Source organism: Cupressus sempervirens, chromosome 1, assembly GCF_028749045.1.
Source record: "Cupressus sempervirens isolate cs-2001-9-10 chromosome 1, ASM2874904v1, whole genome shotgun sequence".
NCBI classification, from domain to species: domain Eukaryota; kingdom Viridiplantae; phylum Streptophyta; class Pinopsida; order Cupressales; family Cupressaceae; genus Cupressus; species Cupressus sempervirens.
This window is the reverse complement of record NC_143118.1, coordinates 870,332,481-870,404,569: the sequence shown is the minus strand read 5'-3', so window position 1 is coordinate 870,404,569 and position 72,089 is coordinate 870,332,481.

Below are 72,089 nucleotides of genomic sequence, written 5' to 3'. Positions count from 1 at the left end.
TAGACCAAAAAGAGTGTATGATCAGAATGATGATACTTTCATTCAATATGCCATATGCAAGTACACTAGGAGTGCTTATATATAAAGGCCTCTGGAGAGCTTCTAGAATGCATAGAAGTCAACATCATGATAAGTCATACAACTAGGAACATGTAAACCAAATATGGGTTATCCTCCATTAAGCATGGGAGTAAGTGTGATGATGAGAGGATAAGTCTACAATGGTGTGGCACACAAATTAGTGGTGTAGACAACATGTGCTAAATTAGAAGTGTGAATAATTGTGTTGTCTACATGAAAAATTAGCGAATGATGCAAACTCTAGTGTTGTAGACACCATGTGTTGAATTAGAGTTGCATACTTCTATGTTGTCAACATGACAACTCATGAGAGTACACAAAATCCTAAGTGTCTCACTTAAATAAATAATAAAATAATGCATTAACCTAAGTAAACTTAAGTGTAAATAGTAAATGCTTATTTACACCAACAATCATATTGTCAAGGTCTACCCAACAGAATATGACAACAATCCATATGCATAACTTCACACAGAGCTTTATCAAAATAATTTCTAGTCTTAAACTTCACAACACATTGTTCACTAACCAATATCTTACACTCATCCCTAATCCAAGAAATATTATAGGGTTTAGGATTCTTCAGCCTCTACAACTACAAATTTTTAACCAGCTCCTTTGATGCCAAATTTGTTGAACTTCCATGATGAATGATCTCTTTGTAGCATTTTCTAGTCATCTTACATCTGGTCTTGAAAAGACTTCTCCTAAGGATATGTTCCTCATCAGTTCCCTTATTACACAAAGCTCTTCTCACCATCATATTTTCTCTAACTTTAGGTCCACTTGGTGAAACCTCAAGGTCTCCTTGATGTAAAACATTTATGTTACCTTGTTCCATCTGAATAGAGTATCTACACTCAAAAGATATATGCCCTTCTTTACCACATCTAAAAAAATTACCACAAAAACCACCTCTAAAATAAGAATTACCTCTTTCTCGATAAGAACTAGTACCTCCTCAATAAGATTACCACATTTTTATTTGATCTTTCCTTTGTCATCACTTTTCCATTCATATTTTCCCTTATCTTTGGTAGGATTGTCAAATCTGACACATTCTCCATAAGATCTACCTCTGTCTCTTTGGATTCTACCACCTCTACCTCTTTTTCTTTTTTCATGCTTCTTTGTTAAGATCTCCTTGACTTTCAAGGTGTATCGGTATGCTTCTTCCACTCTTTCCAATTTCACAAAATTTATCTCATCTTGAATTCCATATCTCAATCCATTTATATACCTTTCAACTTTCTCAACCTCATCATCTACACGTCCAAATCTAATATCCAACCTATACAATTCTTTAGTATACCCTTTCACAATAATATCCTTTTCTCTCAGATTTTGCATTTTCCTCAACAAGCTAACTTGGTAATAAAAAATAAGGAACTCCTTCTTCACTTTGTTCACCATTTTTAACCTAGTCCTAATCTTCTCCTTTCCTCTCCTTTGTCTATCAATTTGTAAATTCTCCCACCACTATGAGTCATGACCTTTCAACCTAGTGACTGCAATTTTCACCTTTCTATTATCAAGAGTGTTTTCAAACTAAAAGAACTTCTCCATATCAGAGATCCAATCCAACATAGAATTTTTGTCCAATTTTTCATTAGAAGGAATAACTTATATAGTAGAATTTGATTGTGTCTTAGACAATATTCTCAACAATATTTCCTCATCTTGATCTTCTTCAAGTTTTGGATTAGGGTTTGGTGTCATTACATCATCATCACTCACATCATCAAGATGTTCTCCTCTCCTCTAGGTTGTCTCCACAACATCTAATATGGTTATAATTTATCTCAACATGTCCATAATAGCAATCTCAACATTTCTTCTACCACGAACCATCTTTACAAACAAGTTTGTGCAAGATCATAAGCCGCTACAAGTTATAGGTCAAATCCACAAATTTGCCACCCTAAAATCAAATCTAACTTAGGGTTCTACATGATCCAATATCCACAATGATGAACCTCAAGCTCTAATACCACTTGACACAAGGAGAGATCTAAATAGCTAGGACCAAAGGCATGCCTAACTATCCAAACACCTTATTGAGTAAACACAACAGAAGCAAAGACACCAAGAAAAACACTAAGGACAAATGGAACTTTGAAATTCGTTATTAATTCATCAAATTATTTGCATACATGCTCAGTTGTAAGGCCTTATGGGTTATGACCAAAAAAATGCAACTTCAAAACCCATGATCCAGCTTCAATTCACTGTTTAGCAACTCTGCTCTAAACTTCCTAAATCATTTTCTAACCTAAAACAATTAGCTCTACTTATACTTGCCAAAATAGATTACAAAATATTCCAGATCATTACATAATAGAAAGGTTGACCTTAAAATAGTTTGCACACATCCCAAGACAAGATTTGAACATTAAATTCATGATCCAAACTAATTACATAAGTCAGCTCAAACTAAGAACCAATCATGGACAAACATGGTCAAAGAAGAAACTAGGTATCAAAAATATTAGACTCACTTAGCTCATGAAGGAACACTTGGCAACATTGGATAGCTCGGCCAATAATAGATAGCTATAGTAACTTGACCAACACTAGCTCTACAATAACTAGCTCAACACTAGCTACTATAACTTAGCCAACACTAAACAACTCGGCATGGCACTTGGCTTCAATAGGTAGAATGAACAAAAATAAGCAAGATAGAAAGACAACCTAGGATGATCCTTCATCAAGTTGCCACATGTGTAGCTAAGATTATTCATTATTCTAACACTCCCCTTCATTATTCAACATAGGATCAAGTGTTGTTTCTTAGATCAACAAGAAGCAACCAACTATTTCTCTTTTATTTACTAAAGTTGAGTATTATAAAGCATTATGTAGTGCTGGCCATGAAGCAATTTGGCTAAGGATAATTCTTGAAAATTGGGACAAAACCAAAAGGGTCTACATGAATAAAGTGGGACAATCAGAGTAACAAAGAAGGAAAAAGGTATCATGATGGGGAAGCATCAAAATATAATGTAAAGAAAAATATAAATTGTAATTAGTGTGGAAAATTTGGTCAAATTATGCATATGAATGTTACAAAAAGAAAAATAGTGAGTCCAAAAATAAAAAATATGAGGGTAATTTTGTGAATGATGGTGATACAATAAGTGATTTTCCTTCATGATTGAAGTTGTTGGTTTCTGATAGTACTTTTTTAGCATACTCCTAGCACATTCAATGATTATTCTATTTTTTCTTTTAGCTACACCATTTTATTCAAGGCTATGGATGATTGCATATTTCTTAATAATGTCATATTCTGTGCAATATTTCACAAAAAAATTAGATGTATATTCCCTTTTAATCTGATCTATGAATCTTCACATTATGAGTTGTTTATTTTTCTACCATTTTTTTGAATTCTTTGAAACAATAAAAAACTTCACTCTTATTCCTTAATAAATACACCCAAGTGTTTCTAGTCCAGTCATCAGCAAATATAAGAAAGTAAGATAGTCCTATGAGTGATTGAGTTTTCATAGGACCACACACATCTGAATGCACTAATTTAAGAATAGTTCTTTCTTATATATTAGTTCTTATTGGAAATTCATTTTTATGTTGTTTTCCTAATGCACATCCATCACAACTAATTTTTTCATCCTTGAAAATTGGAAAACCTTGAACCATCTCTTTTCTTTGTAGTGGAATTAGATCTTTTAAATTTAAATAACCATACATCTTATGTTATAGATCTTTAATAGATACACATGTAGTAGTCATTGCATGGTGACTTTCTATTTTGACATCAAGTTTATACAAACCTCCCATCCTAATTCCTTCAACAATCACATTGTTGTGATTTCCCATATCTTTAACTTGACAACCCATCTTCAAGAATTCAACTTTTAGACCTTCATCATCAAATGATGAAATTGAAATCAAATTCTTCTTAATTCCTAGGACATACATAACATTAGAAAATTTATTTAAATGGTCATTATGTAGTTGTACACCTATATCACCATATCTTTCTACATCATGTTACCTATTATCTCCTAAATAGATCTTTCTACCATCATTTTTCTATTGAAAATTTTGAACCAATTTCTATGACATGACATGTGGATTGATGCCCCTGAATCTATAAACCAATAATTACAATCACTTGATTTAGCTCACAAAGTATAGTCACAAAAAAAAAAACTTTGAATCATGAAGGTTATCACTTATTGTATCCTCATCATTCATTAAATTACCCTCATATTTGTTGTTTTTAGACTCATTATTTTTCTTTTTGTAATATTCATATGCATAATGACCAAATTTGTCATAATAATTATAATTTATATTTTTCTTTACATTTGATTTTGATGCTTCCACATCATGATACCTTTTTCTTCATTGTTCCTTTGGTTGTCAAACTTACCCCATCATTTTCTCTTTGACCATTGTTCTATTTTATATGGCTTCTTGTCTTTCACCATCAAAGCTAACTCTACACTTTGAGACCTTGTTATTCACATGCTTCTTTCTCTCCTCTTTTTGTAGAAGGATACCTGCCAAATTCTCAAAAGAATGTGTACAATTTCTCTTGTAGTTAAACTAGTAATGAAAACTTGATCATCAAGTTAACCATTCCATTCAAAGTAATTGTTACTAGATCATTACTAGATACTTATTCATCAACATCTGCTAACTTATCCATTTACTTTCATTTTGATAGAAAATAATTTTCTTTTTAAAAATAAAATTCGATTTGAGCTTTTAATCTCATACAAACCTTTCAAAGCTGACCATGTACCACTAGAAGTAGTAATGTCTCTTATGCGAGGGATAACCGAGTCTTTTACTAACATGTGCAAGAGAATCTTATCTTTTAATTCTATTTTCTCTCAATCTTAGACAAAATTTGGTGTTGTTGTAGGTTATGTAGGCTTGGCCTCTTTGCCATTTATAATGGCTCAAATATTATGGCCCTCCACTAGAGTCTGCATCTTGAACTTCCAATTAACATAATTGATATCATCTAATTTATTTGTATCAATTAGATAAGAATTTACAAGATTGGTCATCACAAAAAAAATAAGAGAAAACTAGCATAAGTTTTTACCAAAAAAAATTCTTACACTTGAGAGTATTGTCACAATGACTACTCTTCCCAATAACACCAATTAGATCAGCACACTAGATGATATTACTTGCAATGGCTCCTTTTGCACACATATTGCATCTTCAAAACTCCAAAAAAAAAATTAAAACACCACAAAATGAATCAAGACTTTTCTTTGATGCCAAATTAAAATAGAGAAATTCTACTGCTAAAAACATATTAAAAAGAAATCAATTAGAAGGAAGAAAATTGAAACTTGATTTTATTGAATAGTAGAAGCCTATTTATACAATAGATTGGCCCATCAACATTTCTAAATGGCTGGAAAATAGATTGTCAAAAAACTACTTCATGATTGACAACACACACATGAAAATGGACAAGTGGACTACTATTGACAACTAACTAGATCTAAGAGTATGATCTACAGTAAGTCATTTGTTCTAACTAGAACTCTATGACAAGACTACAATTAAACTAGACACTTGTTGCCAACAACTCAAACTTGAGTTATCAAATGTGCAACCAAGATTATTAAGATTATTCATTATTCTAACAGTAATACCTTGTGAACAACTTCCTTCAAATTTTCCATAGTTAGTACTCAAAGATGAGCTTCCCCTTTTCTGAAAAATTGCAATCGTCTTTCTTTCCTCTTAACAAATAAACACTTGTCACAAGACACAAGTAGTCTAGCTCACTTCTTTCTTTCTCCCTTCCAAGACATTTACAAATAAATTAAATTTGAAAAAAAAAAAGTCAACTTTGACTATTTAACACTTTTAGCCCAAGATATATATATTTTTTAAAATCCCTATATTTTTAGAGATTAGATATTATTGTATTTGTCATAGGTTATACTATTGCAATCAGTTGCACTTAACTAGTTATTAAACTTTTCTTATCTTAACCAATTAGATGTAAGCATTTTTCATTTTAATTTTAACTTTTGATTTTTATAATGTTTATTTGTGAGATTTTTAATTTTTTAATTTTTAAAATTTATTTTACTTGAATTTCATTGGCTTGTAAATTTGGGGTCTTATAGGAGTGGATTTTGAGGAAGCACTACCCGATATTTTAGAATGAAAAATATAGATCATATTAACTTTTATAAAAATTTTATAATATGAAAGAGGGCTATAAATGAAATTGTATAAAAAAATTGTTACGTAAAACTATCAAATGAATAATATGTTACGTACAATTATCTTATTAATATATTTTTCTCTTATAATATCTTCTGATCATATTTTATTAAAAATATTTTATATAATTTTTTTAGTTTAAATAAAATATTAATACTTTAAGATAAAACTTAATTACTTACATAGTACAATGACATTTTTATTTAATTAGAAATTATTTTTAATTATAAATTTTTTTATGAAAAATAATTTTTTCCAAATATTTAAATATTCAAAATTAATTATGTTTTTTAATCTTTCTAAATCAAGCATTAGATTTTAATGTAAACGTATCATTTAATTTTTTTTAATTAATCAAATTTTAAAATATTAATAAAATTATATTATTTATTTTATCAAATTTTTAACTTTACTCCTCTATCTAATTAGACTATTATAAATTACAACAAATATAGGCCACTATGTGGCACTTGTTTCTCTTAAAAACAAAAGTGAAGTTTATTAAGAGTGAATAACTCGTGCAATGAGGGACCCCATTGTTGTTACCCTACCTATCTATAGGCACGAAACTCCAGTAGGGGTCACAATTACTTTTTAAAATCAAAACTAGTTTGTTCCTAAAGTTCAAAAACTATATTATTTTTAAATTAATTTTCAATCAACAATTTCTAATTTTTTATTGGTCATAAGTAATTTTGTCAGGGGTAAAATTAATATTCATAGAAAAAAAATTAGAAGAAAAATAAATTATGGAAAGTTCTTTTAAAATTATAAAAGAAATATTGAAAATTATAAACATTTCAACTACCAGAAGCATGATGATTGTTTCCACATTTCAACTACCACTAGAAGCATGATGATTGTTTGGAAACATCTAGCAGTTGTTATAAACATCTAGTAGTTGTTTCTGCAAAGGTGTGCCACTATGGAGGTCTTGTTATGGACGTTGTGTTGATATAGAGCTGATGTTATGGACATTGATAATAACACCAAACAGTGTGCTTTCCCAAAAGAAATCCTAAACCTACAATCACCCCATGATATCCATGCTTGGAACAAAGTTTATGCAAAAATAATATGCGTACTCCTTGAAACACAAAAAATTGTCCAAAAACACCACCAATAATGTCCTAAGAACACAGTTACCCTTGTTGCATTTCACCAGCACAATTTGTGGCACCAATCTCTTCTAGATGACTTCCTGACAGTGGTATCTTGCAACACAAATTTAACCCCCTAGCCTTTCTGTACAACACACCAGTTCCATGGCATTCAAAAAATTTAAATCTTAGTGGCACTAAAATATGGCTTTTAAGAAGAGGATTATGTAGCTAATTGCATTACCACATATACATAAGCTTTTACTGAATCTAACAGCCCAAAAGCATAAGCTTTGAAAGCATTAAGAGGAAAAAACAAAAAATGTATTTCTTGACTTTTCCAAATGCATAATTGAAGGAATCAATCAATAACCATATTGCTTTACACACTCCAGTAGTTGCAGTCACCAAATTATAGGAACTAGATAATAGACTTGTTCATGAAGTAGCCAGACATATGTACATAGATGATCTGTTGTTCCTAAGCCTTTCAGTTGCTTATGAATTTGGCTAATAGTATTGTTCTATTGAAAAGCCACATATGACACAAAGTTGCTTCTAGAAAAAGTGATTTCCTAAGCTCTGATGCAATCCATGCAAGCATGACATTTACACAAGCAGATGACTCATGCAACACTCTAGATCACTTATGCACATAATTGATAGCTTGTGCATAGATTCAAAGAAATGAAACACAATGCTGAACATATGAACTCTATATCCCACTTCCACCCAAATCTATCAGCTTTCTAAGTACTACTAATCGCTTTTCCAAGAAGATGTGAACTAGATGCATTGAAAGTTGCAAGAACAAGATTAAACATAGTAGGTGTAAGATCATCCACAACAATCTTTGGTCAAAGAGATCCTATAGCAAGTAAATTTGAAATAACCAACCTAACACACCCAAGACAGATACATATGGCTCATACAATTGTACAACATGCAAAATAAGGCAGCTTGCAATATGCCTGATGGATACATTTCTTTATCAAGACATTAATACCAGTGCCACCTATCATCTAGACCAACACCTATCATGTCGACTGGCTTGATCAATGACCCTCCGCAACTCTCAATGGCCATACCATTCCCTAAATAGTATTATTTTTATTCTAGAAAGAGATCATATAAACCTTTATGGTTTCTATGCACTATTAAGAAAAGAGATATGTGGAGCTCTCACACTTGTTTGCTAAATAAAAGTAGTTAATATTATACACAGGTCTCACAATCCAAAAAACTTTTACCTATACAAAAAAAGAAAAAGAAAAAGAAAAAGAAAATCCCCTTTATCATGTCTTTTCAACCCCATTTTCTTTTAAGTCTATATCAAAAGATGTTATCCTATAACTGATTATGTTTATTGGCAATATGAAACATGGCCATTTTTAGATTTTGTAAGAAAGAAAACCATCTTGTTTCCTAAGGGATTATGAAAGTAAACTCTTTTTTGTATGGTGTAGAGATATGCTATGATTTTTTTTTGAACATAGAAACCATTTGTTTCAATTTATCTTAATTTTTTTATCTCATATATTTTATATTAAAATTTGGGATATTATATCTATATCTTCAACAAAATTAATAAAATAAATGTAATATATTTGTCAATTACATTGCTTATTATATTTATATAAAAATTATTATATTGTACATCATATATTTTTAAAAAATTCTACATGAATTATTAGAAATTTATGAATTCAAATTATTTTTTAGCCTTTAAAATATTGAGATCTTCAATTAAGAAATTAGTATTGATTAGCAATAGGCTGATACCTATAGAATACTAGATTCTTCAAGATAATAAAGATTGTTCAATTCACAAGCCTTAGCTGCAAACATTAACATAATGATAAAAGCATAAATATTCAAAAAATATGTTGAAACATTAGTATGGATATCTTAAATTTTATTTTATAAATATTAAAATTCTATTTTAAATTTATTATTCAAAAATTTGATTTCGGGTCTCATTAAAAGTTTCATTGTTTAATTAGTGACCAAATGTATCACAATCAATTACACTCCACTTCAAAGAATTTGCTCCAAAACGTTGGTAAAATTGTGAACAATTATAGAAACTGCCAGACTCCATTTTGACAAACATGGAAAAAATGATGCAAACAATTATTGCTCTTTCCAACCCTTCGCCACACTCAAGGCAAGGACTCAAGCTTGGCTAGAGCTCTTGTTGAATCATTTCTCAATTCTTCTAGTTTACTTACATAATCATGTTATGTACAGCTATGTAATGTATACTATTTACAATCTAATCTAACATTTTATTTCAGATTTTTCCAATATATTCATTATCGCTATCATTTTCCCTTATTTTCGTGATATCTTTTCCCTTTTCATTATCATGCCAAATAATTGAAGTCTGATATACTATTGTAGACTTAGATGATTGTCTATATTTTGCTAATCTAAGTTAATATTATTGTAGTTTGTTAAATAGATATATTTTCATATAGAATGAATTGACAGATTTAATAGTAAGGGTATCTTCTATAAAGATTGCATTGTCTAAATATGGAAGATAAATTTAAATGTTCATTTTTTAACATTTTGACATGTAAAATCATGGTGAGTAATATATTTGGCAGCCCTTAAATATCATAAATCAATTGACAATTTTAATAGTAAGGGGATCTTCTATAAAGATTGCATTATCTAAATATAGAAGATTAATTTAAATGTTCCTTTTTTAACATTTTGACATGTAAAATCATGGTGAGTGACATATCTAACAACCCTTAAATATCATAAGTTAAGTACACATTAAGCTTGATATTTTAATAGCTTCTCTTTTTATTTCATTTATTATATGGTCATATAAAGTGGGAGTAACAATTTAATTTTTTCTAACTATCATAAAAAGAATTATCGTGTAAAAGGTCCTCCACTACTATGTTTTTGAGGTCTTCCAAAGGAATTCAACATTAGCTATAAAACATTCAGAAGTAATCTCTTGCGTAGTCATAGAGGAACTCAATTAAATATAAAAATAAAAATAAAGGGTATAGATTCATTCCAAAGTGCTTATAGTACATCTGCACTATCCATGGTTTTAATATATTATTGGCTATTAATTATACTATTTCAAATTGTTCTTACTTAAACAAGATCATGTGAACTAAGAAAACCAACTTTCCTTTCTATAAATGCCACCGAGACACATTATCTCATATATTAATTGCCCTATGAACAAATCGAGATAGGTGTATGAATTTTCCAATAATTACTGCTAGCTTGCAACAATGAAAAAGGAAATGAATTTCCAGTCACAAAAAAAGATTTGATGAGATTTTGCTTCATTCATGTCAGAAGAAAAAGAATGACAAGAAATGCCGAAGTCAAAAAACAACAACTCGATCACCTAATCCGCGCACTCTGAAATTAAATGAGTACATTCCGTGCAGTCTGAAATTAAATGAGTTGTATTAGAAAGATTTCATTAGATTTTTTCTGCATTCATAAGCAGAAGAGATATTACAGTGCACACAACAAAAATGAAACCCCTACTGTTTAGGTAATTGGCCAATAGCCAATTCACACGTAATCATTCCAATAAAGATGCAGCTCAACCCAAACCAAAAATATTATCCAAAAGGTTTGCAGATTTTAAATAAAATATTGGTATTGGCTAGAACAAAATTGAAAATAGCACCCAGTCGGATGCTATAGTATCCTGCCAGGCAAGAACTAATAAGGTATCCATACTAAACCTTATTTCTAATATGAGAAGAGGTATAAATAAGAATCGAAAACTAAATGTAAATGTGTTGCTACAAAGATAAATTCATTCATTTCAATTTGTCTTCTTTAAAATTTATTTACAATCTATCTTAGTATAGTGACAATGAGAAAATTTTGGATATCTATTAGAGCCTACATAGATAAGTATTATGAAAACTTCTACAACTTACCTAACAATGCAAAATCTGATTGATAGAAACTACCAAAATAATGAGAAATATTCTAACAACTTATTATAACTTTCAAAAGTTGAATTGTACATACAAATTATAAATAATTAAAAAAAAAAAATGTATTGAGATTTAAAGATCAAATTAATTGAATAAGATATTATATTAATTATGAACCCCAACCCAATATTGAATCTAAAGACATGACTATGAAATAGACATCTATGAAAAGGAGGAAAAATGAACCTACATGAATAGGTGAAAGCCAAACTTTATCATTGAGGACAGAACAAGAAAAGCTGCATTCTGTACGATAGTTCAAAATGTCATCTCAAGAACTGATTTTTTTTATGAATAGTCCTTTTTTATTAATAAATAATATACTAAGAATACAATTCACAAAATTTCACACGATTGAGGCCAGAAACATCATCTATTCACTAAAGCAACCCTCAAGTGGCTAAAATAGTGCCTACTAATGGTGGTTCATCACAATCATGAAATGTCAATCATCTTTAGGATTGGGAGGCCATCAATAGTGTCAGTGGCCTAGTCAGCATCCTTCATATCTGGTCATGAAGGAAAAATAGGTATTTCCTAGAAACCACTCATCGAGCACTAGAAGGAGGAGTCGGGGACCAGCCAGAGCCACCATGGAGTAGGGAAACAGAGTGGTGCTTCCATCCATAATCGCCACCACTGGGAGAGCAGTGGCAGAAAGCCTAGGAATAGAATGTGTGAGCGGCAATCTAAGGATTTGTGCCTCTGGCGATGGCCTCTAAGTGTCAAGGTATCAACTGAGGCATCTGGAGGTACCCAAGAAATAGTACAAGGGGCATTTCCCTAGTGATTAAGAAGCTCTTGAAGGTGGGCCACCTCCACCTTGTTTGCTTGCACTTGAATTTGCATCATTACACTATTAAAAATGCATGCCTTAGTGTACATAGCATTATTAATATCAAGAAAATTGTGAGTAAAAAGAACAAAATCTCCATCCTGAAGGTATGCCAAATCTGGGTAAAGTTTTGAGGGATACTAGGGGAATCACCCAAACTAGGAGCTATTATCAACAAAGGAAACAATAAATTCATACCCAAAGTTGGAGTTGTAATTGGTGGCCCATTACCCTTCTAAATGTGTCATATAAGATTATTGCTAAGGAAACTTCTCTCAAAATCACCTTTAATTGTGCGAGAAGGGATGGAGTGGGCTCGCAAGTCCAAGCAACCAGTTATTTTTGAAAATAGATTTTGCAAAAGCCTTTCATGCCCTAGCTCTTGGTTTTAGTCCCAACTTTCTACTCTTTGGAGATGCTAATGCCTGCATTACCATCAATATCTACCAATCTAATGCCTTGGCTTTTTTGTTCTAGTTCTTTTTGCTCAAGGGTTTGGCTATTTGCTAGCCTACATATTTTCCTTGCCAAAATCCTCTTCCTAGTTGGTAAATGGTCATTTTGCTAATGATTCCTTTCTCTTTTGTCAAGCCTCCAACTCTAGTCTTTTGCCAACACCTTGGCTTAACCAGTTTGAATGGAATTGGTTGCTTATGGGGAGATCTCCCACTTTTAGGGCATTCCTTTTGCTTTTTAGTGGATCTATGGAATGCAATGCTTGCCAAGATTACTAAGAAGCTGGATTATTAGTTTAGGAAACCACTTTCTCTTGTTCTTATTCTTCTTTTTGGGCTCCTTCCAAAGCCTCCTACCATAAATTAGAGCGATTGCTCCGTGATTTTATTTGGGCCTCTAGTTTTGATCATTTTTGTTGTCTTCCAAAAGAGTTTGGAGGCCTTGGCCTTCTCTCCACATAGAAGCTAGGCCTTTCTCTGGTGTGCCAATGGAAGCTTGGGAAGCTATTAAGCCTTGGCTTCATTGGTCTACTGATGAGTTTTGTGATGGCTCTCTTTGAACCAGTAGAACATCTGGTGGTATTCCCCTTGCCAAGACTCAAGGTGCTAGCACTCTATGTTTTTTCAAGTGAGATCTTTTCTCTAGGGTTTCCATGAGTTTCAGATCTTGGGAAGAACTGATTTTTAAGATAACTCAAATATCTAAAGATGTGAGGGTGTCATTTCATATCAACGTGTAATATTATTATTGTTTATGACTAATAATGTAGTCATGATTCCTTCTAGAGCATCTATAAGAGAATACGAGCTAGCTTTTGCACTTCTTCCATAGTTTTTAATACGTATGCTTAATGGGAGAAACCTTTTCAGAAACTAACTTTGGGTCCAGTGGTAAGTTTTAAAATATGATTAAACATTAAAATTTAGACATCTTGGTGTACAAATAAACTTTTTGGATTGGGTTGGCTTACCTTTTTTTTCCTTAAAAAAAGTAGGGCTGGTTTACAATTATTATAAGAAAGTGTAATCAACTTGATAATCTCCCATGGATAATTTGATACTAGGACAGTTTCCTGAACAACTAATTGTGCCCCCATCTGCAATCAAAATCCGAAACTCTAGAGCTATATATATAACAATTTAGAAGAATTGCCAACTTTTTGTTGATGAAATTATGAGTACTACCTGAGTCGATCAACACTGTTGCTTTCTGCCTCTTTAAGAAACCCACTACCTTGAGAGTTTGTGGTGCACTGAAACATGAAAGTGCATGACAAGAAATGATTGGTTTAGAATCATGTGATTCCTCACCTAACTCCATATCCTCCTCTAATATGCATTCATCCTCTTCTTACTAACTTGGACCTTCAATATAGAACAATTTCTTTTCAATACATTTATGTTCTCGACTATATGTTCTATCACAGTTGAAACATAATCCTTTTTCTCCTTTCTCCCCAATTTGTTTTGGATTCAACCTAGTAGGTTGAGGAAGAGAAGGTGTTGAATATCCTTTTTCTCTTATGACATTATCCCTTTCTTTCTAGGAATCAAGAACTTCTCCTCTACCTTGTGTGCCAATATGAAAGACTCATTTACTAAGCTGGGACAAAACATGTGTCCCTCATGCTAAATGTGATCCTTCACACCACCCAAGAATAAATCATTCAAGTTCTCCTTTGTAATTGTATCCACTCTTAAAGATAGATTTTGGAATTTTTTAATATAATCCTTAACTGATCTTGTTTTTTGAAGCTTAGCAAGTTGTCTAAAGAAGTTTTCTGCCACACAATTGCTATATTGTGCTTGGAGTTCTATATAAATTGGCCATGATATGGTGAGACCCTTTTTCCTCTTATGAGTACAAAACCAATGATACCAAATGAATTGATTTGGTTGTAGATTTAAGGAAGCCATCATGACCTTTTTCCCATATGTGATTTGATGTACTTCAAAAAAATCTCCATTTGATTTATCCATGTTAGAGGATCATTGCCATCAAATTTACACATATCCACCTTTGAAAAAAAATTCCTAGTTCCTATAGGAGAATTAAAATTTGTGTCATTGTTAGTCGACTTGAACCTTTCACCTTGATTGCTTGAGAGTTCATATAGGTGTTTAACATGCTTTGTATATTTGATATATCTCCTTGTAGGTCACAAATATCCCTCTTAACCTCTTCCTTGAACTTACTTAGTTCCTCATTGGGATTACTATCCTCTGTTGTTTCCCAATCTTGATAAGAGGATTTATCTAGTGTGGTAGTATTCTTTTTGCCTCTTGTTGAAGGCCTTGTCATGATGGAAACCAATATTTTTAAAATAAATCACACAAATAAAATATAAATTCTTTAATTTTTTTTAATTTTTTTTATTGTAACTTACTAAGGCTGAGATACCCTTACTCAAATTTTTTTTTTTTTTTATTAAATAGTAAATTTTCTCCCTTGAGAGTGAATTTTCCTAATTTTGCAATATCTTTCTTAATGTTTTCTTCAATTTCTCCAAGATTTGAAATTTAGGCTCCTCTATTATGTATTCAAAAAGCCAATACAAGTTATACTCCAATTCGGCATGATGTGAGAGATATGAAGATCTCTATAAATTGTGTAGAAATAGTAATTCTACAATAATTTGCTCAAATTTGCTCCAATTTCTCTGAATTGTGGACTATAGATTCTTTAATATGATCTTCAAATAAAATTTAAAACATTTGAAAAATTCTCTAAAAGCTCAAAGTTATGCTCTTCCCAAAATCACCCCAGTGTTGAGAAAAAATCTTGCCTCTATGGTGCCAAGATCATGCTCTGATACCACTTATAATGAAATAACTTGCACAATAGAAGAAATAATATGAAATATTATATAAATACTTGATAATAACTAAGAGTAATAGGCCACTTCAAGGGTGAACCTCCAAATATCTCCAATGAGAACACACTTTACAATATAATCCTGAAATAAGACTCACAACTTCCTATATATACGTAATTATGCTTAGGTTGAATAGACGCAACCCTACATGACACCTAGGCTGACCTATCTACCTAAATAATAATATAATAATGATAACATGACTTAATTAAGGATTAAGATAGCCACAAGTTGACTATTCATAACCCTATATACAACAATATTAAGGGTGTAACATCCTTTATGGAGATTTCGAGGAATAAAGTTACACATCACAGCTAGAGTACTATGTGGTGAAAGGTAAAAGTCATTTGGTCTATAAATTGAAGAAATCGTTGTATGGTTTAAAATGGAGTCCTTAGATGTGGTACCAAAAGTTTCATATATATGTGTTGAGTTTGGGATTTGTGCGATCTAAATATTATCACTATATATATTAAAAATCTAACAGTGATGGTTTCCTAGTTATTGCCTTGTATTTCAATGACATGTTGTTTGTTGGAAAAGGAAAAGGTTTGATTACAGAGTTAAAATCTCAGCTCTTAGTAAAGTTTGAAATGAAAGATCTTGGTGTAGCTAGGTACATTCTGGGAATGGAGATTATAAGAGATAGATGGAATAGAAAGCTTTGGCTAGGCCAAAGTAAGTATGTTGGCACTATTCTGAAAAGGCTCAATATGTAGGATTCAAGACCATTGAGTGTTCCTATTACATGGGAACAAAGCTTTCTAGTTCACAATGTCCCACATCCCCATTGGAGATGGAAGAGATGAGTCGAGTATCATATCAAAGTGATGTTGAAAATTTGATGTATGCCATGGTTTGTACAAGACCAGACATTTCCCAAGCAGTGGGAGTACTTTCCTGTTAAATTTCTAATCCTGGAAGAGCACATTGGGATGTAGTAAAAAGAGACTTCATATACTTGCAGGATACCTCAGAGTACTCGATATGTTTTCATAGAATAGGAAACAAGAATTCCTTAGATATTCAAGGTTATGTGGATTAAAATTTGGGCCAGTGATGTTGATAGTAGAAGATCCACCAGTGCATATGTATTTACATTATTTGGTGGTGCAATCAGTTGGATGAGCAAGCGACAAGTTGTGGTCGCTTTTTCCATTATTGATGTAGAGTATATGGCAGCTACTCATACCTACAAGGAAGCTATCTATCTAAAGAGATTGTGTTCAGATATAGAGTTCAAAAAGGTTGTAGTAACAATTTATAGTGACAACTAGAGTCCAATCTACCTAGTGAAGAACTTGACGTTTCATGCCAGGACCAAGCAAATTGATGTACAATATCATTTCATGAGAGCTATGGTTGAGGATGGAAAGGTGAAGCTACAAAAGGTAGAGACTTTGCTAAATGTTATTGATGCATTAACTAAGCCCATGAGCACAGAGAAGTTCAAATGGTGTTCAAAGTCTATGGGTCTCTCGGCTGCTAGCAATTAAGTCCATGATATTTTGGATCCCTTGACTCTTGAAAGGTGTTTAACAAGTGGGAAAATGTTGAGAACATGTTTCTCAACCTTGCAATCATTTTCTAGAAAATTCCAAAAAAAAATTGTGGAAGTTTTCCACTTGTTTATATCTTGGAAAAGAGAGTATAAAATACCAAAAGGTCCCCTATCCATAGTAGAATATAGGAGGGCCATTTTTAGAGCACAGTTATCTTTTTTTATGATTTTTATGGAGCTCTAAACTATGAGACAAAATTATGGACGGGATTACTATTTTAATTTGGTTGTTTTTCCATCTTGGAAATGTAAATGTAAAAAATAGGTAACATGTGGCATGGTAGTTTTGCCCATGGTTTTGTGAAACCACAAGCGGTTTATATGTTATAATATCACTATAAAAGGAGGGCTTGGGGAGGTTTTTGAGTCATTGAGTTTTGCAAGACTTCTGAAGGAGTCTCTCCAAGTTCAAGTTGTGGTAATGTGCTGCTGTAAGAACTTGCATTGCAAGTGTATTGTAATCATCTTAGTTTGATAATACATTGTGCAGGTTTTAGAGGGTGCGGTTTTTCTCCTGGAAGGTTTTCCCTACAGTAATCAATGTGTTATGTGTTCATTGTTATTTTATTTATGCTTTATTATGCATTTCTTGAGATCTCTGTGATATTTAAGTTGAAATGTGCATAATCGTCCTCTCAAGATTAGTGTAGGAAGCATTTTTGCACACCTTTTCCTCCCTTCTATTAAAAACCCCAAAAACATGGTTTAGTAGCCATCATTCTTAAGATAAAACTCATTACCACTATTTGTTCAAAAGTTGTAGGCCAAACATAAGCCATAAAGTGATAAATCAGAAATTGGGGGTAGGTAAATAATCTTCCAAGGGGATAAATAAACCCTTAATAAACCTCAAACAACACCATCTTAACATCCCCACACCCTTATAGATTATCATGAGCTTGTAACAAATGTCTGAGAGAAACTCGTCATCCTCTCTAAACTACTCATTTGCACATACATTTTCAATATCGAGGTCATTGAATACAAATCCATCTTTGCCTCTTTTACATTTGAAACCTTATAGCCTCTGTTGTTAGAAAGTAAAGTCCACCAAGGTAACTAAAAGGGGGTGAATCAATTATGCAATATAAATAACTCTCAATATCCTTATTAATTTTGAAGCATGTAAATAGTAGATGCAAAAACTATAGAAGGATAATCATACACAATAGCACCAGATCTTCTAGCAAGGGAAACCATTGATTAGAGGGAAAACCTCTGTGGGGATGGTACCCACAAGATGATGTACTAATATAAAATTTTCTTTTGAAAGGATGGACCCTATTAGGAGTCAAAAAAATACAATTAGTACATATGAGTCCCTGTTAGGAGACTTGAATCCTTATTAGGAGATTCCAACCTAGTTAAGAGTTGTGCCAACCCTGTTAGGAGTTGATAGGAAGACAAAAGAACCCACTATGTAAAAAACTTCAATAATATCCTTACTAAATAATAAAAGTGCACATCAACAACTTCTTTGCCAAATACAGTTTCTTGTAAGCTTATTGTGCCTCAATTGCACCAAACACTTCTCTGATCGAAAAAATGTCTACATGTAATCCGACCCACACTCTTAAGTTTGCATAGAATAAAGAATGATCTTACTGATTACACAATATCCACACTAGATACTAATCCACAAGAAAATGACCTTTCCTTTATACCAAGTCCTAAAATAAATTATTGAGTTGGCCTTGAGGCTTTCTCATTTTACAATAATATAATATCTAGGACCAACTTAAAATATTATATTACAATATTACATCTTTTAAAAATTACAAGAAATCTCTCGACTCATAGTCTTCATAACTCTTTACTCATTAATGATCTGAATGTGTGTGATTCTTTAAATTCTTCAACCTTTTTCCAAGTTTGCTTAACCAAATTCCATCCTTGTTAGGAGATACAATCCAAACAATAGTATGTACTTTCTAGAAACTCTATATGAATGTTGTCTTCACTAGATCCATCAAAACTCTATCTACTCTTCATATATTCATACACACTCTTAATTGTAGCATCTAGACATACTCTCGAACATTATCCCAATCATGCATAAGTCAATCTCCATTCCTTGAGCTAAGTGAAACCAAACTATGTTTGTTGCTTTTCTAGTCTTTATAGAATAACCAGTATGTTGACATTAATGAAAAACTATGTCATGAATGTAGTTCACACAACCTTGAAATCATGTCTCCAACACTATTAGGATACTCCCACATAGGAATACCATCAATATTCATGCTAACATTTATCTATGCAAAAGGAAAACTCCATAAGGGTTAACACATAAATCTTTTGTCTTGCTATGGTGTTAGTGCCACTACTAGCATCCACTTGCCTTTGTTGATTTTGTAGTTTTATTCATATTGTCTTCTCCTAGTGATCTTTTTTCTCATAATATTGTTATATTTTTGTGTATTTTAATCTATTCCATATTATAATCTCAATAATAAAATTATGTTGTTCATTTCATAAAAACTTTATTTGACATGTAAAAGAGAAAATGAAGTGAGGCTTGAGTGCACTCTACTTCGACTCTTTGTGAGGAGAAAGAAGATTTTTAAGTAATGATATTATGTATATTACATTATCTTCTATGTAGTATTATCTTTAATATTTTTTTGTCTTAAAAAGTAACTAGTTTTTTGCACATCATTGACCTTAGTGATCAAAGGGATTCGAGCAAAACTTGTGTGTGATGTTATTTACATGTGGGATGATTGCTTATCCTCTATTATGAAAAATAGGTTTGATGTCTCTCCATTACTTCAATAAATCGTAGATTAATGATTTAAGCACACTTTTCATAGCAATAAAAACCATTCCATTATTTTTAGTCTTTCCTATTTTTCAAAAAAAGTGTTGGTCTTTCTTTTGATAATTTGATAGAATGAAAATGTGTTTAGTCTTCATGGAATAGTAGGGGGTGGTCAAATGATCAAGTGATAGAAACAATGATATTTAATTATCAATTCTAAAGTTTGATATGATATTTAATTATCAATTCTAAAGTTTGATTTAGTTTTCATAAAATTTAAGAAACTTATAAACCTTATCACTTAGCTCTCAAGTTATGGTAAGCTCTTCTTATTTGTTATAGAAGAGATTGTTTATAACCCTTTTAGAAATGATACCTAAAGACCATATCATGTTTAGAATTCTGAAATAAAGCTAAACTTACCATATTAAATTGAAGACCCCAACTATACTCTTTTTTATTTTCTTTTTTAATAGGTAATGGGTTAAAGCCTTGATTATTTGTTATTTATTTTTCATTATTTCTTTAGTCTAATTATTAATACATGTATTAAGATCACTAGGAACCAAATTCAAGACCTCCAAGATAAGAGGTTTACAATTTAGTGTTGTATTTGGAAGTGGTATGATCATAATAATAATGAGATTATGGAGGAATATGTTGTCCAACAAGTTTTATAATATGATAATCATACTTTATTTTGTATTAAGCTGGTTAAGATATTGTTCTTTTATAATTTGTAAGAAATGCATATGGAAATGGAAATGAAAATGGTTTTAATATATTATCAAATTGTTCCCACTTAAATAAGGTATCCTTACCAAACCTTATTTCTAATATGGGAAGAGGCATTAATAAGAATTAATAAGAATACAAAAAGAAATGTTCATGAGTTGCTACACAGATAAATTGATTCATTTCAAATTGTCTTCTTTAAAATTAATTTACAATATGCCTTTGTATAGTGACAATGAGAAAATTATGGATGCTACCCATTAGAGCCTATATAGATCGGTACAAGTTACCTAACAGTGCAAAATCTGATTGATAGAAATTACCAAAATAATGAAAAATATTCTAACAACTTCTTGTAACTTTCAAGTTGAATTGTAGATACAAATTATAAATAATTATAAATAAATAAAATGTACTGATATTTAAAGATCAAAATAATTGAATAGGAGATTCTATTAATTTTGAATTATTATTAAGTACCCCAACCCAATATTGAATCTAAAGACATGACTATGAAATAGACATGAATAGGTGAAAGCCGAACTTTATCTTCACGACAGAACAGGAAAAGCTGCACTGTGTACGACAGTTCAAAATGTCATCTCAAGAACTGATTTTTAAGATAAATATCTAAAGATGTGAGGGTGTCATTTCATATCAACGTGTAATATTATTATTGTTTATGACTGATAATGCAGTCGTGATTCATTCTAGAGCATCTGCGAGAGAATACAAGCCAGCTTTTGCAATTCTTCCATAGCGTTTGGTACGTATGCTTTATGGGAGACACCTTTTCATAAACCAACTTTTTCACTGAAGAAAAGATTCCGTGTGGAAAAGATATGTGGAAGTGGTGTGATCGTAGAAACGACTTTGGGTCCAGTGGTTCACCTTTTTGGATTTAGACTTTTTGGATTTGGGCTGGTTCACCTTTTTTAATATCTTTTAACAAAAGTAGGGCCGATTTACAATTATTAGAAGAAAGTGTATCGGGACTGTATATGTGCATTGCAACAATAATTGTGTATGTGATGTGTAATTGAAAAGAATGCGGGATATTGATGATTAGAGGATAAAAGATCAAGGGGTAAATTTTTTATTTTATAAATTTTATATTTAATTTATCTAATTTATCTAGAATATGAATTGAGGGATAGGACTTATCAATTTGTTTTATAATTATAGTTTGACTATGAATAGTAATATTAGAATTAACCACACCAATAGATACATTTTGCATGAAAAATAGTTTAGGGTAAAATTTTAATGACATCGTTCCTAATATCTATATTATTCATGTACGTAAAATGAAACATATAGTTATGTGTACAAGAGAGGGTATTAGAAAACCCAGGCTAAGTACAACAAAAAGGAGGCCTTGTAGATAGAAACCTAAGCAATCTTATCAGGAAACCTCAATCCTAGCCAAGGATTGCATAGAGAATTCCTACTATCAAGGATAACAAAAATAATAATGGGATAGAAAAAGAAAAGTGTAATCAACCTTCCAACAATCTTATGTAGATTAATAACAACCCCAAAAACATGGTTTAGTAGCCCTCTCATTCTTAAGATAAAACTCTTTACCACTATTTGATCAAAACTTGTAGGCAGAACATAAGCCATAAAGTGATTAACCAAAAATGGGGGGGGGGTTGGGGGGAGGTAAATAATCGTCCAAGGGGAGAAATAAACCCTAATAAACTTCAAACAACACCATCTTGACATCCCCACACCCCTATAGATTCTCATGAGCTTGTAACAAATGTCTGAGAGCAACTCGTCATCCTCCCTAAACTACTCATTTGCCCATACATTCTCAATATGAAGGCCATTGAATACAAATCCATCTTTGCCTCTTTTTCATTTGAAACCCCATAGCCTTTTTATTTAGAAAGTAAAGTCCATCAAGGTAACTAAGAAAGGGAGGGTGAATTAGTTATGCAATTTAAACAACTCTCAATATCCTTATTAAGTTTGAAACATGTAAATAGTAGATGCAACAACGATAGAAGGATAACCATACTCAATAACACCAGAACTTCTAGCAAGGGAAACCATTGATCAGAGGAAAAATATATGTGGTGATGGTACCCACAAGATGATGTACTAATATAAAAGTTTCTTGTGAAAGAATGGGACCCTATTAGGAGTCAATGAAATACAATCAATACATATGAGTTCCCATTAGGAGACTTGAATCCTTGTTAGGAGATTCCAACCTTGTTAAGAGTTGTGTCAACCATGTTAGAAGTAGATAGAAAGATAGAAGAACTCATTGTGCGAACAACTTCAATGCCATCCTTATTGAATATTACAAGTGTACACCAACAACTATCCAACAACAACTTCTTTGACAGATATAGTTCCTTGTAAGCTCATTGCGCCTCAATTACACCAAACACTTTTGTGATCCAAAAGATGTATGCATGTAATCTCACCCACACTCTTAAGTTTGCATAGCATAAAGAATGATCTCACTAATTACACAATATTTGCATTGGATAGTCCTAAAATAAATTATTAAGTTAGCCTTGAGGCTTTCTCATTTTAAAATAATATGATGCAGGGGACTCCCATTAATACGATAAACTCATAACAAAAATAAAGAAATAATAGCAAATGCAAGAAACAAAATATGGACTTCTTATTATCACCGCAAATGCAGAATTACATAACTCTCAATTACAATATGCTAACCTAAATGGGTGCCTTCATTATAATAATCTGCAAGATAGCGCTACGAACTATCACCCAGAGTTGTCCTAGATGGTGTTTAGACCTTTCTTAAATAGGCAGTTTTATGTCACCTAGGAAGGTTTTAGATGCTCAAACTTAATAGCTAGGGCTGATAGACCCTAACAATACACATAAAGTTGGCCAAAAACGTCTTTGACAAATTATTTTAGAAATTTTGGTAGCCCAAATTTCGAAGGCCATAACTCATGAACCATTGCTCCTATTGGCTATTATAACCACTTTTCAAAAATGCCAACTCCTAATCTATAGACTCAAAATAGAGTTTGTGCCCTTTCACCAAGTTTTCAGACCTAATTTGGGCAATCTAAGGCCTCCAATAGTGAGCTTGAAGATTTTTTTGCAAATTTTTCCACTGAAAATCCGAAATAACTTCTCTGATACTTAAGCTAGAGCAATGAGATTTTTATGGTAGGCTTATATCCCTAAAATGAACCTTCCTATAGAAAATGAGAAAATTTTGAGCTTCTACGGAAAACTTACTAAAAATAGCATGTTCCCATAAATAGTAACCACCCTGTCTACTAGTCCTTATTAAAATAGAAAACGCTAAAAATAAATTTTTTTTTGGGTGATGCAAGATTGCCCTTACACCTAGGATGCTCCTGCATTAGACACCTGGGGTAGTTTGAGAAGTGGCCCCGTCACGTCTTAGGTGTTCAGAGAAAAACCAAGATGGTTGACCTCCTCCTTTGCTAGCCATGATGAATCTTCAACTAGTCTCCCTTTCCATTTGACCAGATATTCCTCATAAGTTCTATTTCTAGTATTTTTTCCAATACAACTATCTAGTATCTCCTTAATCTCCTTGGTAGCTGAACTAGCTGCTAGAATGCTCCACTGTGCTTCTACAACTTCATCTACATCACCTCCTTCATAATACTCTGTCAAATCTAAAATATTAAATACTGGTGAAATATTCAATTCAGCAAGAAACTCCACTTCATACGCATTTCCAGAATCATGCCTCTTCACTATCTTGCACGGTCCAAACTTCTTCATCTTCAGCTTATTATATGTACCTACTGGAAAATGCTTCTTTCTCAAATGAACCGTGACTTCATCTCCAATCTAAAATTCCTTATATCTCATTTTCATATTTACCTTAGTATTATATTGTGCATTCATCTTTATGATGTGCTTCCTCACCTCCTCATGGATGTTCTTCAAATGTTCAGCAAAAGCTTCTACTTCAGAACTACTTATCTCTCCTTTATCCAACTTCCTCAATTTAGAAACATTTCTAGGACTATTCCCATATACAATCTGGAATGGTGATTTACCAGTACTCCTATTGATAGAATTATTATATGAAAATTATGCCTATGGTAAAATCATATCCTATCCTTTTGGTTTATCTCCAACCAAGCATCTCAGCAAGTTTCCCAAACTGTGATTCACAACTTCTATCTGCCCATCAGTCTATGGATGGTGTGATGAACTAAACTTCAAATTTGTCTTCAACTTCTTCCACAATCTATGCTAGAAATACCCAACAAATTTGGTATTTAACTATACTCTTTGGCAGACCATCTAATCTGACCACTTCTCTAAAAAATAACTCTACTACATGAACAACATCACTAGTCTTCTTGGAAGCAATAAAATGTACCATCTTTGAAAACCTGTCAACCACCACAAAAATAGAATCATGCCCACGCTATGTCCTCGGTAATCTAAGAACAAAATCCATACTAACATCCTCCCATGGCTTCTGTGGTATAGGTAATGGCTGATACAACCTTGTATTTTGCCTCACTCCTTTCGCCATTTGACATACTTGGCAACTTTATACAAAATTCATCACATCTTTCTATAACGGTGGCTAGTAATAATTTTCATTAACCAATGCTATAGTTATATCTCTGCTAAAATGTCTAGCCAATCCTCCACTATGCTTCTCCTTGATGAGGTTCTCTCTCATTGAACTTCTTGGAATGCACAACTGGCTTCCTTTGAACAACATATTATCTTGGATCATAAAATCCAACCACTTTGTCCTATCAAGTGTAACAGGTTTTGTACAAGCCTTCCATGCTTCACCAAAATCATGATCATCTAGATACAATGTACTAAGTTCCTTGAACCCAACCACCTCTATCTACATTTCTGTCAGAAAAAGTAATCTTCTACTAAGAGCATCTGCAACTTTGTTAGACTTCCCACTACTATGTTTCAAAAAAAAAAGTATAACTCTGTAAAAACTCAACCCACTTTAAATGTCTTTGGTTCAAATTTCCTTGACTATTCAAATACTACAAAGCTTGATGATTAGTATACAAAAAAAACTCCTTGGGAAGAAGATAGTGTCTCCACTTCTTCAAGGCTTGAACTATGGCATAAAATTCTTGATCATAAACATAATATTTTATTTTTTCATCATTCAACTTCTCACTGAAATGAGCAATAGGTATTCCTTCTTGGCTCAAAGAAACTCCTATTGTAGTACCACTAGCATCATAGCCTACTTGAAACACCTTGTTAAAATTAGGAAGTGCTAAAATAGGTTGCTCAGTAACTTTCTATTTCAACAGATTGAAACTCTTATCTACTCCTACAAGCCACTTAAACTCTTTCCTATCTCCTCTCATTGTTTCAGTTAAGCATCCACAAATACTACTAAAACTTCTTATGAACTTTTTGTAAAATGTAGCGAATCCATGAAAAGATCTTACCTCTATCACACTTTGTGGAGTAGGCCATTCAACAATAGCCTTTACTTTCTGTGGGTCTATTTTCAGACCATCTTTTGAGACTAAAAATCTTAGGTACACCAACTCCTTCTTTACAAAACTACACTTCTTCAAGTTTATCAACATCTTTTCTTCCCTCAACTTTTCAAACACGTTGTGAATATGAATCAAATGCTCCTCCAATGTCTTACTAAGGATTAATATATCATCCAGGTAAACAATGACAAACTTACCTAGAAACTCCTTCAATACCTCATTCATGAGCCTCATGAAAGTGCTCAGTGCATTGGTTAGCTCAAAAGGCATGACTAACCACTCATACAATCCTTCCCTTGTCTTGAAAGCAGTCTTCCACTCATCACCTTCTCTAATATGAATCTAATGGTACCCATTCTTTAGATCTATCATTGTGAAATATTGAGCTCCACTCAAATAGTCTATAATATCATCCATCCTCGGCAAAGGAAATCTAATACTTGATGGTGATCTTGTTGATAGCATGAGAATCTATGCACATCCTCCATTCTCCATTCTTCTTTGGTGCTAACACTATTGGTACAACACAAGGACTCATATTCTCTTGAATAAACCCCTTTTGCAACAACTCATGAACTTGCCTATTCAACTCTTCACTTTCTGTTGGTGTCATCCTATGCACTACCATGTTTAGCAAATTGGCTCCTAGGACCAAATCCATATGGTGACTAATATTCCTCATTGGGGGCAATCCATTAGATACGTTATCTAATACAATATCAGAAAACTCTTCCAACATATTTGCAACTTCTACAGGTACCTCCTCTACTTCTTCTTTACTATCTTTAAGAATTATCGCAAAACACATATGCTCATGTTTCATACCTTTAAGAAACTCTTTTCCATCAAAAAAACATATTATGGAAAATTTACATACCTTTTCTTCTTTATCCTTTAATGGCTTCAACTTATGTTTCATTCCATCCTTAGTTAGAGTGTAGGTATTTTCTCGCCCATCATGTACATCATGCCTATTAAGCTGTCACGGCCTACCCAACAACATATGAGACATGTCCATAGATATGATATCACAAAGTACCTCATCCTGGTGGCTCCCAATCTTGAACTTCGTTGAGCACTAGTCATTGACCATAACCTTGTGGCCATCTTGCACCCAAGCAATATAGTACGGATGCAGGTGTTTATCTCTTCAGCTTCAACTTGGTGACCATCATTTTTGACACCAGATTGTTAGTACTTCCACGATCAATGATCACATCACAATACTTATCTTCACATCTGCACCTTGTGTGAAACAAACTCCTTCTCTGATCAAGTTCATTCTCACCACTCAGAAGGACTCTTCTGTTAACTAGGACTTCTCCTCTTTCAGCATCTTCAAAATGTGAGGATCTAGAATCTTCATCAACATGTGCAACTTTGGCCTGGCCTTCTATTCTTTGATCTATTCTTCCTTGGCACTGGGTTCATTCAAATGCTCTATGCCCTTCTTCTCCATAGTGAAAACATTTCCCATGGAAGCCTCCTCTTCCAAATCCTTATCCTCTGCCTCTTCATCTTTGATCTCTATTGTTCTGATCATGGAAACAGTTGGAATTATTTTTCCTTTGGTTCTGGATGCTACTTCTAGCCTCATCCTTGCTCTTCTGATAATCATTACAACCACCATAAGATCATCCACCAAATCTTCCACCACGACCTCTTCCACTATTCTTATTATCAAACTTCTTGCTTAGTTTCTCCCCAACTCTTAGGGCGAATTGATATGCCTCCTCAATACTGTTCATTTGAACCAAACTTAGTTCATCCTAAATGTTGGACTTTAATCCATTAAGATAACAAGTGACTTTCTCCTTATCAGCTTCTGCGTGGTCAGTTCTAATGAGAACTTAGTAGAACTCCTCGGTATACTGTTGAATAGATTTTCCCGCTTGCTTCATTCCTTGCATCTTCTTTAACAAATCAAGCCCATAATCCATAAGGATGAATTGTCACTTCATTTTAGCTATCATTTGATCCCATCTGGTGATTTTTTCCTTTCCCTTTCTATTTCATTCCAACTGAACCTCTTGCCACCAGATCTTTGCATGCCCCTTCAGTTTTTCCTTTGCAAACTTGACCCTATCTAGATCCTCAATATTGTCATACTCAAAGTACTCCTCTAGTTCATTGATCCAATCGATCAGCTCTTCTAGGTTAAGATTTTCTAAAAATGTGGGAACCTTAAACTTAGGTCTTTTTCCAATCTTGGAGATGGCCCTAAAAAGCCTCTCTTCCTTTGGGTTTAGAACTACCTCTACTTCAGCATTCTCTTCTACTTCATCCTCATCCTCACTTCCATCTCTTATGGGAAGATTCATTCCTCTACCCATTTTTTCTTCCAATGCTTGCATTTGTCTTTGGAGGGCTTGAAAACCCTCAGGTGTAACACTTGTAGCTCTTTCGCCATGCTCTCTTTCTGGGGGCATTTTCACATCTATGCTGAAACCCTAGTGAAAACTACCTCACAATTGATGATTTCTCTACATGCTTAGCCCAAACCACGATCCTAGTGCGAACTGCCTCACAGTTAGTGATTTGTGGACATGTTCAAGAACTCTAGCTCTAACACCACTTGATACCATAAACTCATAAAAAAAATAAAGAAACAATAACAAATGCAAGAAACAAAATATGGATTTTTTATTATCACCTCAAATGTGGAATTACAAAACTCTCAATTACAATATGCTAACCCAAATGGTTACCTTCATTATAATAATCTACAAGATAGTGCTACAAATTATCACCCAAAGTTGTCCTAGACAATGTTCAAACCTTTTTTAAATAGGCAGTTTTATGCCACCCGGGAAGCTTCTAGATGCTCAAACTTAATACCTAGGGCTGACAGACCCTACCAATACACATAGAGTTGGCCAAACACATCATTGAAAAATTATTTTAGAAATTTTGGTAGCCCAACTTTTGAAGGCCATAACTCACAAACCATTGCTCCGATTGGCTATTATAACCACTTTTCGAAAATGCCAGCTCCTAATCTATAGGCTCAAAATGGTGCTCACAACCTTCCACTAAGTTTTTGGAGCTCCTTTGGGCACTCTAAGGCTTCCACCTATGAGCCTAAAGATTTTTCTGCAAATTTTTCCACCAAAAATTTGCAATAACTTCTCTAATACTTAAGCCGGAGCAATGGGATTTTTATGGTAGGCTTATATCTCTAAAATGAACCTTTCTATAGAAAATGAAAACATTCCAAGCTCATATGATAGACTTACTAAAAATAGCAAGTTCCCATAAATATTAACCACCCTATCTACAATTCCTTATTAAAATAGTAAAGGCTGATAATAAAATATATTTTTTGGGTGATGCAAGATTGCCCTTACACCCAGGATGCTCTTGCATCATAATAATATCTAGGACCAACTTAAGATATTACATTACAATATTACATCTTCTGACAATTACAAGCAATCTCTTGGCTCACAATTTTCATAACTCTTTACTCATTAATCATCTGAATGTGTGTGATTCTTCAATGTCTTCAACCTCTATCCAAGTTCACTTAACCAGATTCCATCCCTATTAGGAGATACAATCCAAACAATGCTATTTTCTTTCCATAAACTTTGTTTAAATGTTGCCTGCACTAGATCCATCAAAACTCTATCCTATCTTCATATTTCCATGCACACTCTTCACTAGATCCATCAAAACTCTATCCAATCTTCATATTTACATACACACTCTTAACTGTAGCATCTAGACATACTCCCAAACATTATCCCAATCATGCATAAGTCTATCTACATTCCTTGAACTATGAAAAACCAAACCATGTTTGTTGCTATGCTAGTTTTTATAGAATAACTAGTATGTTGACATTAATGACAAACTATTTCATGAATGTAGTTCATACAACCTCGAAATCATGTGTCCAACACTGCTAGGATACTCCCCCATAGGAATACCATCAATATTCATGCTAACATTTATCTATGCAAAAGGAAAACTCTATAAGGGTCAACACATAATCCTTTTGTGTTACTATGGTATCAGTGCAACCACTAGCATCCACTTGCCTTTGTTTTCTATTAAGTAAAATAGGTTTTGAAGGGTTCCTGAAACCCTTTACATATTAAAAAAAATCAATGGAGCAAAAATTAAAAATACAACAAACCAGAGGAGAAACAAGTCACCAACCCAAAAAAGTGCCCAAGGTGGCCTCACAAATAGCACATTTGTTGGGCGCGGTGGGGGGGCGTGGGTGGGGTGCTGGGAGGGGGGCGGTAGGGGGGGTGGCAGGGGGTGGGGGTAATCAATTATGCAATTTAAACAACTCTTAAAGTCCTTATTAATTTTGAAAATGTAAATAGTAGATGCAACAACTATTGAAGGATAACCATACTCAATAACACCAAATCTTCTAGCAAGGGAAACCATTGATCAAAGGGAAAATCTCTGTGGGGATGGTACCCACAAGATGATGTACTAATATAAAAGTTTCTTGTGAAATGATGGGACCCTATTAGGATTCAATGAAATACAATCAGCACATATGAGTCTCCATTTGGAGACTTGAAACCTCTTATTCGATTCCAACCCTGTTAAGAGTTGTGTCAACCTTGTTAGGAGTTGATAGGAAGATAGAAGAACCGACTGTGCAAACAACTTCAATACCATCCTTACTGAATAATACAAGTGCACATCAACAACTATCCAACAACAACTTCTCTAGATACAGTTTCTTGTAAGCTCATTGTGCCTCAATTGCACCAAAGAATTTTTTGGTCCAACAGATGTATGCATGTTATCTCACCCACACTCTTAAGTTTGCACAACATAAAGAATGATCTCACTAATTACATAATATCCATGTTGGATACTAATCCACAAGGAAATGACCTTTCCTTTATACCAAGTCCTAAAATAAATTATTGAGTTAGCATTGAGGTTTTCTCATTTAAAAATAATAATATCTCTAGAACCAGCTTAAGATATTACATTACAATATTACATCTTTTAACAATTACAAGCAATCTCTTTACTCACAGTCTTCATAACTCTTGACTCATTAATCATCTAAATGTGTGTGATTCTCCAATGTCTTCAACCTCTATCCAAGTTCACTTAACCAAATTCCATCCCTATTAGGAGATACAATCCAAACAATGGTATATGCTTTCCATAAACTCTATTTGAATGTTGCGTTCACTAGATCCATCAAAACTTTGTCCTATCTTCATATTTCCATGCACACTCTTAACTATAGCATCTAGACATACTCTCGAACATTATCCTAATCATGCATATGCTGATCTCAATTCCTTGAACTAGGTGAAGCCAAACTATGTTTTTTGCTCTACTAGTCTTCATAGAATAACCAGCATGTTGACATTAATGACAAACTATGTTCACACAACCTCTAAATAATTTCTCTAACACTACTTGGATACTCCCCTATAGGAATACCATCAATATTCATGCTAACATTTATTTATGCAAAAGGAAAACTCCATAAGAGTTAACACATAAATCTTTTGTGTTACTATGGTATTAGTGTCACCACTAGCATCCACTTGCCTTTGTTTTTTATTAAGTAAAACATGTTTTAAAGGGTGCATGAAACCCTTTACGCATCAAAAAAAAATTAATGGAGTAGAAACAAAAAATACAACAGAGCAAAGGAGAAACAAGGAACTAGCCAAAAAAATGACCGAGGTGGCCTCACAAATAACACATCTCACTTTTGCCACCAAATTACAAATTCAAAAAACCATTTAGTACCCTTTAGTCCCAAAAGAGTGAGATCTAAGATGCGGATTAGAGGAATTTTGGGAATGTTTGTATTTTTTTCTTTAACCTTTTTCCAACCTTCCTCCACCAAAGAAGCCTCCTTCTCCCAAACCAAAGCATCGACATCAAGCCCATCCAAAGAAATAGGCAATACTATACTAGAAAGATTATCCATAGAATCCTAACCCACAGAGGGAGGGGAAACCACAACATCCATATTCAACAATGGACCAGAAGCCTTATCAGATGGGGAAGAAATATAGGCACCTAAAGCAACCACATGCATAGGGTAAACCAAAGGCGCAAGGTCTTTAAGGACAGAGTAATGCTAATCCAAAGCCCTAGCCCACTAAGAAGGTCTTTTCTTTTATTTCCTTAGCTCTGCAAGACAGTGCATAGCCACATGTCCAGTTCCAAAGCAGACCTTACAGAAAAAAGGAATACCTTCATAGTCAAGTGTCTGAGTCTAGGATCCCTTAGGGACCTCAAGTTTGATCTTCTCAGGGAGGCCCTTTGAAATATCAACCACCACAAGAATGTGAGCATAAGTAGTATGAAGAATATCCAAAGATTTAGAATCCACCATTTGGAAGTCTCTAATAGCATTTTCCATAGCTTCAAGAACTGAATCTAGCCAGAGGTGAAGGGGGAGATTTGGGAGCCTAACCCAAAGAGGCATATGAGAAAAAGATTCAGAAGTAGTGTCGAAACCATCATGCCAAGGTTTGGTCAATAAAGGGTGATAGTCCTCTTATCTTCAACAGCATCAAAATTTACTATGAAAAAACCCCTAGATATAAGGTAGATCTAGATAGATTTAGAAATCAGTGGATCCCAATGCTTAGAGATCCAAGCATGAAGAGTTGGAAGGGAAGGCTAGATGCCTTGAAATCTGAAAATAGATACCTTCTCAAAGAATTTCTCAATCTTTTGAGAAATTTCTTCTACAACATCATCCTCTATTTCCAACTAGATTGGATTGTAGATTGTGATGGGAGTCACACTTGAGGAGAAAACTAGATTAGCCACTACTAGAACACCTAAACCATGGACCTTAGTATCAAAAAAGGCCACATCCATAAAGGAAGTTGCACAACCTCTAGCAGCCAAGGAAAGAACCCTATCTCATGACTGACCGTCATAGATAGGCTGAGAATTGGCGGCAACAGCCATCTGTCGACTAGGCAGGGACAAGAGAGCAGGAGCAATGAGTAGGAGCGGAAACAAGTAGGAAAAAAATTTGGGGAAAAGTCAAGTCCTATACCTCAGGCCAGCAAAGCAAGTACTTAGCACGAAACTGTTGTAAGGAAAATTGGCCTACAACTATTCTCCACTATGAAGGGGAATCAAACCTGTGACCTCGAGGAAGTAAACCTCAAGGCACAAACCAAATCACCTATAAGTGGCAACTAAACTTTGGAGGAAAAATCCAATCCTATACCCTGAGTCAACAAAGAAAGTACTTGGCACGAAAGTCCTATAAGGGAAACTGGCCTACAACCTTTGTTGATTTTGTTTTTTTATTTATATTGTCTTCTCCTAGTGATCTTTTGTCTCATAATATTGTTATATTTTTGTGTATTCTAATTGAATCCATTTTATAATCCCAATAATGCAATTATGTTGTCTATTTCATAAGAAACTTTATTTGACATGTAGAAAAGTAAGGCTCGAGTGCACTCTACTTCAACTCTTTGTGAGGAGAAAGAAAATTTTTAAGTAATTATATTATGTATATTACATTATCTTCTACTGTATTATCTTTAATATATTTTTATCTTAAAAAGTAACTTTTTTTTTGCACATCATTGACCTTAGTAATCAAAGGGATTTGATAAAAACTTGTGTGTGATTTTATTTACATGTGGGATGATTACTTATCCTCTATTATGAAAAATAGGTTTGATGTCTCTCCATTCTTTCAATAAATTGTACAATGATTTAAGCACACTTGTCACAGCAATAAAAACCATTCTATTATTTTTAGTATTTTCTAATTCAAAAAAAATGTTGGCCTTTCTTTTGATAATTTGATAGAATGAAAATGTGTTTAGTTTCATAAAATAGTAGGGGGTGGTCAAATGATCTAGTGATAGAAATAATGATATTTAATTATGAATCCTAAAGTTTGATTTAGTTTTCATAAAATTTAAGTAACTTATAAACCTTATCACTTAGCTCTCAAGCTATGGTAAGCTCTTCTTATTAGTTATAGAAGAGATAATCTATAACCCTTTTAGAAATGATACCTAACGACCATATCATGTTTAGAATTCTCAAATAAAGCTAAAATTACCATATTAAATTGAAGACCCCAACTATACTCTCTTTAATTTTATTTTTAATAAGTAATGGACCAAAGTCTTGATTATTTGTTATTTATTTCTCATTGTTTGTTTAGTTTAATTATTATTACATGTATTAAGATAGCAAGGAATCAAATTCAAGACCTCTGAGATAAGAGGTTTGAAACTTACCATTGTATTGTAAGCTCTTGCCTAAGAAACCAGCTATACTTTTCATAGTAACGAATATAATTTTTTCTATAGCTTAGCTCTCCTCACTAAATATTAAAATATAATATAAATATCACACTATATTTTTTTAATCTTTTGAAATTGTTGATTATTCATTAATTGAAACATAAAAGTGAAAAAATCTTGTAAAATAGAAATGTACCTTTAATTCTTAGAGATCATCTTCCAAGGGCCATAACACAAGTTAACGGTAAAGTTATCCAATGAAAATGTTATCCTCACCATAGTTATGCAACACATTAGCACTACAAAAAAAAACTTTTTGATAACAACGGCCATTTAAATGTCTTAGCAATAATTCTAAAGGGTAGTTGGATTCATTCATATTAAGTTAAAGATAAAAAATAAAATGGCAATGAAAATTTCTTAGTGATAATTCTAACGAGTAGTTATATTTATTCATATTAAGTTAAAGATGTGATACGTTGTTACATGTTTTGCCACAATAGGTACTATATGATCTAGAATAGCATCCACTATTATTTTCAGGGCTTTCTCATTATTCTCAATCCATAGAGTTTTCTTTGGATAATCTTTTGGTTCTTCATTTTTGTCTTTTACAAAGGATTTTAATTTTATCTCTTTTAATAGCATCATTATTCAAAGCTTCTAAGATTCAATTTTGTTAGCACCTGTAAGGTGATGTTCGAATCTTAACGTGTTTGTCATTTTTGAGGAATAGTGAGAGACAATAACTTAGTGTGAAAATTTGATCTCTTAAACTTGATAAGATCTTTCCTTAACAAGGCTATGATACCATGTAAATTTCTTATCAAATTTAAATATAATGTTGGCTAATGCATGATTTTATTTGCAAGTTCAAACTCTAATAGAAATGGATCTGATTTACTTCTGAACATATGTATTTCTCTACAATAATATAACAAATATGTTCTTAAAATTGTGATGCTCATGTTCCTTCAGATATGCTTGCATTAATAGATTTTGATGCCTAGCAATATTGGGTAGATCGAGTATATATATCAAGGAAGAGTGTGAGAGTGAATGGGCATGTCTCTAAATGGAGACATGACCATTCACTATCACACTTGTTCAGTGTTTGACTATCATACCTATTATCAGTTTAGTTAGAGATAAAAAAAAATCTAAACTTATATCAATGACCATAATGAACTCATTTCTATCACAACCTGATAATAATAATTAGGCAAATCAATAATGATCTAAACAAATAGGGATCGAAATATATCTCAATCATAATTGAGATAAAATCTTAGATTATTATGTGTGTGTGTGTGTGTGTGTGTGTGTGTGTGTGTGTGTGTGTGTATGTATATATGTATATATATATATGTATGTATATGTATATATATATATATAAATGTATATATATGTATATATATATGTATGTATATGTATATATATATGTATGTATATGTATATATATATGTATGTATGTATATATATATATATGTATATATATGTATATATGTATATATGTATATATGTCTATATATATATATATATATGTATATATGTATATATATATATGTATATATGTATATATGTATATATGTATATGTATATGTATATGTATATGTATATGTATATGTATATGTATATGTATATGCATGTATGTATTTATGTATGTATGTATGTATGTATGTATGTGTGTATATTAGTATGTAATCATATTGGTATATATACATATATACATATGTATATAGCATTGATCATAGATATTGTTTAACTGAAGCAACACACTTTAACATATAAGAATGCACAACCATTCGGCACATATGAGACTGCTAAAGTCACAATGTTGATGTAGACAAAATTCCCTAAGATGGGTAGGAAAAGAAAGAAAATGATTCAAGACCTAAAAGGAAACTAGAAGAGACACTAGTGCAAATAACTGAAGGAAAAGGGGATGATCTTAGCAATGAAAGTGAAGATAAGGAAGAACAAGAAGGCAAAGGCAAAGAGCTTATTGTTTCCAAGCCTCAAGAAACTAAAGGGAACAAGGTTATATTATTTGATCCTAAGGTGAAAAAGAGCTTAAAGAAAGTGGAAACCTCACCCACATCTACACCAAGAAGAGTCACTAGGCAATAATCCAAGCCAACAAGCATGTCTACTATCAAGCTTGTAAGAAAAGGACTAGTTAAGATCACTAGACCTTTCAAAGGTAAGAGTCACAAGAAGAAAACATTTGAGACCAAAAAAGGAAAAAAGAAGAAGAGGCCAATAAGAAATTTAGTTGTTAAACCAAATGATGAGGATGATAAGGTAGAGAGGACCATGTCAGATGACTTGAGCTAGTTTCAAGTAGTACCAAGAAAAGTGCCTCAAGACATAGATAAGATATGTGAAGAGATAAGGATTTTTTTTATTTTAACTATTTTTAAGTGTGTAAAATATATATCTTTAGATAAAGTTGATAAAGAGAAAGTAGAGCATGAAGTTTTAGATATGATGGTAAATTTCAATAATACACCAATAAAGTTAGGAAACGAATTGCTAGAAGAATTGTACAATAAAATTGATGCTAAATGGAAATCGAGATTTGGTACTAAAAAGAAAATGAGATAAGTTGCATTAGCCCAAGTTATGCTAGATTTAGGGAGGAATTACATGGCTATAGAAATCAAAGACCATGTAAATAAATTTTTGCCAAAGAAAAGGGCATACAAAATTTTGAGGAATAAAATTAAGGATATAGTACAAGAAAGGAAAACTATGTGGAAGAATTTTTTTGGATTGATGGCTACAACAATAGAGGAAGAGGAGAAGGAAGCTTAAAGAGTTAACCAGGATAATACAGAAGATATCTATTTTGATGTCGAGCAACTTGTGGAAACTATATAGCAAATGGCACAAGAAATTGTCAAGCCAAATGAAACTGTTATAATTGAAGATGCGTCACTAGAAAATATAGTGAAAATTTTGATTACTTTGAAGAGAAGTTGGAAAAGATTAGGAAGACTAAGAATGAGAAGCAACAAGCTTCAAAATATATCAATTATATATTGATCAAGACCAATCCTATGATTGTGTAAATAGAATAATATCCTACTAGTGGTGGCAAATATTAGACTCAATAGGTAACAATTTACTAAAAAAATCAATACTTACTATTGATTCTAGTGTCCAAGTCTCTCAAGAGGGTCAAGGTGATGTTGATATTGTCAAGCAACAAAGTAAGTTGACCAGCACATGAGGAAAAAAATAAAGAAGTGGAGAGAAAGGAAGAATAGAATATAAAAGATACAGTAGAGAAATCTACTATAGGTATTGAGAGGCCACATGTCTCAAGACATCTGAGTGAGGGAGAAAAGGAGATAGGGATACTAAGTTCAAGTGGTGAACTCCAAATAGTTTCTATCACATATCAATTAGGTAGAATAACCCCACAACCAAGTATTATGTGTTATCCTTTACAAAGGAGGTAAGAGAACATATGAATAATATTGATGCCAAAATGTAGCACATTGCAGGCACCTTGACCTCTGATGGTAGTAGTAGTTCTTTTCATTTCTCCAAGCTAAGATTTTTGCAAACCCATTAGCTAGAATTGTTACATGAAGAGGGAAATATAGGAGCTAAGATACTAACAATACAAGCTTTTATGACTCCACATTTGGTAGTCATACAAAATCACATTAAGATTCCTAAATATTTGATTCAGAGCAATCGACAATTATCTATTGGAGATAGTATGGTTCATCTATTGGGAATATAGTTAGATAGATGTATTGATAGTTGTCATTTATGGCAACATATAATCAACATTACATTGATGTATTCAAAGACAACAAATTATCTAAGTATTAGACAATTTGTAGGAGTCCAATGTGCAAATCTTATCACTACAAATGATGCATAGAAAGTTAAACTTATACACAATTGAGGAAGGTTTGTAACATTTTCATGATGACATGTACTAGTGTGCATGTGTGTATGGTTAGTACAGTGCAAGTTATAGTAAGTTTAATTATGTTGGTAATTAATAGTACATAATAGAGCATAGCAAAAAATAGAGTTGTACGACTTTAGAAATTATTTTGATTAAAAAATAATTACTAAGTCTTGCTAAGCTAGCTATGTGGATATTATTTTATATTATATCAAGCATGTGAAGACATGGAAGTCGATTGAGCAATAGTTTGTGAATGTGCAAGGTATAAGTAAAGATCTTATATTGCACAATTAGTGTGTAAGTGTGTTGCACAACAAATAGATGTGATGCACAGATACTATGGAAGTTGCATGATTAGATGTGACATGAAAACTTTTTTGAGAAACATTTGCAAGACTCATGTGATTTGAAATCTAATGTAAAGTTCAAAGCAAGTGTGAATTACAGTAGCAAGAAACTATTGTATGTATATCTATTGTGTGAAAAAACTTAATTGTATAATAGCATGTTAGGGCAATGGGCTCTTCTTTCATACATTGTAATTGATCTACCAACTCTTAATACATTTGAGGCTTCTAACAAGGACTTAAGACATTGTATATACTTCATAGACTCTTAACAAGGTCAATATTCTTAACTAGGTCCTATTGTTTAGTGAATCAACCCCACTACGGTTTTCCCTTAGCCAAGGTTTCCCTAGTTAAAAAATAATGGTGTTATGAGTTCTCCATGTGTATGGTTATATTTATTGTTTAGCATTGTTGGTTTACTTTCATATGCAAGTTATAAAGTAATTAACAATATTAAGTTATCAGCAAAAGTTTGTAGAATACTAATTCACCGCTCCCCCCCCCCTCTCTCATAGTTACTTTGAAAAGGCTTAATAGCTTAAGTAAGATCCTAGTGAATATGGAACAATTGAAGAAGAATCTTGAAGAAGCTCTTGAACAAATTGACCTTCTTACTAAAGAGAGAGACAACTTGAAAGATTGATACAAAGATACAAAATTTTATATTGGAAAACCAAAATATGATATTGATGATCTAAAATCTAGCAAGGAATCATTTTTGCAAACTGGTGTTAATGATGATATAGAAAATCTCAAGAAAGAGAATGAGATCTTGAAACATGGGTTGAAAATTGTTGAACTTAAGTTGAGTCTTAAGACTAGTGAAAATAAAAATGAACTCGGTCTAAAATCTAAGAATGTAGACCTTAGATTCCAATTAATTCAAGTGACATCTGAATTAGATTCTATTATGATAGAGCATGCAAAGTTGGAAAAATACAACATCACTATGAAAGGAGAGTTGACATAAACTAAACAACAGTTAGAGAAACTTTACACAAGTTTTGAGAAAATTGATTAACATATATTTCATCAAAGATCTTCTTATGAGAAGACATGCCTTGGATATCTTCTTGGAGAGAAGTTAGAAAAGAAAGATGAGATTAGGATAGAACCAGATTCCATAGCAAAAATCCCTAAAGAAAAGTTCAACTGGTCTAATGAAGTTGAGAAAATTGAATTGATAAAGAAATTTAATGAACTTAGAACAACAAAGAAAGTAGAAGAACCCTAAGCAAGATGATTCATCCAAAGAGGTAAGACATGAATTCAAAGGTAGATGTTTCACATGCAATGAAATTGGACATATGAAGAAAGATTGTACAGGTAAGTCTTTTAAACCCATTCCTAATTTATATTGTTATAATTGTCATGATTATGGACATAAAGTAGTACAATGTGAGAAACCTAAGTTTGTTGATGATAATAAAAATAGTAGAATGTTTAGGAATACTAACCCTATAGGTAATGGAAGAAGTAGATCACATAAAAGATCTAATGATGGAGAGAAACCTAATGGTGAGAGGAACCAACTTTTTGTTACAAATGTAACTTTCTTGGACATATTGTAAGAAATTGCAGAGTACCTCAAAGTTAGAATGGAAAAAATCAAAGGAGGAATCCACCTATATGTCAGTTATGTAATACTTTTGGACATACAATAAGATTATGTAAAATGGACAAAGGGAACTTTAATAAGAACCTTAATCATAGGAGGAACAATAGGAATGATAGAAGGAATGAAAATGGAGAAAAAAAAAAAGTCAGAAAGAAGTAGTCAACGAATATGTTGACAAATTCAAAAAAGCATTTGTGAAAGCTTGCAATCTAGAAAGTTCACATACAGTATTGGAAGAACAATTCTTTGATGCACCCGATGGAAATTTGAAACCACATATTGTGTGTGACTCATCCTGCCTAAATTAAACTAATTCAGTAAGTAGTAGAGCATTAGTTGTTAGAACTAATGTTAGAGAGTGAGTTAGAGTTTGCACAATTAACAGAAGGTAGAAGACATAGAGAGAAATCAATGATTCAGTGTGCAAGTCTTGATGTGATCACAGTAAGCGGAAACTATAAGATCAAGGTCATTGGTAAATAAAGATAGTATTTTGAGTTTGTGGTAGATATGCATTTATTGTGCAATACAATTTGAAATGATTTAAGGATCGCAAACAAGATTTGATGTACCATTTGTTCATGTGAATTTTCTTTAGTGAATTGAAGAGTGATTTTATAGCAATTGAAGTGTGAAGCAAGTTTGTGAAGTCACAAGTTGCAAAAGCTCTAAAATCAAAAATTTGAGATATTTTACAAAATATTGAATCCAATTTTTGGAGTATTTATAATTATTGAAGAATGGCTAGTCAAAGAATGCATAATGTTAGTAATAGCCCAAGGTATGAGTTCAAGAAACATCCATTTGTTTCTTTACTTGATGATCCTATAGGCACATTTTTGCAAGTTTCAAAAAATGTGTTACATGTAGAAGATATAAGAAATTATATTGAGAGTATAGGTGATGAGGAGATTCACAAGGACTTAGTAGTCATTTGTAATAATGACCTATCCCTAAAGTCTGAGTATGTACACCTTGAAGATTAAAATTTGGTAAAGTATATGTTCTACGTAAAATTTGACAATCATGAGTGGACCTAAATTGTATAGAGCAAAGTTCATGACAATATGTTCTGGTTAGGTGATGCATAGATTGTCATTGACAATGACCTAATCCATAAGGTCACAAGATTTAGAAATGATGCTTGTAATCTTGTTGATGAGAAAAGAAATAGGAAATTGGTGGAGACAAACCTAAAAACCAAGTTGGATGGAAGAAATATGAAGGTTGATCTTATTTAGGAAAAAGAAGTCATGTTGTTGAGTAAAATCCTAGGGTACAAGTTAAACCATGGATCAAGGGTAAAATTCTAAACTATTTAGATTCATTCATACAACATATGTGATGGCCATTGAAAGGAGAAAAGTTAATTTGTGTGACATTGTCAGAGTGCATCTTTTGGACAATATTGCGAAGATAAAGAAAACTAAAAGTGTAGTATTTGGATTTGAGTCCCTATTGACTCATTTATTCTTTTATGTTACTAAGAAATTTCTTAAAATAATCAGTTGGGATAGTAGTGAGTGGGCAATGAAGATTATAACTCAAAGCTATAGATCTAAACTTGAGAATGTCAGAGACATTGATATTGATAAAATGATGAAGCATTTTTAGTTTGAGATGAAATTGAGGTATAAGATATCTCCCTCTATGGTAGAGAAGTACAAGGATGATTTATGCTTCATGGTGGAAACTGATAACACATGCATGGAAGTATTTATAACTAGAGTGAAGTTCATTGAGCCTATGGACTATGAGATGAGAAAAAAACTTATTGAAGGGTATACATAGATCATACTCAAGTCTGAGTAGGATACAAAATGTCCTAGATAGGGGACATATGATGAAAGGTCAAGAATTGTATAGTCTGAGCTCCACAACAAGCAAAGTAAAAGAAAAGTAGAGAAAGAGATCAGATTCCATACTCAAGGAATTTGGCATGACCAGTGAGGAATTCAATGAGATAAAGGGAATTGCACTGGAGATGAAGGCCAATGGGTAGATAGAAGTATTGGCAGCAACACCTATTATAGTACCAGGTCCTTTAGAAGGTGTAACAATGGCACAACCATGTGTGCAAGCTCCCATTGCACCACATACAATAGTTATGCAAGTGCAACCTATAAGAGAAAGCTCTTAGCAACCTAGGAGGAAATTAGAGGTGGAAGCATCTATTATGCAGAGGAAGTCAGGAAGATTAGTGAAGGTTAAGCAAGAACCTACACCCTAGGAAAAGAAATGAGTGAATAAGATCAGCAATGGGCCTAGAAAAATTAGAAAAGCCATGCAGTTGAGCAGTTCTAAAAGCTCAAAGAATGATGATGATAAAGATAAACCTATTGAGAAAGATGTGCAGGAAGCTAAGACTACCATAGGCACGAAAGCATGGAAACCTAAGGTAGAAAATATGAACATGTAGATTATAAATGATTACAATTTTGTTTAGTTGAATAAATTTTATAGTATGTATAGTAGTATGGATAGGAAGTAATTAAAGAATGCCTTAATTAGAAATATAGTTTCGAGGAATAAAATATTTGACAGTATTTAGAATAAGATTCTAGAAGACCTATACAATAGGTTGATCAATAGGAAGAGAAGGGTAGTAGAAGAAGATCTAAATGTAAGGATCTCATCAATAAACAAGTTATGTTATGTTGGATGAAAAGAGGAATCTAAGAGAATTTTGAAAGGTATTGAGCCCTTCCTAAGGAACAAAAGAAGAGAAATTCTTTTTATGGGAGGAAATTATGAGAAAGTTAGAAGAGAAATAGAGGAGACTATATTGAAATATATGTCCTTAGTACCCAAGGAGAGTGCGCAAGAAAAAGCTGATAGTCTGGTATATATTCAAGCAGACACATCTTCTAGTAAAGAGGAAGAGGTAGAAGGGACACAAAAAGCACTATCTCCACCCCACATTGTTATTGGTACTGAATCCAGGCAAGTAGATAGTATGTATATAACTGTGGATATAAAGGAGAACCCATTTGTAGTGTATGGGGAAAATATTGTTGGCAATATCATTGTTTATACCAGTTCTTATGATGAAGAGAAAGAGGAAAAGAAGGAAGAAGGAGAAAAGGAGAGAAAGGAACTTGAAGAAAATATTGTTGGCAATATCACTATTTATACCAGTTCTTATGATGAAGAGAATGAGGAAAAGAAGGAAGAAGAAGAAAAGGAGAGAAAGGAACTTGAAGAAAATAAAAGAAATGAAGATGAAGAAAAGAAGATGAAATTAGAAAATAAGAGGAAAGAAGAATAGGAGAAGAAGCAAAAAGAAGAAGAAATGAAAATATTAGAGGAAGAAGAGAAGAAGAAAAAAGAGGTTGAGGAAAAGATGAGAAAGACTATTGTATCTTCAATAGTGTTAGTAGTTGGAACATCAACAACAATACCTATTCCATTCGATGATGAAGACCAGAAAGAGCTATTGGGTACTTTGAGAAAATTGTTTGAGAAAAACAAATTTGTAAAGTCTTTGGAGAAGACTCTTGCTAAAGTCTTGGATCACATGTAGAAGACAGTTTCTACAACTATAGCTAATCTAGACTTATGGGCTAAGGCAAAAATTTTGGTGAAGACCTTTGATGGGGAGTTCACAACCTCAGTTGAAGTAGTAGAAAACCAAGCACAGAGCAATCATGATGAAGCACTATTTAACACAGTGTGCACCAATGTGTACAATGATTTGAAGGCACTTGATGCAAACATCAAGGAATTGAGATATTGTATTGTTGAAGGTAAGAAGTTATACAAATAGTGGGCAATGCCCTATACTTACTTATCTAATTTTGATGCAGAGATCAAAGGCCATATAAATGAGATGCAGTCACTCATTACAAAATTGTAGCAAATTGACACCAGCATTGAAGATTCTAAGAATGACATTGAGAAGATCCACAATGCTATCAGGAGCATTAAATTTGACAAGGAAAAGGTAATAAGAAGATTCTCTATTCTTAGAGAATATCTGGCACCCAAGATTGTAATTTTGCAAAGGTAATTGGAGAAATTCCTTTCAACAAAGAATTCTTATGAAAAAATTGCCTATACTAACTTGAGCATAGTTGAACTGCCATCCTATGCACTTTGCATACTCATCAGTTTATCAAATATAGTCAAAGGAAACTAGAAGAAGGAATTTGACAGGCTGAAGATTGATTTTGTAGATTGCATACCTAGAATGATGAAATGATCAAGAGTAGACAACAAGTTTTTGAGATATAGTTTTTGTATTGACACCTTTGCCATTGATGTTAAAGGGGGAGTATTATGTAGAGAAAATTGTATAAATGTATATATATACATATATATACATATATATATATATATACATATGTATATATATATATATATATGTATGTATGTATGTATGTATATACATGTACATACATATGTATATATATGTATATACATGTACATGTACATAAATATGTATATATGTATATGTATATACATATATTTGTATATATATACATGTACATATATATGTATATATATACATGTACATGTATATGTATATACATATGTATGTATATGTACATGTACATGTATATACATGTATATGTATGTGTGTGTGTGTATATATATATATAGAAAAGGGGGAGCTTATGTATGTATCAATGTAAACGAGTGATAAGGAATGTAATGATCCATCAAACCATGAATAAAATTGTTATGTTTTTAAGGCAATTGAGTATAGCTATTTTATTTTGCTTTTATTATGTATGACATCATTTTGGGACTTAGCCAATTTTTCAGAATGTTGTGATCAATGCCAAAGAGGGAGATTGTTGGAAATATAGTCAGATAGATGTATTGATGGTTGTCATTTATGGCAACATATAATCAGCATTACATTGATGTATTCAGAGACAAAAAAATTATAAGTATTAGACAATTTGAAGGAGTACAGTGTACAGATCTTATCAATATAGACATTGCACAAAGAATTAAGATTATGCATAGCTAAGGAAGGTTCATATATTTTTTATGATGATGTGTACTAGTGCACATATGTGTATGGTCAGTATGGTGCAAGTTACAATAAGTTTAATTGTATTGGTAATTAACAGTATAGAACATAGCATAGCAGAAAATAGAGTTGTATGACTTTAGGAATCATTTTGATTACAAAATAATTACTAAGTCTTGCTAAGCAAACTATGTGGATATTATTTTATATTATATCAAGTGTGCAAAGACATGGAAGCTAATTCAGCAACAATTTGTGAATGTGCAAGGTACCTTATGTTGTGCAATTAGTCTGTAAGTGTGTTGTGCAGTGAATAGATGTGATGCATAGATACTGTGGAAGTTTCATTATTAGATGTGACGTGAAAACTATTGTGAGAACCATTTGCAAGGTTCATGTGATGTGAAATCTGATGTAAAGGTTAGAGAAAGTGTGAATTATAGCAGCAACAAAGTGTTGTATGTATATCTATTTTGTGAAGGAACTAAATTGTATCATTTCATGTTAGGGAAGTGGGCACTTCTTCCATACATTTTAATTGATCTACCAACTCCTAACAGGGTTGAGGTTTCTAACAAGGCCTAGTCCTCTAACAATGGCTCGAGACACTATATGTATTTCATAGACTCCTATTGGGTTCAGTATCCTTAACCATATCCTATTGTTTAGTGAATCATCTAGTGGGTATCATCCCCGCCAGGGTTTTCCTCTGGCCAGGGCTTCCCTAGTTGACAAATAATGGTGTTATGAGTTCTCCATTTGTATGGTTATATTTATTGTTCAGCATTGTTGGTTTACTTTCATATGCAAGTTATAAAGTAATTAACAATATTTAGTTGTGGGAAAAGCTTTGTAGAATATTGATTCACCCTTCCCCCCTCTCAATATTTTCTATTTCTAACATCATCTTATAGCCACATTGGAGATTCAGAGTCACATTCTTGATGAATTTCAAACAAGAATTGGGGTAATACAATGGATATGATTCTTAACTCCTACAAACCATTTTTGGAGAAATATGGCATGATTTTTAGACCCCAGCTACACAACAGAACAACTGTGACAAAACAAGGGGGAATAAGTTAGATGCATGATCAAAGGTATGATGGTGGAAAATTCTATATAGACATAAAGATCATGTTTTTAAATTTGTAAATTTCATTGTTTTTTATATTAGTTTTGGAACCACAAGAGTTAGAATAGCTGAGTCAGATTTGTGAAATAATTTCTAAATTATATTCTAAAGAGGTGTACTTTTTTATTGGTATGTAATGTTTGATCATGACAAAGTGTTTTTTCCACTAATGTCAAAGGGGTAGATTGTTTATCCCTAAGTCATGTTGTCTATTAGTGTCAAAAACTTAGTCATATATTAGGCAGAGTTGGTCATTCATCACTATTGAGTGGTCAATGTGCACGAGGCCAACGACAGGAATCCTTCATGCAATTCCTCTCTTGAAAAGCTAATCTTTTGGGATCAACTCCAAGGTTACATATTTTTTTGGCGATGTACCAAAATCTGCTTAGTTGAAGATAAATGTGATTGTTTACAAGGATGCCTTTTCTCATTCTATTTTGATCTCAGAATGACGTAAATTATGTTTGCTATCTCAAAATAACTCACAAAATAATAACATTTTTTTATATTTTTCTGTTTTTCAATGAATGCAATCCAACAATGCATTTAAAATGAGTTCCTATTCTAGGAAGGGGTTAGCAAATCAAATAACAAAATTGAAAGAAAATAACATGAAATTGAAATCCTAATGGACATAAGCTATAGAAAACAACACACTATGAGTTAAATTTTCAAAGAAATCAGTAGGAAACTAATGAAAATAGGAGCAGCTCTTCTTAGATTCCACTGATGCAATCGTCGATGGAAAATTACAATAATTGAATGATGTTTCACTCTTCATCAAATCACAAGGCCATGAAAAGTGCGCTCATGTGAGACAAAGAGCTATGCAGGAAAAATTTGGTGATTTCTTCTCGAGCTTGATACGTTAGCAAAATTCATAAAATAGTAGCAAACACTAGAACTAAAAGATCACACAACCAAAAATAATTCAATAAACCTTTGGCTCAATCACAATTCCATGAGAAAAATTCACAAAACAATGACACATTCAGGCAAGAATCACTACACTCCAAATGCGAGCACCAAAAGCGTAATTTTATTGCATAATAACAGTGGCCCTTATTACATATTACAATGTGGTATTTATAAGCAATCATCTCCTCAATTTGTGTTGAGAGTCAAAGATATTCTCATGCAATAAAATGCTTTTAAAACATTAAAACAAACTAAATATATACAATCTAATAGTTAATCTAGTGCTTAGAGGGACTCCATCCATTTTTTATTCATTAATTGGATGCATGAGCCATTTGCATGTCAAAAAAAAGAAAATATGAGAGAAGAAATATGAGGAAGCCTTTAGTCAAAGTAGGAGCATTTGGAGGTTCCAAAAATAGAAGTTGGTCCTTTACTAGGTGTGTGTCAAAGTTAAACTATCGTCAAAATGTGTTTTTGATGCATGGAAAGTGCTATTTTGGAATAAGTAGTCAACTATCATTGCACCTCTAAATTGTAAAGCTACAGGCTTATGTACTTATGGACCTATGGACCTGTAGAGTTGCGGACCTCGATAGGGTCAAAATCTCAAAATTTTATTGAGTGTCAAAACTAAAATTTTGGCATCTGGGTTTTGTTCTTCTTCATCCAAAGCTATGTTTGGATGTTTGCCCTTGAATTTCTCTATCATCTCAATAATTGTAGCCACATCTAGAAGATCTAAAGCCTCATATTTATCTTTTACCTTTTGTTTGTAATTGTCTACCTCAATCCAGTTGTTAACAAAATCCTTGAGTTTGGTATCCAATTCTAACAAGGCTTCTTCTATCCTGAAGGCTTGTTGGATGTCCTCATCATCAACAACCTCCACAAAAATCTTCTTGAAATTCTCCACTATTGTCTCAATAGGTAACAACTTTTCTTGTTCCTCATCTTCAAAAATATCCAAGCATGCATCACTGTAGTGTCTCTCTACTTCCAAAATTTACTCTCAGGCTTGGTCCTTGAGGCGATGAATCTCCTCGTGTAATATTCTCATTACCTTATTGCTTGTTATCTACTATCTTTTCTATCCAGACATCAATCATGTTTAATTCTTCTTCGGTATACACATCAATCAAAACTCAGTATCTTTGGCCCTTTATGGCTTGTAGAGCTTGTAAATCCTTACTCCAAACCCATACTTCATCCATAATACTAAAGTCCTCCTTCAAAATTGCTACAATTTTATTCACATTCTACTATGTAGCATGCAATAACTTCAAATTCCCTATGATGATCATAACACCTTTCTTCTCAAAACTTTCTCACCACTCCTAATAAGCCTTCAAAAATAGATCAAGTTTTACACCTCCCCCTTCTCTAAGTATAGTGTTCAAGGTCTAGTCAAGGTGTTCAAGATCTAAAGGACCAACTACTTTGGCTAGATATACCTTTAGGATCTCAACCTGCCTTTGAAGTGCTTAGAGTTTGACCTCATCCTGTTCCATATGCTTAAGGACCTCTTTGACTCCCAGAGTCATCATCAATTGGGATGAATACCATGTAGGCCTCCCCAATATAACATCATTCAGTTCATAATCCTCAAGACCAAGGCCTTCTACATCTGTGTCTTCGGGAGGGAGAGCCACTTGTGCAAACAATTCTTGGTTTGGTGTTCTAGTGAAAAATGCCAATGGCATTGCCTCATGTGATGGAGACTCGAGTTTATTCAAAATCTCTGTAATGTCACAAATCTCTTCCTTTGAAGCACAAAATTTAGGCTTAGTACTCCTCATTATTTCCTTTTCGATCCATCTAGGGTTGCATCCTATTGAGGACCTGACTCTTGATGATGAAGGAGTATATTCTACAACTTCCCTCCCTTTGTGACTCTTGCTTAGAGTTGTATCCTATTGGGAGGGCTCTTCTTCGGTAGCCCTCAGTCTTAGTAGATCCTATAGCCTAAAACTCAGTGTCTTGGGAAGGTGATTGAGAATATTGCACTATTTTTCCCTCCTTCAACACTTCAATGGTCATCATTTGTTTCAGTTCCTCTTCTTGTGATGGTTCCTTCTGAACCTTCTTTTCCTCTGAACTCTAACATGGAAGAGTCATTGAGCCCTATTCTACCACTATAACTCATGGTGGAGATGGAGGAGTAAGATCAGGACCCTGTTTATCTGGTGGCATCTACATCCAATCTTCCTATTGAGGTTCTCCTATAGGAGTGTCCCTGATCTTGTCCCTCATCAACTTTGTACCTACGGGCATGAAATCAAAATTTGATATTGACAACACTTAATCACCCTCTTCACTTTTCTCATCCACCTACTATTGTACTTCATCTTTTGAAGAAGAGAGTTCTAATGGTTCTACTTGGGAGGATGGTGGGGTACCCATGGCACTCTTTCTCGTTTGAAACTCTATGGCTCTAGCTAGCCGAATTCTTCCTTGTAGGGGCACTTTTTCCTCTTCCTCTTTTGATTCTTCTTCTTCCTCCTCTTCTTCTCCCTCTGGAATGCTTTCAAGAATAGATGAGGAAGGCACCAATATTCTATTCATCCTTTGCCTCTTTTTCATCCAAATATTAATCCTCTTCTTTTATTTCTTGGAGGTAGAAGGAGAAGCTAACTGATCTTATGTAGGAGGAATGGAGACTTATGGAATCTCTCCCTCTTCTGGTTGGCTAGACACAACATGAGGCAACTGAGGTTCATCCTGAACTTGAGTATCTCTAGTATCCTCAGACCCTTGTGCACTTTGTTCTTGCTGTTGGAGAGGTGCCTATTCTACAGCTTGTTCTACTTGAATCCTCTAAGGAGAGGTCCTCTTTATTTTATTCTTTCCCTTCCTTTTAGGAGGGTGATAATATCCAACTGGGAAATCAAGCTAGTATACGATCTCTGGCCTAATAGGAGACTAGGCTACGAAGGTAGGAATTGTTACTTTCTTCTGTCTACCTCTTTCTGGGTGGGCATGTGCATGAAAGATCACTGTATCAGGAATTGGATCAAGTGGAAAAGATTTCTTGATCCAATCCTTCATCATTCTGATGACATGCCTTGCTCAATGATTAATATCATCGACCTCCTCCCTGTCAACCTTAGGATTCATAATGGGTCTTTCACCAATTTTTTCTGCATTGAACAGGGGGTCTAGTAGCTCCTTAGAATCTTGTTACCTTATTTCCTCTGAGATGTTCAATTGGAGAGCCTTTTCTACTAGATATAAAGTCATCCTACAATAGTCCCTAATGCGGACATTGTAGTCATTTGTAGCATCCATCCAGTGATCTTCAACAACATCCTCATGATGGAAGTCCTTTCTTGATAGACTCTCCACTCTCCCAACATTGCCAGAATAGGGCTGGGAAGAGTTTTATTCTTCAAGGGGATAGTTCTCCCACTCCCATTCCAAGGATGGAATATCATGCTTCCTCTTCACTTGATATGGTCCAATGACCAATGGCCATGCCTAGGAAGGTCTTTGTTGCCTCTTTATTTTCTCATATGTTGACTCAATCTATCAAGAAATCTCCAATAGCACCAGTTTTTCACTTGGGTATCTTGGGAGCTTCTTAGTATTGATGAAGGCACCGACTACTTGAAGATATGTGAAAATTTTGAACTAGATAAAGTAGGCTCTGCGAACTATAATCTATGCTTTGGCTTCATTAGATAACCTCTTCTCATAGTCTCCCTCAATGAATCAAATGATTGCAAAGATGAACTTGTCATTCATGATTCTATATTCCTTACTCTGTGTTGAGAGCTTCTTCTTCACCAGCTGGTGGTAGACTATATATGTCCATGCATTGGGATCCTACATACTGCCTCTCTTGTACCAACTAGGATAGTTTGTTGCCCTTGCTTCAAGCAAGTGTACCATGTAAGAAGTCATGTAAAACTTCTTCTTGTCCTTCACCATTCTCAATTGCTCACACAAGTTTTCACTTAGTATGGTGGCCCAGTCGAATGGTATCTTGGCCTGTCTGATGGTGTCAATGAAGTTGACCATAAAAGCGTTGAGGTGGCCTATTGTAGGTAGACCCATAAATCTTCTTAAAAGAATGATAGAGTATCCAATGTCCTCCTTCATGTATCCATGAGTCATGTCTACTTTTCCAATTATCCTTCCCTAAGGAGGCTTCTCAATGAGGTAAGAAGATTGAATAATGTCAATCACTTCCTATTGGTGTTCCTTGTACCATCTCCCAGATGCTTCATATGAGAGTCTAATGAACTAGTCTGCTCTTGGGAGATGGAAGATCCTCTCAATGTTATCAAGTTGGACGTCCAACACAACTTCTCCTTTGACACTTTTGATGACCCTTTCTTCAAGAACAAAATGTTGTGCTAGGGCCATGATTAGTTTTGCTGATTATACTAACATGGAATGCGATGTTGCGTTCACCAACCTGGAACAGATCAATGAGGATACTAGTACAAATCTCTTTGTTGGTTTATTATAAATTGTAAGGAATTCTCCTAAATTTGTGTGCCCTAAATTAGTATCCCAAATTTTTGCGTGGTCATCATGAAATCTTGATTTTGAAGGAATGCCTTGGAATTTGAAAATGATGGGTTTGGGTGCCATTCTAGATGTGGATGCCATTTGATCACCTACACGTTGTGAGAAAAATGTTCATTAGTTCAATGATAAAACTTTATAGATAAAATTTAAAAGCCTTTAATTGAAATAAACAAAAATTGAACCATCCAATTTAAGAATTTTTATTTATTTATCACTTTTAATTTTTTTTTTTAAATTTCAAAAAAAAACTGCAGGCATGAGAGGCATGTCACAGGTGTGATGGGTGCATTGCAAGTGCAAGAGATGCACCATGGGTGGTTATAGTTTCATGTGACACTAAAGCTAGGCATGAGGCACCCCTGTGACATATGCACATGGCGCCAAGGTCGGGCGACGTGAGATATGTGTGTGGTGCCAAGGTTGGGCACACAGTGGTGTCACTTTATGGTACATGGCACTGAAGTGGGGAAGGGTGTGCAGCGCCATTAGCAGAGTGACCACGGGTACTTCGACGCCAATGTGGGGATGCATAGCACTATTAGCAAGGGGTTGAGGGTGTGCAGTGCCATGTGAGCAATGCACGATGCCATTGAAGTATGGGACACATGTCTCCATGTGAATAGCATGCGGCACCATGGTTGGTGCAGAAGAAGGTGCCAGTGCTTGTGGTGGGGCACATGGCATCATGTGTTTCATGCAGTGCCAAAGCACCATGGCATCAAAGGGCTCGCACGTGGAATAATAGAGGAGGCAAGGTTTTAATGTGTTACCTTAAGCATGCAAAGGAAATAATCCTCAGCAAAGGAAATGTGTTAGTGAAATGAAATGAAGTGAGGGGGCTTTATAACCCCCTCCTTTGGGTTGGGTGCAAGGTTGTGCTAGCACACGGTGCTCTCTTCGCCCCCGTGCGAGCATTATGTGTGACACAATTTTTTTTGAACTTTTATAAAAGAAATTGTATATTTTTTCAATTTTAAATTTTTTTTGGTGTTTTTCTATTTTTTTGATTTATTTTTGTTTTTCTAATCTTTTAATTTTTTGACTCTTACATATTTTCTCTCAACTCTTGAACTGTGAGTTCAGGAGTTAGAAAAAAAAGTAGGGGGTCCCCATTCCTCGTGAGAAATGGCACATGTGTTGTGAGACCACAAAAAATAGCCCCAAAAAAAGGAAGAAATGACCAAGGCATTTCTTCATCAGAAAGCATTCTACCAACATGTGTCAAACACCAACCAAATTTTGAACATCTTGAGCATCTTTCAAATGAATTTGCAATCAAAATCTCAAAATTTGAAACCTTCAAGCTTAGTGTGTGACTTGTGTATTCATTCCCCTTGATATCTCAGGATATAGCCTATCAAAGTTTTCTAACAATTTAGAAACAATCTTCCACTCCTCCTGGCTCATTCATTCAAAATATCTACAATAGCTATTCATCAATCATTTGCTTGACTAGATGAGAGAATTAGTTTGAGGGCTCTTGGCAGGATGCCACGTTCTCTAAACTTTCTAGAAATTTTGAATAATCACTCCATGTCATTCAGAATGTTACATTTGATGAAGCAATATTTTGAATACAAGATACTTTATTTTGAAGATGTATCTTTTGTCATTTCAGATCTTTAGAATCCTTCAATCTTAACATCATATTTTCTCTTTTATTTCCCTTTTCTCTTTTTTCCATTTTTTTTTATCTTGACCATGCTTAGACTGTGTAGTCAAGACATTAGTATCATTTTTTGGATTTGATCTCTTGTGAACATCCCTTTTGTTCCTCTTTTAGAACTTTTAGAAACTCTCATGCCAAACAATGATCTTGGCAACCTTTCAAGGAGACTCCTCCTGTTTGAACCAATTGAAGTTTGGATCATCCTTCATCATCTTTGATGTCAATTCAATAGCACCTAAAATAGTCAATTAAAAATTTTCAAAGTGTTAAGAACTTGTTTGTTTAGGCTTTTGATTTCCAAACCAAAAGTCCCCTATTTCCACAAGAAATGTCAATTGCTTGGTTGGTATAAGACAGACCATCATTCAAATGTTTTGACAAAGAAATACCTCTTCCTGAAATTGGAACCAAAGAGTGGTTAGTAAAAATATTGAGAGTAAATCTCAAGTACACCTTACCCCCCAAGACTGACACAACTTTGAAAAGAAACACACTACTGAAGAAAAAAATATGCAACATGAAAGCAAACAGACTTGCAGAAATAAACACACTTGCAAGAATAAAAATCTAAGTTAAATGTAGAAATAAAAACTAAGTAAATTTATTTGTTTTGTGTCTTTTAGGCTTCAAAATAATGCTTCAGAAACTACCCATTTATGGGTAGGAGAAGAAATTTCCCCTATAAGGAACTGGGCCTAAAACTTTTTTCTCTGAGAATTTTTGCAATCTAATTGGGGCCCGTCCACAAGCATTGAAACTTAGTATTGTTGCCCAAGTTTTCTTTTGCCTTATCCTATAGTAGAACAAGGTTGGAAATCCTAAATGACTTTATTGTGGCTGTCTTGTCAAACCATCTTTTCACAATAGCTTGATGTTTAGCCATGTGCTCTAATGCAGTTGTCTATTTCTCGTCCATCTCTAAAAGATTCATCAATCTAATTTGTACTTTGTCAGCATCTTTGACATCCCCACTCATGAATTTCAAAATAGGAATTCTGAGATTAAGTGTGAACACTAGTTCTTGTCCATAGACAAGAAAATACAGAGAAGTCCCCAAAGAATTTTTGACTCTCACTTGATCTGTCCATAAGGCATATTTGAGCTGCATATGCCAATCCCTAGGGTTCTCCTTCAATAGTCATCTTATTATTATGATCAAGTTCTTATTTATATATTATACTATCCCATTTCCTTGAGGGTATTAATTTGAAGAGAACTTTATAATGACTTGATTTACAAATGCCCACTAGGTTAGGAATGCTAATACAAAAGTAGACCCATTATCACACACAAGGGAAAATGGCATTTTGAATCTAGTAATAGTATGTTCTTCCAAAAAGTCTGTCACCACCTTAGCAATGCAATTTCTAAATGTTTCTACTTTCTTCCATCATGTGTAGTAATTTGTAGCTACGAGAGTAAATGCATGTCTAGTTGATGATGGTGGGTTGATCAGACCAATGAAATTCAGCCCCCACTTTGTAAAGGGGTGTATCTCATACACAGGCTATAAGGGCATTGCCAAATTCCTTTCTCTATTAGCACTAGTTTGACAAATATGGCAAGAGAGTGCATGCTTGAAAGTGTCTTTGAATATCGAGGGCCAAAAAAAGCTCGATCTTAAAATCATGTGGGTCGCTACTTCTGTCGAACCATGTCTTGTACCATCCTTATCATGAACCTGTTCCAAACTTCCTTTGCTTCCTCACTGCCTAAACACTTAAGATAAATCCCTTCATAGTTTCTCTTGTACAACTTGTTTTCATGTAGCATATAATATTCACACTTCATTTTAAGTCCCCGATGTTGTGAATTGTTCATCAATAAACAATGTCTTGATACCAAACATCTGTCACCACACCCTGATTAATGTCAACTTGTGACACAACCATCTTCTTCTGATCATCTTTGATTTTTGCATCCTCAAACTTGAATTCCTTTTCATTTCCACCCTGGTTATTAGCTATCATCTTTGAAAACCCTTGACCTTTGACTAATCTCATAGATTGAATTTCAAGATTGAATTCTTGAAGTATATCCATCCACTTTCCTCTCCTTTCATCGAGTTCATTCTACATCAAAAGCATCTTTACTGCTAGATTAGGTACAATTGCATACACCTTACTTTTAAGTATGTAATGACAAAACTTCTTCATCACCTTGATTAATGTAAAGGATTTTTTATCAAGGTTTGAATAATTCAAGTTTGCATTCTTCAAGGGGCAACTCATAAAAGTGATTGGTCTTTCATCTCCCTTTTCATTTTTTAGTGTTAGGATCCCAGTGCAAGAGTGTTCTGAAGTAAAGGAATAGATCTTAAAAGGTAACTCATAATTAGGACTCACCAAGACCAAGGCCATGGAAATGGCCACTTTGATATCTTCAAATGATTTCTTAATCTTGGGAACCCATTCTGTCTTAGCCCCCTTTTTGCGTAAATCATTAAGGGGACAAACTATTCCTACAAATCCACTTATGAATTTTTGAACAAAATTTATCTTCTCGAAGAAAGACTTTAGTTCCTTTCAACTGTGAGGAGGTGCTAATTTCAAAATAGCTTCAACTCTGTCAGGATCAATGGATATTCTAGCTTCAGAAATGACATGTCCCAAGATATTTTCTTTAGTAATGCCAAATGAACATTTCTTTGGATTGAGAGATATGTCATATTTATAACATCTATTGAATACCTATCTCAAATCAGAAATGTGGGTACTTTGATCTTTTGAAAAGATAGTCAAGTCATCCATGTAGATGACTATACATCTGTTAATCAATCCTTTGAAAGCTTCATCCATCACTCATTGAAATGTAGCTCCCATGTTAATTAGTCCAAAGGGCATTCTTCTATAGGAAAAAAAAATACCCACTATATTGTGAAGGTTGTTTTTAGCCTATCTTCTTCATCAACCATCACCTAATTATATCCTAAATATCCATCTAGGAAAGACATCATTTTTGAACCATTTACAATTTGCATAACCTCATCAAGTGAGGGTAGAGGATAATTGTCCTTTTGAGATGCTAGATTTAAGTTATAGAAATCAACACAAAGATGAATCTCTCCAGTATTCTTCTAAACGAGGACCAAATTAGCCACCCATGTAGAATGGTGAATGGAAAATATGATCTTTGCATCCAACAACTTCTTTACTTCTTTAATGATTAGTGGTTCAATGATAGGATTTACCAATCTTTTTCTTTGTTGGAATGTTTGGCATCTGGTTTCAGTGAGATGTCATGTGTGATAATCTTAGGATCATAAATCTTCATTTCTTCATAGCTTTGAGCAATGACATCCTTATACTCGGTGAGTAATTTGAACATGTATTCCCTTTCCTATGAGTTGCATGCTTTTCCTATCTATACCATTCTTGGTTCTTCATTAGTACCCAAATTGTACGAGTCACATTCTTCAATTCCCTTTTCTCAGGTTACCCTTCTATTGAGTGTTGATTCATCATAATCAAAGGTACATTCTAGTTCAACCATTCCTTTTGAAATAGTGTTGGTTTTTAGATTAAGAATCCCATCTTCATCCTTAAGCTCATCATTTTCAAGTTTTTCATCTGGTGCATCATCAATCTCTTGTCCCTCAAAATGGCAACTTCACATGATAAACTCAAGTATATGTTGATCATCTTGAAAGACCTAAAATTTAGTGATATTATTAGGAATGGATGGAACCACAACCAATTCCACTAAAAATATTTTCAACTTGGTTCTTTCAACTGGTTGTAAAGCACTTGTTGAAATGGTGAGAGCATCTGCTACCATATTTTTTCTTCTTGGAATAGATCTTATGTTCAAAGCTTTAAAATCATCCAATATATTGCATACCCTTTTTCTATAAGCCAGTAACCTCTTATCATAGAGTATATAAAGTTTACTTGTCATATGACCAATTGAGAATCCCCCTCAATTATGAGAGTTGTGACTCCTTTTTCCAGTGCAAAGAGAAGTACTTGAATTAGTGCCTCATATTCTATAACATTGTTAGTACATCTAAATTTTAATTGATATGCGGCATAGAAAGACCTATCTTTTGGGTTGACCAATTTGATACCTGCACCAACTCCCAACTTGCACCTAGAACCATTGAAGTGGAGTGTCCAAACCAAATTTTCCTTAGGTTTTCTAACTTTATGCTTATTTTTCCTTAGCTTTTCTTTCACTTTAACCTTGAACGACTATTTCTTAGGAATCCATTGTAACTTTCTTTGTGTAAGACTTGATGATTCCCCTTTGCAATTTGTGGATAGAGGAAATGCATGTTTTTTCGACTTATCTCGGATTTCCCCTATCAATTCTTTGATTTCCTCAACTTTAGGTTTAGGATGAATAACTACTGAAGTCCATCCTTTACCTTTCACATATTGTCTTCTTCTTTGGACTTTAATCATCCCTAGAGGAGGAGAAGACAAACCTTCTCCATCTGAAGAGGTATCACTGTATGACACATTTAGATCTTTAATTTCTCCTTCGATCTGCCCTGCCGACTCAGTTGAGTTTACATTACTTTGATCTCTCAAAGGTCCCTTTCCTAGAATGTGGTTATCCTTGCCTTGCATTATATGTTTTAACACCTTTGCAACTACTTCTTGGCATGATGAGAATTCCAACTTAGAGTGACTAACTTTATGTAATTGATAGAATCCAGGGAGAAGTAAGATGTTGGGGTTAGCTTCTTCTCCCAAGAATTGAAAATTAGTCACCATATTATCTATGAATTATGTCACAATCTCATCCTTTGGGATTGATATCTTGAGTTTCCTTATCCTGATCCTGGGATGCTTTGATTGAAATAGTGTTGAATTCCATCACTTTATATGAGCCCAAATTTGATTGTAAGAATGTTATCTCATTCAGGGAATTGTAGTCTATAATCATCATTTTTAATTTGGGTTCAGTATCTATCTTGATTTGATTGTTCAATCCTTTCCATGGTAACCATAACTGAGTGAAATTTATAGAAAACCATCCCCTTAGGCATTTCATCCATTCTCTACTTAAGAGCAACCCATATGTCTCTGGAATGTCCACCACATGTATATCAATGACATCTTGAATCTAGGGATCGACTGTCAACTATATCCGAACATCTTTCAATATGTCAATGACTTTCACCTCCATTTTTTCTAACTGTATCACTATTCAGTTGGAAGGTTGAGGACTTACCCCTAACCTTTGTGCAATTGATATTGGCATGAAATTTCATGAGGCTCCTGAATCAATCAAGAAATTATGGAGATTCTTTCCATATATCCTTATGCTAATTAGAAACAACGGTACTTCAACCTTGTCTTTAAACATAGTGGGCATCGCTTCTATAGCATTGATACTGTCCTTTGAGGGATAGTATTCATATTGTGGGATACCTTTATGTGATCTAGAGTCTTCATGAGCACTTCTCATTATTGTGGACAATTTGGCAACATGTCAAACATGGACATATTTTCCTTGGTTCTCTTCAAGTCTTCGATAGCATTATACTTTTCAGTAGACCAAGCAGGATTCTTCAATATCGTTGGTACATTCACTTGATTTTGATTACTTGCTCTCATATTGGGAGGAGTTGGTTGTAAGCCTAGAGGAATCCCATCCATCAAAGGTTCCTTTCTATTTCTCAGATTATAGGTATTTCGATTGTCATTGCAAAAAGAAAACATCTCATCATGTTGAATATTAGGTTCTTGACTAAATGGGAAAGAGAACTCTTCGTTAGTTGGTTCTACCTATACATTCTATGTAGAATCATAGGATTCTATTAACATAGAGTTAAACTCCATACGAGCAGCATTATCATTCGCTTGTGAACTTTGATCCATCTCTTGATTCCCATTGTAATACGAACCATCATTGGTTGGTGGATTCTAACCATTGTCATATTGATTGATATCTGCATACTAAACATTGTTATTGTTGTTGTTGGCACAAATGCTTCCATTATTTGGTCGAGTGTTCCACTATCGGTTCTATCTTTGGAAGCCATTATTATGATCAAGAGGATTGAAATTGTTTCCCCCATTGTTGTTTCCTACATTATTGTCGTTATTCCCACTAAAGTTCTTGTTATAATTCTGGCCATAATTATTGTTGTAAGGGCCAGCGTTGTTTCTTTGGAAGTTGTTGTTTTTTCCTTGAGACAACCTAAGATGAGTTAATTCATTATTCATTTGGGATGTAGTCATTTTCATCTAACCAAATTCAGAAACAAAACCATTGTCTACTTCAGCAAGTGTCGCTACCTTTTGCTCAAAGAAAGCAACTTTCAGAGGTTCAAACCCTGGGTATGTTAGAGTGGGATTTTTACGAGCGGGTGCCTATTGCAATGGAACTAGATTAATAGGTATGAACTGACTAGGCATCATGGGTATTTAGGCAAAGTATGTTGGCATTGTTGTGATAGTTGGAGCTGGAAGCATTAATCCTCCTCCATTAGGGTTAGCTTGCTTAGTGAAGGTAATTGCCTCTGTAAAGACTTTATCTAATGTGCTGATATTTGCTACAGGAATTCTTCTCAGAAAAATTGCAATAAGATAGTCCATAGCATTTAGATAAATTTGAATGGTGGCTTCAACTAGTATAGTGTATGGCATCTCTAGCTTGCGATATGCCATGTGAAAGCAATGGTTGAAGTGATAAACTTTCTCAGCTGGGTCCCTTTTGGTTTATATGAATTTTTCATGTATTATTGTTGGGTTGATGAATGTTTTGAATTGTTCCAAGAACAATTTTTTGAATGTGTCCCAATCTCCAATGAATCCAAGTGGCAAATTGACATACCAATTGAAGGAAATTTCTCCCAAAGAGTAGGGGAATAAATGAAGAACCACGTCATTATTAGCAACCTTCTTGCAGTTGAAAATTTCCTTGAATACCTTGACATGATCTTTGGTAGTTCATGTTTCAACGTAGATGAATCTTAGGGCAAAACTTCTTGGGATTTTTAGGGAGGTCATGGAGTGCACATCACAAGTTTATTGGTGATTCTACAGTGTTTGCAAAAAAGGCCATTGGAGGGTTTGGCAGACCTAATAGTTGTTTTTGAGGAGTAGCTATTAGAATATGTGGTGGTCCACTAGGTTGTTGGAGTGAAGGTGGAGTTGAAGAAGATGATGAAATTTTGAATGGAAATGGTTGAATTTGGGATGTTCCCTTGTCACTATGTGGTTTGCGAAAGTGGGTAAGCTCGAGAAACTTGTGTGCACTTGGCATAGACCTTAATGCTCACTAAAATTGGGATTTTGGATCAATATCCTCTAGCTTGGATCAATATCCTCTAGTTTTGTGCACTTGCACACCTGCGAAGTTGTAGATCTGTAGACCTATGGATCTGTGGACCTGTGTACCTATAGAGCTATGGGCCTGAATTTCTCAAAAACTCAAAAAAAAATTTAAGCTTGGGTGAACCATAGATTTTTGCAAAATGTGCAGAATTTTTGAAACTTTTGCAAATTTTCCACTTTTCTCTGAAATCTAAAAGTGTAGCCCTCTTAGCACCACTTTTGTTTGGCGGTCATTCTACATGAGGCCAACAGCAGGAATCCTTCACACAATTCCTCTCTTGAAAGCTAATCTTTTGGGATCAACTCCAAGGTTCCATATTTGTCTTGTGGCATACCAAAATAAGCTTAGTTGAAGATAAATGTGATTGTTCACAAGGAGGCCTTTGGTAGTTTTGTTTTGATCTTAGAATGAAGTAAAATCTGTTCATTGTCTCAAAATAACACACAAAACAACAATATTTTTTTTGTATTTTTCTATTTTTTCAATGAATGCAATCTAACAATGCCACTAAAATGAGTTCCTATTCTAGCAAAGGGTTAGCAAAGAAAATAACAAAACTAAAAGAAAATAACAAAACTGAAAGAAAATAACATGAAATTGAAATCCTAATGGACATAAGCTACAAAAAACAACACGCTACAAGTTAAACTTTCAAAGAAATCGGTAGGAAACCAATGAAGATAGGAGTAATGCTTCCTAGATTCCACTAATGCAATCATCGATGGGAAATTTCAATAAATAAATGATGTTTCACTCTTCATCAAATCACAAGGCCACAAAAAGTGTGCTCATGTGAGACAAAGAGTTATACAGGCACAATGTGGTGATTTCTTCTCGAGCTTGATACATCAGCAAAATTTGTAAAACTGTAGCAAACACCAAAACTAAAAGATTGCACAACCAAAAACAACACAATAAAACTTTGGCTCAATCACAATTCCATGAACAAAATTCACAAAACAATGACACATTTAGGCAAGAATCGCTACACTCTAAATGCGATCACCAAAAGCATAATTTTATTGCATAATAATGGTAGCCCTTGTTACATATTACAATGGGGTATTTGTAAGAAATCATCTCCTCATTTTGTGTTGAGAGTCAGAGATATTCTCATGCAATAAAATGCTTTTAAAACATTAAAACAAACTAAAAATATACAATCTAACAATTAATCTGGTGCTTAGAGGGACTCCATCCATTTTTTATTCATTAATTTGATGCATGAGCCCTTTACATTTTAAAAACAAATAAAATATGAGAGAAGAAATAGGAGGAAGCCTTTAGTCAAAGTAGGAGCATCTAGAGGTGCCAAAAATACAAGTTGGTCCTTTACTAGGAATGTGTCAAAGTTAAACTGTCCTCAGAATGTGTTTTCGATGTATGCAAAGCACTATTTTTGGAACAAGTAGCTAACTATTAGTGTACCTCTAAATTGTGGAGCTGTGGACTTGCATACCTGTGGAGCTACAAAATTGCAGACCTCGACAGGGTCAAAATCTCAAAATTTTACTAAGTGTCAAAATTGAAATTCTAGCATCTAGGTTTTGTTCTTCTTCATCCCAAAGCTATGTTTAGATGTTTGCACTTAAATTTCTCTATCATCTCAGTAATCTTAGCTGCATCTAAAATATCTAAAGCCTCATATTTATCTTTTTCCTTCTAGCTGTAATTGTCTACCTCAATCTGGGTGTCAGCAAAATCCCTAAGTTTGGTATCCAATTCAAACAAGGATTCTTCTTACTTGAGGGCTTGTCAAATGTCCTCATCATCAGAAACTTCCACAAAAATCTTCCTGAAATTCTCCACTGCTATCTCTATAGGTAACAACTTTTCTCATTCCTTATCTTTAAAAATATCCAAACATGCATCACTGTAGCGTCTCTTTACTTCCAAAATTCACTCTTAATCTTGGTGCTTGAGTCGATGAATCTCCTCATGTAATTTTCTCATTACATTATTGCTATCTCCTATATTTTCTATCCAATCATCAATCATGTCTAATTCTTCTTTGGTATATGCATCAATCATAACCTAGTATCTTTGGCCCTTTATGGCTTGTAGAGTTTGTAAATCCTTGCTCCAAGCCCGTACTTCATCCATAATATTGAAATCCTACTTCAAAATTGCTATGATTTTATTCAAATTCTCTTGTGTAGCATGCAATAACCTCAAATTCCTTGTCATGATCATAACATCTTTCTCCTCAAAACTTTCTCACCACTCCTGACAAGCCCTCAAAAATGGATCAAGTTATACACCTCCCCCTTCTCTAAGTACATTGTTCAAGGTCTTCTTAAGGTGTTTAGGACCTAGAGGACCAAGTACTTTGGCTAGATATCCCTTTAGGATCTTAACCTGCATTCAAAGTTCTTGGATTTCGACCTCATCCTGTTCCATATGCTTAAGGACATCTTTCACTCCTAGAGTTAGCATCAATCAAGTTGAATCTTCTATAGGCCTCCCCAACATAACATGCTTTAGTTCATAATCCTTAAGACCAAGGCCTTCTGCATTTGTGTCTTCAGGAGGCAGAGAAACTTGTGCAAACAATTCTTGGTTCATTGTGCTGGTGACAAATGCCAATGGCGTTGCCTCATGTGATGGAGACTCAAGTTTATTCAAAATCTCTGTAATGTCACAAATGTCTTCCTTAGAAGCATGAAATTGAGGCTTAATACTCCTCATTATTTCCATTCGGATCCATCTAGGGATGTGTCTTGTTGAGGACCTAACTCTTGATGATGAAGGAGTATGTTTTGCAACTTCCTTCCCTTTGTTGTTCTTTCTCGGAGTTGTATCCTATTAGGAGGGCTCTTCTTTTGCAGTCTCAGTCTTAGTAGACCCTATAGCCTAATCCTTAGTGTCTTGGGAAGGCAATTGATAATATTGCACTATTTGTCCCTCCTTTGAAACTTTATCAGTCTTCATTTGTTTTTGTTCCTCTTCTTGTGATGGTTCCTTCTAAATCTACTCTTCCTCTGAACTCTGAAGTGGACGAGTCACTGAGCCTTGTTCTACCACTATAACTCGTGGTGGAGATGGAGGAGTAAGATCAGGACCTTGTGTATCTAGTGGCATCTCTATCTAGTCTTCCTATTGAGGTTCTCCTGTAGGAGTGTCCTTAATCTTGTCCCTGATCAACTTTGTACCTATGGGCATGAAATAAAAATCTGACATTGAGAAAAAATCATTTCCCTCTTCACTTTTCTCATCCACCCAATATTGTACTTTATCTTCAAAAGAAGAGAGTTCTATGGGTTTTGCTTGAGTGGATGGCGGGGTACCTATGGCACTTTTTCTCCTTTGCAACTCTATTGCTCTAGCTAGATGATTTCTTCCCTATAGGGGCACTTTTTCCTCTTCATCTTCTAATTCTTCTTCTTCCCCCTCTTTTTCTCCCTACAAAATGTTTTCAAGAATAGATAGGGAAGGCACCAATCTTCTATTGATCCTTTGCCTCTTTTTCATCTAAATCTTAATCCTCGTCTTTTGTTTCTTTGAGGTAGAAGGAGAAGCTGACTCATGTTGTGTAGGAGGAATCGAGACTTGTGGAATCTCTCCCTCTTTTGATTGGTTGGACACAATGGGAGGCAACTGAGGTTCATCCTAGACTTGAGTAGCTCCAATATCCTTAGACCCTTGGGCACTTTGTTCTTTCTATTTGGGAGGTGCCTATTCAGCATCTTGTTTTGCTTCAATCATCTGAGGAGAGGTTCTCTTTATTTTTTTCTTTCCCTTTCTTTCAGGAGTGTGACAATATCTAGCTAGGTAATCAAGTTAGTATATAGTCTCTGGCCTAAGAGGAGATTGGGTTGCAAAGGTAGGAATTATTACTTTCTTCCCTCTACCTCTTTCTTGGCATGCATGTGCATGAAATATCACTATATTAAGAATTGGATCAAGTGGAAAAGGTTTCTTGATCCAATCCTTCATCATTCTGATGACGTGTCTTGCTAGATGATTAATATCATCAACCTCCTCCCTGTCAACCTCAAGATTAATAATGGGTCTTTCACCAATTTTGTTTGCATTGAACAAGGGGTCTAGTAGCTCCTTATAATCATGTTCCCTTATTTCCTCTAGGATGTTCAACTAGCGAGCATTTTCTACTAGATACAAAGTCATCCTACAATAGTCCCTAATGCGGACATTGTAGTCATTTATGGCATTCATCCAGTGATCTTCAACAACATCCTCATGATGGAAGTCCTTTCCTACCAAACTCTCCACTCTCCTAACATTTTCAAAACAGGGCTAGGGAGAGTTGTATTCTTCAAGGGGATATTTCTCTCACTCCCACTTGAAGGACAAAATATCCTACTTCCTCTTCACTCGATATGGTCCAATGACCAATGGCCATGCCCAAGAAGGTCTCTATTGCCTCTTTATTTTCTCATATGCCAACTCAATCTATCAGGAAATCTCCAATAGCACCAATTTGTCACTTGGGTATCTTGGGAGCTTCTTAGGATTGGTGGAGGCACCAACTACCTGAAGATATGTGAACATTTTGAACTAGATAAAGTAGGCTCCAAGAACTATAATCTATGCTTTGGCTTCATCAGATAACCTCTTCCCATAGTCTCCCTCAATGAATTGAATGATCACAAAGATGAAAATGTCATTCACAATTCTATATTCCTTACTCTGTGCTAAGAGCTTTTTCTTCACCAACTGGAGGTAGACTATATATGGCCAGGCATTGAGATCCTACATACTACCTCTCTTGTATAAATTGGGATAGTTTTTTGCCCTTGCTGCAAGCAGGTATACCATGTAAGAAGTCATGTAAAACTTATTCTTGTCCTTCACCATTCTCAACTTCTCACACAAGTTTTCACTTAGTGTGGTGGCCCAATCCAATGGTATCTTGGCCTATTTGATGGTCTCAATGAAGTTGACCATAAAAGTGTTGACATGGGCGGTTGCACGTAGACCCATGACTCTACTTAAAAGAATGATAGAGTATCCAATGTCCTCCATGTATCTACAAGTCATGTCTACTTTTCTAGTTATCCTTCCTTGAGGAGGCTTCTCAATGAGGTAAGAAGACTAAATGATGTCAATCGCTTCCTGCTGGTGTTCCCTATACCATCTTTCAGCTGCTTCATATGAGAGTTTAATGAACTCATCTGCTCTTGGGAGATGGAAGACCCTCTCAATATTATCAAGGTTGAGTTCCAACACAACTTCTCCTCTAACACTTTTGATGACCCTTTCTTCAAGAACAAAATGTTGTGCTAGGGCCATGATTAGTTCTTCTAATTGTACTGACACAGGATACGACACTATGTTAGACCAACAAGGAACAGATCAATTAGGATACTAGTACAGATGTCTCTATTTGCTTTCTACAAATTCTAAGGAATTCTCCAAAATCCATATGTCCTAAATCAGTATCCCAAATTTTTGTGTGGTCATCATGAAATCTCAATTTTGAAGGATTGCCTTGGAATTTGAAAATGATGGGTTTGGGTGCCATATTGAATGTGGATGCCATTTGATCACCTGCACATTGCGAGAAAACTTTTCATTAGTTCAATGATAAAACTTTATAGATAAAACGTAAAAGCTTTGAATTGAAATAAACAAAAATTGAAACACCCCATTTGGGCATTTTTATTTATTTATCATTTTTAAAAAATAATAATTTAAATATGGGTGCAGGTGCACTGTGGGCATGATGGATGCACCATGGGCGGTTAGGGTTTCATGTAGCACCAAGGCAGGATGCGTAACACCCATGTGGGATATGTGCAAGGTGCCAAGGTCAGGCGTGTGGCACCCATGTGAGACATGTGTGTGGCTCCAAGGTGAGGCACATGGAGCCCATGTGAAATTTGCACACAACACCAAGGCCGAGCATGTGGTTGTGTCACTTTATGGCGCATGGCACTGCAATGGGATGTTGGTGTGTGGTCTCAAAGTGAGGAGTGCATTGCTGTTAGCAAAGTGGCTGAGGGTGCTTTGGTGCCAATGTGGTTGTGCATGGTACTGTTAGCAGGGTGTCAAGGGTGCACAATGCCATGTGAGCAGCGTGCAGTGCTATGGACATAAGTGGTGTGTGGCTCTATGTGGACAACGTACGACATCGTGGGTGTTGTTGAAGAAGGCATCGGTGCTTATGGTGTGGGTGTGGTGTCATGTGGCACACGCAATGCCAAAGCACTGTAGGATCAAAGGGTCCACCTACAAAATAATAGAGGAGGTGAGGTTTTGATGTGTTACCTTAAGCGTGCAAAGGAAACAAAACTCGATGAAGGAAATGTGTGAGTAAAAAGAAATGAAGGGAGCGGGTTTTATAACCCCCTCCATCGGGCGAGGTGCACAGTGCACTTTAGCCCAGTCACACCACCATGTGGCACACTCTTCGGTTGCATGTGCGCATTATGTGTGATGCAATTTTTTTTATTTTGAACTTTTATAAAAACTTTGTATATTTTTTAAATTTTTTATTTTTTTTGTGTTTTTCTATTTTTTTTATTTTTTGTGTTTTTCTTGTAAAAAAAAAGTAGGGGGTCCCATTCCTAGTGAGGAATGGGGTGTGTGTTGTGAGACCACAAAAATCACTATGATAGATCCATCCTATATAGATGGATCCTTTTAATTAGACTTGCATATATTTCATGTATGAAACAAGCACTAGTGATTACCAAGAAAGTCTATACTCACCAAGTACTCCAGTCTAAGACAATTTAGTAAGTACTGAGTGCATACTAACACTGAGAAGAATAGAGACTGAGTTATATCATGTATGCGAAATAAGTGAATGCAGAGTGTATGTGAAACAAGTGAATGTAGAGTGTGAGCATACAAAATAGTTATAATTGAGCATTAGAATGTTCAAGTATCGACTAAACCAATTTTTACATAATTGGTTGGAATGAAACAAACACCAAGATAAACTATATTTTTTTATTTGGAGATGTTTTTTTTTTTTTTGAGGAGTCAATTACGAAGGTGATCATGTGTTCTTTTATGGACCATTAATCCCTATGCATGGTGATCAACCAATCAAAAAAAGGAAGGACTAAATGATAGAAGAGAGATATCTAGATCCTTGATATCAATCTAAAAAATTCTATAGATAATTATAAGAGAAGGATCAAAATCCTAATTTCATGTGTGTGTTAGAGAGGTTGAGATTTTTGGATGCTAGAAGCAAAGTGCGAAGGAAAACCAAACAAAGTGATTGAGAAGAGCAATGAAGGGAATAATACAAATATATTAGATTAGAAATAATATCAAATTTTTTAAAGAGTAGATCCATTATCATCATTTAAAATTTAAATTGAAGGATCAGGTATTAATACATTCTAGCAAGTGTTTTAGGGTAAATCTCTTAACAAGAGTGATCCTAATAGACCTTCTTAAATATCTTAACCGTGTACTTAATTAGTTATAGGTTTTAAATCCTCTAATCAAGGTAGATTTTATAAGTCATCTAATATCTTAATGAAGAAGACCCCTCATAGGATAGATCATTAGAAGTGATCAAAATTGTATCCTAATAGGAAAAATTTATGGCTGCAATAGTGAAGATTTGTGGGTTTTATCCCCACCTTAGTCTTACATTCACCTTGGAGGATTTATGGGTAACCAAAATCTTTATGTAATGTGTTGATCATTTTTTTACATATTTCATGGATGTGATTAGTTTCTAGATCTAATCTACATCATAGTAGTAAATATTTATGCGATTATTTATATACAAGTTAGAGGTGAAGTTAATAGATTTGATATTTACTTGAAAGGATAAAAGTTTTATAGATCTTGATTCAACCCCACAGCCCACCCCCCCCCCCCCCCCCCCCACCCTGTTTCTTAGTATCTTACTTTCCCATTATATTTTCAACATCTCTTAAGGTGTGGGTAGAATGTGACTCATTTGTTTTGTTTTCCTTGCTGCCAAATTTTGTGAGGTTTTAGGGTCCCTTCAAAACTTGGTGTATGTGGCCAATCTATTTTGGTTAAATTCCCCTTTTTTGTTGAAACCTGCCTTATCTTGGTTTTGCTTCATTTGGTAGAGATTATTGAATATCTTCTTATGTGGGTTTTAGGTCATCTTGTTCAAAACTTACTATGTTTTCGGTTTTAGGATCCTTTCAAAATTTGTTTTCCTAATAAAAGACAATCCCCTAAAAAGATATCAAGAACTCAAAACTTGTATCACCCCATATAAAGGTGGACCAAAAATATTTTTAAAATATAAAATATTTTTATGTAAGTTAAAAAGCACCTTGACCTGATATTTCCCTACTCATTTTATACACTCTAAAAGCTATAAAGGGGTGGGGGAAAAGTTCACTTGAAAGGAAAATGTTTGTACATAACCATCCTACATCACATACACTTATTTTATTCATGGGATTCACTAAAGTAATTCCAATATATAGATTTATTCATCAATGTGCCTCAAATACACATAAAAATATGAATCCTATACACTAATAATAATCATGTTAAAGCATTATTTATCATTGCACCAATATTATTTAACTATTAATGCCCAATACAACCACTATTCTTATAGAAGACATAATAGGTTATTAAACTATGTCACAAATCCAAAAGGGAGACTTTGTTAATTATTCCAACAATCCACCCCTCAAAGTCACCTGAGGGAATTTGAACCTTTGACCAAGCTCTAATACCACTTGTCAGAATGTTTTTTCTTTTGTCCTACCAAAATATTGACCCATTAATGCCCAATGCAACCACTAGGCTTATAGAAGACACAAGAAGTTGTTAAAACATGTCACAAATCCCAAAGAAAGATGTTGATAATTAGTCCACATATATAACCATTAAATTTTACCCTAATTTTAACTCTATATCCAAACACGCTCCATAGAGTAAAATATGGGTATGTGCAGGATCCTGGTGTGCCAAAAAGTGGCGATCTAAGAAATATGTAGTTCTAAAATGCCTCAAAGAATTTCAAAATCTATTCCAACCATTTTCCCACCCATTTTGATACTAAACCAAAACAATTAATACCTTTATAAGCCCTACTATATCTTTTTTTATACACCCTATATGGTCAACTTTTAAAATATCATGAAAATGTGATTTTGGTTTGGTATGTGTTTTTTACTTCAAACATGTAGCTAATGAGCTTTTTCCCACCAAAATTTGATGAAATGAAAATGGTTTCTTAAGAATGCTCTTAGATTTACTTAAGTGAAAGGTTTGTCAAATTACAAGTTCAGTAAGTAATTGTTACTAATGGAGATATGTATAAAATGTTGATTGACACACTTCTTGAAAAACACCTATAACTTTCAAATGGTACAACATTTTTTAAATCCAAAAGATGCATCACATTATATGCTTCTTCTACTATAAGGAAAAAAAATTAAATTAAATTTTGTAGAGTTTCATTTTTTTAAGGTGGTCAGGCATGAGATTTGTTTTATTCCAAAATTACTAAAGTAGAAAATTAATAATTAATTAATTATTAAGAATAGAAATACCCAAGAATATGTATCATGTCCACGCATGAGTCTACTTCTTCTATCTATAATATTATTTAAAAATATTATTATTCAAATGATTTTGACAAAGGTGGTTAGACATATGTCTACTTATTTTTGTCTTAACATTTTTGTACTATTGCATTAAAATACAAAATTTTGACCAATCAATTTTATTTTTTAGATAAGGCCTAGTAGTTTAGAAGCTAAATTCATTTCCTAGAGATTCTTTTCTCTCAACATTTTGATATAGATTTTATAACAAGTAGAAAATTGCACGTAAAGTTGACATAACCCTTATTTGCTGATTTTTTCTTGCCACTCAAGAGCATAGTTTTCTTTACCATGATCTGCACATACCCATATTCTCATAATGTTCTTATATAGCTACCAAGATCCTTAGAATAATCATCAAGAGAGAAACTAGAGAATACTTCTATCTGATCCAACCAACCTTGTAACAAGCAAAGGAAATTGTATCCATAGTAGAATCCTTTCTCTATCAACACATTCTTACCACATAACCCATTACTACACATATATTTTTTATCTTACTTTAGATTAATATCCTCCCTAATAAAAAAAACTATAGGAAATCATGTATTTCACTTGAAGATTCTTAAAGATAGAGGCCCACAATAGTTTCATATATCAACTTAAGAGTTTCACTAGATATAGGAGTGTATAATATGGTGTAAACCATATTACACTATCAAATATTATAATAGTGAGGTAAATGATGTAATGGATATATAATAATATTGTTATTTGATCATATTACAATGTGACATAAACATTAAAAATTATATGAAATAATGAAGAAAATAAACAATAATAAATGTAGAATATAAATCATATAGACATTGACAATATGTGGAAAAACATTGGAAACAAAAATTTATCTACATCCTAAGAGTCTTAGGCTTATCTTATTATATATAATGTAATTTTATGATACTATACTCTTATACCATCTTGAAAAATTTACACCTTATTTTTTTAGGTCCTTTGTCCCTCCTTTTAACAATCCCCTAGGTCCATGAATGCATTTACGCTCAAGTTGTTTTCTTTCCTTGACTTTCTGCTCATTTCTGGCTATCCATTTTCCATCCTTGATTTCTTAATGGTTATCCCAACACTCCAAAAACCTTAGGTTAGGACTTAGGACATCAATTCCCTCAAGTAGGAGATGATCTTACCTCTAATCCTATGGTAAGGGATAGGGTCATCCCTTACCCTAGAGTTTTTTCCTCACATATTGGGCCAATTTGTGATTTTCCAATTTGTGAACCCTCAAGATCTCCTTGAACCATAGCATTTTGACTACTACTACCTTCATTCTTTCCTCCAAAATTTTTACATTCAAAGGATCGATGTCCTTCTTCACCATATTTAAAGAATTTACCACTAAATCCTCCTCTTTCATTACTACCTCACTAAGAACTATCTCTTCCTTAGTACAAACTACCACCTTTCCACTTGTTCTTCCTTTTGTCTTTAATTTTCCACTCCATTTTTCCCTTATCTTGCACATAATTTTTAGGTCTTTCACTTTCTCCATAAGATCTACCTCTATCACTATGAAATCTTACACCTCTACCTCTTTATCTTTGTTCAAGTTTCTTTCTCAAGATCTCCTCAACTTTTAAGGCATATTGGTATGCTTCTTCCATACTATCTAGTTTCACAAAACTTATTTCATCTTGAATTCCATATCTCAAATCATTTGGATACCTTGCAATTTTCTCAACCTCATCATCAACTTGTCTCAGTATAATGCCCAATCTATAGAATTCCTTAGTGTACACCTTCAC